Raw genomic sequence first — 72,089 nt, 5'->3', positions numbered from 1 at the left:
CCCACTGAGTTACACAGAGGTTTCTGCAAGCCACACAACATGGTGCATGGTGGATATAGCTTTTCTTTTTCTTTTTCTTTTTTTCTTTTTTTTTTTTTCGAGACAGGGTTTCTCTGTGTAGCTTTGCACCTTTCCTGCAACTCGCTTTGTAGACCAGGCTGGCCTTGAACACACAGAGATCTGCCTGCCTCTGCCTCCCAAGTGCTGGGATTAAAGGCATGTGCCACCACCGCCCATCTGGATATAGCTTTTGATACTTTAAAAAAAATTCTGGGCTATACGCTGCTGGATGGAAGTGTAGACCCACTGCTTCCAGGAGTAGGTGGTGACCATGGTTCCCAAAGCTGGTGTAAATGTACTTCCGCCATGTCTGGAAGCTGAGGTGGGCAGAGCCAGCAGCCAAAACTGCCACTTCAGTCCTAGTCATTCTACAGTTTAAAGCAATAGATTCGCAATAAGACAGATTCAGATGGAACAAGACTTTAAATGGTTTATGGTATGTGTAAGAATGTACATAGGCTTGGCAAGAGAGAAGAAAAGGACTATAGACAGTTATATAAAGAAATAGTTTAAAAAATAAAGTCTTTAAAGAGACAGTAAAGCTAATATAAAAAATAAGCCACATAAAGATGGATATTACACAGAGAATCTGGATAGTATGTCTTTGGGATTTTTAATTGCAGGAAGACATTTGATTATAAAAGCTGCTGAGTTAAATCAATATGTATATTTTTAAGATACCTTGATTTCAATATCTATGTCTAAGAATATGTTACTTTGGAAAAGAGGTTCTGCTTTTGTTTGCACAGAAGATGAGAACCTGTGGATTGCTTCCAGGCTAATATGGTTTGACCAGCCAAGACCCCCTGAAAGGTCTCCATTGACACCATGGGCCTGATGATCAAACAACATCCAGAACTGTTTCAAGGCAACTGGCCCAGACAATGCAGTTCACAGACTATTCCAGTCAGGACTTGACCATAATTTTTAATTTTCTCAGGATCCCCATAAGAATACAGTACCCTTTATCAGCAGGATGTAGCCTAAAGAATTATGTCCACATTCCCAAAAAATAGATTATGGATGTTTGTCTTTGTTTAGGTTGTTGGTTACAAATTGTTATTGATCATAGTCAATATCTTTCTAAAAGAAGAAAGGGGGATATGATATAGAAATATAGGATATAGATAATTTAAAAGGGTGGTTTGTTGAACCTACTTTTAAAGAGCAACAACTTGCTTAAAATATCTTACATTTATATGGATTTTAGTTTATTGATACAAATTTAAAGTTAATTTTTTTTTTGAGCTGAGGATTGAACCCAGGGCCTTGCACTTTAAAGTTAATTTTGTTAGTATATTTCTACCCTCATTTAAGGTATTATGTTTATGTAACTCATTTAAATTGTAATGGATAGTTAAGAAATACAGATTAATAATTAGTCTTCTATGATAGTCAAACATTATAGTCATGTTAAGTTATCTAGGTATATATAGATATAATTCAATTCACTAGGTAATCTTCAAACACTTCAAAGACCTACAGAATATGGCATTTAAAATGTTTTAAAAACTTAGACTTTTCTGAACAATAAGACACATCTGCTCCTGGCAGCACCAATTACTTCAAGGAATATTGTAACTGTAATTCTTGATTGACAACTGTTCTATGTAATTTTACTATGTTAAAGTTAAAACCTTCCTTTTTGATTAAACAGAAAAGGGAAGTACTGTGGAATGCCACTCTGTATTCTGTGAATGTGTGCTGCTCTGATTGGTTGATAAATAAAATATGATTAGCCAGTAGCCAGGCAGGAAGTATAGGCGAGATAAACAGACAAGGAGAATTCTGGGAAGAGGAAGGCTGAGTCAGGAGTTGCCAGCCAGACACAGAGGAAGCAAGATGTGAAGATAGAACTGAGAAAAGGCACCAAGCCGCGTGGCTAAACATAGATAAGAATTATGGGTTAATTTAAGTGTAAGAGCTAGTCAGTAATAAGTCTGAGTTAATAGCCAAGCAGTTATAATTTATATAAGCCTTTGTATGCTTACTTGGGGGATGGAGTGGGAGAGATTTATCCTGACTGCCAGCCAACCAGGACACAGGAAAACTTCCAACTACACCAGTCTCTGGTGTCCAAGGGACAGAACAGAGTTAAGAGCCTCAGGGAGGGTAGGAAGGAAGGCTGGCTCAGCCCCTGGGATCATCTGTCAGGGTTCAGCAGAAGCCAGAATGAGGGGCCGAGGGCACTGAGTTGTCATTGCACAACAAGGGAAGCAGGCATCACTCAGGATTGTGGGCAGCACTGGACAGCACAGGAAACTGTGGCTTGCTGTGGACTGCTGTGGCACTTCCCTTGAATACATGTGTAGCAACTTCTGGGCCTGGCCAAGTGTGACCATGGCTAAGATACACTTATTCACTGGCATGATCTTGTCTCTGATCTGCTCACCAGCAATTTTAGCGACACTTCCTATAGATACACCCCACCCTCATGTCCTTCCCCACTGTCTCTTGTGAGAAGGGATTCTGGGAAAGATCTTGGTCAATAGCACCTTTGATGCTGAAGCCTGGGATTAAAGTCTTGCCTTGGCACAGCTTGTAAATTTGTGATGGCAGTGACAGACTAGCTGACCTGGGATGTAGGATGTCTGAACCCAGTGTGGCAACCCAGTACCACTTGGAGAACTTGGAAGCAAAGATCAATATTTACATTTTGATGATTATTTATTTAGAGCTTGCTTTGATAGCAGGGTCAAGATACATACAGTGGTTTCTGGCTTTCCTGAACCCAACTACAGCTTCTGGAACATAGTAGATAACTAATAAATGCTTACTGGGGGTCTTAGTGGAGACCTGGATAACTCCCATTAGCCTCTCTAGATCTAGCTTCTACCTGCTGTGAGATGTTCTATATGCTGTGAAAATGTGTTGCTATGATTGATTGATAAATAAAGGAATGATTGGTCAGTAGCCAGGCAGGAAGTATAGTATAGGCAGGACAAAGAGAGAGGAGAATTCTGGGAAGTGGAAGGCTGAGGCAGAAGGAGACACTGCCAGCTGCCACCATGAGGAGCAGGATGTAATGATACCAGTAAGCCACAAGCCATGTGGCAAGGTATAGATTTATAGAAATGGGTTAATTTAAGTTAGAAGAACTAGATAACAAGAAGCCTGCCACAGCCATACAGTTTATAAATAATATAAGCATCTGAGTGATTATTTTATAAATGGGCTACAGGTCTGTGAGGGTTTGGCGGGACCCAGAGAGAAACTCTGCAGCTACAGCCCCTTCCTTTTTGCTCTCTATCTTGAGACTGCCTCCCTGAGCAACTTGCTCTTGACCTTCTGGTTGAATTAGCCAATAGGAGGCACCCACAATGAAGGATTAGGAAGAGGTTGAAGTATTTATACTAGACCCTTGAACTCTTCTATCATCTTGGGCTACACTTCTCTCCCAATGGCCACGGACTATCCTTTTCCCCAGCTCTTAGACTCATTATTTCCTCTTTCCCTATGCTTCGGGCCATAAGGAAGAAAGCTTCCCACTGCAACCTGGTCACGCTCTACCTTGTTCACTCAATCCTATCTGCCTCTATAAAGAGCCCTTTGGATAAGTCATTCAGTAGACCATCTCCAGTCCCTTGGCAGGTGCAACTAGTTGCTGGACCCACCACCAAGGATGATCATGAGCCATTCAGAGTCCCATATCCCAGTTTAAGGGGTTATCTAGGTACCTTTGTGGGCACCTTCCTTTCCTGACTCCAGGTTGCATTCCCAAATTACTAGGATATGGCTTTGGGTTCTGTAGTTATTTGAACTGGTTTTGCCACCCAAGTGCATGTGCAATGATTTAGTTAAGGCACTTTCAGGTAACCAGGAGTCTTTATTCTTATTCACCCAGCTCCAGCCACAGATGAGTAAGGCACCAAGGGAGACCCCCCTAGAGAGAACGGTGGTATTTCATCTGGTACTCACCAGTCTGAAGGGAGGGCTAGACACCAGTGAGAGTTATAGTTCCTGAAGTGTGAGAGTTATTTCTTGTTATCTCCAGGTTCCAGGCTGTGTTATGAAGGCCAAGGGTCACAGTCACCCTCACCTCCAGGAATTTGATAAAATAGACTTACAGCTTGTAAGGAAACAGTTTGCAAAGGCTGAACTCACTAGACAACAGTACAGGGTTTTGGTAGTGGAGTCTGAGCTCCCTGTCTCACTTGAGGACACAGTGATGGCCCAGGAATGCCTTCATTTGGCTTGTCTAGTTCTTTGGCTATCTTAAAATCTGGGATTCTAGAAGAAAATTTGAAAATCTTGACTAAGTGAAAGGACATGGTCTTTCTATTCAAGTAAGAACCACCCCAAAGAAGGGCATCATTTTGTTATAAGTCACAGACTGTGCCCCAACAAGCCAGGTTTGGACACTGTCCTCAATGAGAAATTAAAATAGCCAAATTATTAGTTAAAAAGCAGAACGTAATTTATTTAATGTTGCCACACTGTGAAGAGGGGTAAAGAAATGTTCTATCCCACTGACAATACCACCCCAAGCCCCAGGCCCCCATCTTCCACCCACCCCCTGTCAAGTCTATCTTCCAGATCCTGGCATGAGGGTTATATTTGAGCAGAGGCCAGAACCATGCATATCTGAGCAGTCCCACCAAGGTGTGGCTCCTCCTATAGCCGACCCATTCTTATTTTGGCTTCACTCTCTTGCAAGGTTTGCTGACAAATGGCAAATCTCTTCTCAGGAGAAGAAAATTCCCCTCTGACTAGACCTGGGTTAGCCTTTCTCCTTTCCAGTGTGAGATTCCTGAGGACAGTCTCATTTCTGGGGGTTCATTGTTTCGATAGTCTGGTGGCCAAAGGGAAGAGTGCCAGTGTTTCCTTAGACTATTTCCAGTCCTTCCAGACTGGTCATAGTTTCAACCACCATTGTACAGTGGATAAGAAGTTTCCCAAGAGATGATGGCGCTCAAAGTGATGAGAAAGGAGTTAAACATCTGGGGAACACAGTCCAGATGTGTCCACGTGGAAGAGCTGGGTACAGAAAAATATTAGACGGTGGTTATTAGGAGGTGTCTTCAGAGAAAATGGCAGTGATTGAATAAACCCGTGTTCTAAGAGCAGTGTGAAGCTCATGAAGCTGAGACTTGCCAAGTCTCACTTCCCGGCTGAGACAACAGGGCCCCATCTTAAACAATAGCATTCCTCCCTATCCCTGCAAGTCTCCTCTCTATCCCTGCAGCTCTCCTCTCTATCCCTGCAGTTCTCCTCTCTATCCCTGCAGGTCTCCTCTCTATCCGTGCAGGTCTCCTCTCTATCCCTGCAGCTCTCCTCTCTCTATCCCTGAAGGTCTCCTCTCTATTCCTGCAGCTCTCCTCTCTATCCCTACAGGTCTCCTCTTTCTATCCCCGAAGGTCTCCTCTCTATCCCTGCAGCTCTCCTCTCTATCCCTGCAGCTCTCCTCTCTATCCCCTCAGGTCTCCTCTCTCTGTCCCTGCAGCTCTCCTCTCTATCCCTGCAGCTCTCTTCTCTATCCCTGCAGCTCTCCTCTCTCTGTCCCTGCAGCTCTCCTCTCTATCCCTGCAGGTCTCCTCTCTATCCCTGAAGGTCTCCTCTCTATCCCTGAAGGTATCCTCTTTCATCTATTCCCCCAGGTTTTAGTCTGTTGACCTAAAACTGGGTGGGATTTAGGAACACTGTTCTGGCACTAAGCTGACTCCAATGGGGGCTGGGTGTCCTGCACACATAGTGAGGCATGTTGGAGTGGCATCTGAAGGAAAACTCACAAGGTGCCCTTGAGAAGTGCAGAGCTGCACAGCCTCTTCTGCAGGATAGTTCAGCTGCATCCAGGAACACTCATTAGCTTCCACTTGCTTGCTCATGACTGCTCCCTCTCAGTCTCAAACCCTTCTTGAGGCACTCAGAAGACCCGAGGTTCTGCCAGTTGTCTGCTGTGAGTAGGAGGTGAAGGCCAGTGCCTCTGGGAAAACCACTTTGCTAACCACCTGTGGATACAAAGCTGGATGATGGGGGTCTTATGATCCCTGGTGAATTGGCTCTGCAGCTCTCTGTGGCCTGGGCTGGCTTAGGTCGACCTGTCATTACACCTTAGGCCTGTCTGTCTTATAACACCCCTCCATCCCCTTTGCCCTTGAACTTGTTAGCTTACATCACCTCTCTAATATATTGCATATTCCTGTCCAGGTCAGCCCTAGCACTTCCTACACCCCTTCCAGCTCTGGTCCTTTATGTGGTGCCTTGTATCTCCAGATGCCTAAGTCCTACATTTGCTTGCTCACTCATATTCATTTCCATGGGACTACAATGTGCTTGATTCTCTTCCATTGCTGTAGTATGGATCTTGAATGTCTTGCCAAAGAGCCCAGTCTTTGGGGCTCTTGGGGATGTGTCAGAGTCTTTAGGAGGTAGGACCTAATGCAAGGACGTGAGGCCATTGAGGGTGTGCCCATGAAGGGGGCGTTGGGACGCTGACCTCTTCCTGTTCCTCTCTGTTACCTACTGCCATGAGGCTAACAGGCTGCCTCCGTGGCATGTTCCTTCTGTCATACACTTTGTCACCACAGACTCAAAGCTACAGGGCCAAGTAAGCATGGACTGTAGACCCCAGGAGCTGATAGACCTAAGAAAGTCCATCTCAGTGGACTAGGGAGTTTATTGGTTTTCTGTCAGGACCCCAAGTCAATCATTTATCTCTTCTATAGTGGTAACTAGGATCTCTGGAGAGGAGGGACCCTGTGAGTCTTATCTCCCCTATCCATCCACAAGAGAATGTTAATAGGCTGACTCTTGTGGGGGTCTCATGCAGATAATAATCACAGCTGCTCTGTTTCAAGGGTGATGATCATGTCCAATGCGAAGAAAAATAGCCATGCCACACTCATGAGCTGTTTGCTTCAGGTATTTTTCACATACACAGGAGATTGCACAACAGTGAACTTTTTAAGCACCCAGCTTCCTAGTTCTTATGGGACCAAGAGTCCCACAGGACACATGATCTTCCACAAATAAATATACAATAACCAATAATTAAGAGTGCTAATAAGAAAAAGCTCACTAGCAGGGCTCACAGCTGGGTTATACTACATGTAATTTGGACTTTTTATACTAAGAATTACTGTAGAAAATGATCAGAATTTAGAGTCCAACCTCTTAAACTAGGCATATGATGCATTGTCTTGGCTTGTTTGTGTAGCTGTAAAGAATGCCCGATACTAGGTAATTTACATGGAATGTCATTTCCTTGTGTTTCTATGGTTGTGGAAACAGGGGAGCTCAAAATAAAGCATCTGGTGTCTGGTAAAGTCTGTTCTTTGCTTCCAAGCTTAGTCCTGCCACCCTGGGTGTCTTCCTGCCCAAGTTTTAGAGACAGAGGAACTAGTTGCAGAGTGCACCTGCTTTTCCTAGAGAACAGACTTCACTAGAAGCCAGACACTTCATTTTGAGCTTCCATGTGACGACAACTATGAAATTATTTTTAGAAATTACTCTGTACCAGGCATTTAATTATAGCTACATGAATGTTTGCACCCACAGTTCCCCCTGCCAGGGTCATTGCCACACCCACATCTATCATGCCTGCTCTTTCGCCCAGGGTCCCAGAGAAAGTCTCTGCTCTCAAAGCCTGTAGTTATCTCTCCCATAGTTTTGATCCTCAGCCAGACTTCCCAAACTTTCTCAGATTCTAGTAGATATGTAGATGTCATTCTTCCTAAAATGTTCTCATGATGATCTGGAATATTGCAATTCATCCAGTATTAGCTCAGGAAACAAGTTTTAATGCAAATTATCACAAAGAAAAAGAACTTTCTTTCTAAAACGGGTTAAATAATCATGAAAACTGAACACTAAGTAGGCAATTTCCCAAATAAATGAGAAATTAATTTTCTTTATAGCATGTCAAGCCCTGGGAATGGAAAGCTCCTGCAACATGGTAGATCTTCACCTGAATGAATGTAGGAATGACCCACAGGTTTTCCAAGGGTCAGATCTTGTGACTGCCTTTTAACTGCTCCCTTTTATGCATGCATCCACGTGACTCTGGTCTGCAGCCCGAATGGAGGACACTCAAAACTTCTTGACAATGTCTTCAATAGTTTTTTGACACTGACGCTTCCAAGGCCAGGACCAGTCTTGTGCACCTTGGGAGGTTGTATATAGGGCGTTGGGCATAAAGCCTGTCTTCACCACCACTGCTGCCTCTCAGACCTGAGGATTATAACAACCCTCCTCACCTATAAGTCTGTAGCCAGACCATGACCAAACCCTGATGTTAACCCACTTAGCTTGTGTCAGCTAAGGGTAGAACGTGACACTTTACCATGCTGTGGATTTCCTTGTTGGAGCCTACAATCACTGCTACTAGGAACTCAGGGCCCACTTATTGCCTCCATTGGATGTATAAGGAAGCTATAAACCAGAGAGGCAACAGCCTTTGCACAGGTCACCTGGCTAGAACACACTCCTGACTCATTATATTGCCTCTGGACAGTCTGAATAGCCATCTGAGCTCTATGTTAATAAATTGCATATTAATCTGTGGGATTAATGGGAATGGGAAGATGATGTAAGTGTGCTTTCATGAGTCATATGGTTTATCACATACACAGGGAATTCTTCTGAGGTTCAAAATGGTTAAGGAGGAGAATAATGCATACCAAGTTCACAGAGAAGATCCTGGATGTACATTAGTCACATAGTGAGCAGCTTCCAGTCATTAAAGTGTGGCTCCACCTGGGTAGAAGCAGGCTCCAGTGGAAAGCCAAGTCTAGTCCAGGTTGAACAGTGTCACATGTGAGTAGTTCATGAGCAAAGGTAATTGGCTTCCACAGTGGAGATCCTGGAGGACACGTGTACTGCAAAGCTGAAAGGCAGCTGGGGAGCAAAGCCTGGAAGAAAACATGGTTTATTCTGCTGCTCCTCAGAGTGCCATCAAGCTTTTACGTTTCTGTGTATGTTCTAGTACAGCTTTGGAGTTCAGTAACTTCCATGTGGAAGCCATACAGATGCAGTGCCACATCCACAAGGGGAGAGGGGAGCTGTACCAAGGTCTCACACAGGGTCATATCTTGAAGGAAGGAAAAATGATGTACTCTCAAAACAAGTATCAAAGAGCAAACTATGTGAGTGTTTGGAATTATTTCAAAGCTTCATGACAGCATAGCATATTTTTATTACTCCAAAGAGTCTATTCATGTGCACTGTGAACCATTCTTGGCTTTCAGTTAAAAACAAACAAACAACAACAACAACAAACCACAAAAAGCCCAAAGAAACCAGCCTCGGGTTCCCCTTAGAGCCTGGAAACTTGATCAGACTTGTCCAGATCAGATCTGCCTGGTGGGTCCTCCATGGAATAATCATTAGAACCAGAGTCTGTTTATCTCTGGGGTCAGCAGGCGAGAGTGCACATCTCAGCAGTATCAGGGAATGAGTACTTGACCCCCCACACCCATCAGTGCAACCTTGGGACCTGCCCTTTGCCTTTCTGTGAGTTTTGTCCAGGTGCATATCTCACATGGGGACACTTTGACCAGGTGCACACTGCCTATGAGGGCACACGTTCTAGGAAAGGAAGTGGGAGGAAGAGGGCTGAGGCTTGGCACTACTCCAGTTTGGGGCCCATTGGCTCTGACTGCTCCCCTCCTGGATTATGTGGCCACTCCTATATCTGCAGGACTATTGTCTGTTAGGACTCAGGTTAGCTGAAGTCCTTGAGGCTCAGGGCTCTTGTGAACGGTGTGGCCAGCAGGCATCTCCCATCTGCTTTCCTCCCACATCACTGTAATCCTCTCCGCTCTATTTTAAAATGAATTGTCCTATGCTACCATGTGTGTAGTGTGATGGACAAAGTGACATATTACCCTTCCACAGGGAGCAGACTGTTATTCATTACTACCTCAGTCATATCAGTGCTATTCAGTCAATCCAGATAGTTCTCATCCTCTATAGTTTGTATATCCATAGTGACTGCTTCCTCCCAGGTAGCCTGCCAGCCTGACATCTCTGGGGATATTGTTCATCAAACCTGGACCCAGAATTACCTCCACTGTGAAGACTTTTAGCAATGTCTTTCCCTTCCCTGGTCATCCTGTCGTGGAGCATACCTTGCTTTGTGTACCAAGAACATAGCAGTACAGCAGTGCCCATTTTGGTTCAACACTGCTACTCACACTCCCAGAATATGTATCCACTGCACCCAGTGCCCTGCACAATTGCATGTACAGAATTGATGTGTGATATGTGTTTGCAGAATTGTAGAATCTATACTACATTGATTGAGTTCTTTTGCTAATATTATGCCACCTTGCCTGGTGTGTGGGGTCAGGTCTGCTGCTGGCTCCATCTGTGGCAGAAGACATGTAGCATTTACTAGCCCTGGCTGCTTGGAGCGCCCATCCCCGAGGAGCCGAGGGTCCCCTACTGCTGCCACTGCCTTTGTTACCTACTGCATAACTACTTACTGGTGTTCTATGCTGTTGCCACCAAACCCAAATCTGACCATTTGACATTTCAAAAGAGGCGAGAGAAAGGTGGACTGGTGCAGGGAAATGATGGCCTCTCCATGTCAGTGCCAGCCAATGAGAGAAAGGTGGACTATCATGGGGAAATGATGGTCTCTCCAAGTCAGTTTCAAGCTCCTCTCCCTTAAGCAAGAGGCAGAGAAGGGGCTTCAGCTAAGAAGAGACAGATGATGGGAGGCCTCTCAATGCCTCTCCAGGGTCCTGGAACCAGAGATGCTGAAATGTGGTAGCTGGCAAATTTTGATGGTGATGCCCCTGTCATCTTGGTGGCACCTTAGATACTCCTGCATCTTCATTCTTGAAGGGGGGGTGGAGAGAGACTGGGAAAGTTTCAGATAAATTCACCTTGAACTCTCAGTTCCAGACAAATTTCCCTAAGAGCCAATTTGTCTATATTAACAGTTCAGCAGAAATAGTCGTCTGCAAAGGATAAGGTTATCAAGGAAATAGATACCAAGCCCCTTTACAGTTTTAGTCATTTGCAGGGCACCCACATAAGCCCAAGGGAAAAGTGAGTGCTTTTGAGAGAAGTGGCAGTGGAGACCCCAAAAAGCGATGGTTATCAGAACACATACACACCAGAGACATCATCTGAGCAAAGCCAGTGGAGAGAGGCATGCTGCATTCCACTCAGCTGTGTGATGACCAGAACCAGGAACAGTTATTTATTTTATAGTGTGACTGCAGTTGTCCATGTACCACATGCATACCTGTTGGCTATGGGGGTGAGAAAAAGGCAATGGAGCCTCTGAGTCTGAAGTTACAGGTGGTTATTGAGCCCTCGTGTGAGAGCTGGGAACTGAACCTGAGTCCTCTTAGAGAACAGCAAGTGCTCTTTGCCACTAAGCTACCTCTCCAATCCTCAATGTTAATAGCTTTTAAAGGCACATGGCTCAAATAAATAAATAAAGAAGCAGACAGAGCAGCAGCAGAGGCAGGCAGAAAGGCAGTGCAGTGGCAGAGATGTGGTTGTAATAAAGACCAAAAATTGAGCTATTACCCGCTGAGGAGTTAGTGAAAACAAGGAGATTAAGATCTTGGAACAGGGACGCCTTTAATCCCAGCACCTGGGGAAGGAGCCTTCGCGGGGATGCAACCAGAATGGTTACAAACACTCTGTCTGAGGCCAACCCAGGGCCCAGCTGCCATCCTGTGAAACCCAACAACTAGAAGGTGTTGGTGAGATCGCCCTACTGAACAACCTACTCAGCTGAGATCCACCCGGGAGAGGATTCAGAATCCTATAGTCTGCAGTCTGAGGAAACAAGATCAGCTGAGGAGTTGATGAAGGAGCAAATCCTGACCTGAGAACACAAAAGAAGGCACTGTCCAGCCACCAAACCAGATCACCAGAACCATAAGCCTACACTACACTGACTGGGAACAGCTAAGCCCCCATCTCCAGACCAGCAGATCAGGTCTCTGGCCCCTAGGCCTTACCCATCAGAGTCCCAGGGACCAGACAGCTACCTTTCCCTGCTCCCCCCCCCCCCAAAAGAAAAAACCCACCCCTTACGAACCTGACAACCACTGAAACCATAAGCACAACCTGTACCAACTGGGAACAACTGCTCCCTGAGACAGAACTCACTCACACTGATTGGACTAAGCTGCATCCAAATAATCAGAGCCCAACAGCATCGATTTAACCAAGAACTCCTAGTGGGCTGAGACTAACAATTAGAACAAGGAAGGCACCTTCAGACACAGACACTGACTAAACCAAGCAGAGGAAGAGATGAGTAGACACCAGTGCAAAGCTACAGGCAACAACATAAAGGCCTATATGACAACATCAGAACCTAGCGATTCTATACCTGCAAGACCTGAACATACCAAGGCAGAAGAAGCAGAAGAAATCAATCCTAAAAATGACTTTAAGAAGATGATAGAGACCCTTAGAGAGGAAATGAAAAATGCCATTAAAGAGGAAATAAAAAATTCCCTTAAAGAAATGGAAGAAAAAACAAAAAATTGGAAGAAATCAAAGAAAGCCAGAAAAAGTAATTAAATAGAGGAAGGAAACAATTCATGATTTGAAAATTGAAATCAAGACAATAAAGAAAACACAAACTGAGGGAAAGCTGGAAATAGAAATCCTGACTAAATGAACAGGAACTACAGAAGCCAGCATAACCAACCGAGTGCAAAAACTGGAACAGAGAATCTCTGACACTGAAGATACAATAGAGAAAATAGATTCCTCAGTCAAAGAAAACATTAAAGACAAAAAAAAAGTCGTAACATAAAACATCCAAGAAATTTGGGACACCATGAAAAGACCAAACCTAAGGATAATAGGGATAGAAGAAGGAGAAGAATACCAACTCAAAGGCACAGAAAATATATTCAACAAAATCATAGAAGAAAACTTTCCTAACCTAAAGAAAGAAATACCTATGAAGATACAAAAAGCTTACAGAACACCGAATAGGCGGGATCTGAAAAAAAAAAAAAAGTCCCCTCGACACATAATAATCAAAACACCAAACATAAAGAACAAATAAAAGTATTAAGAGCTGCAAAAGAAAAAGACCAAGTATCATATAAAGGCAGACCCGTCAGAATAACACCAGACTTCTCAATAGAGACTATGACAGCTAGAAGGTCCTGGACAAATGTTATGCAGATACTAAGAGACCACGGATGCCAACTCAGACTACTATATCCAGCAAAACTCTCGATCACCATAGACAGAGTGAACAAAATATTCCATGATAAAATCAGATTTAAACAATACCTATCCACAAATCCAGCCCTACAGAAAACACTAGAAGGAAAAATCCAACCTAAAGAAGCTAAACACACCCATGAAAACTCAAGCAATAGATAATCCCACACCAACAAATACCAAAGAAGGAAAATGCAACACTACCATAAAAACAAAAACAAAAACAAAAAACCCCAGGAATTAACAATCACTGGTCATTAATATCCATCAATATCAATGGTCTCAACTCACCTATAAAAAGACACAGACTAACAGAATGGATAAGAAAACAGGATCCATCCTTCTGCTGCATACACGAAACACACCTTAACTTCAAAGACAGACCCTGCTTCAGAGTAAAGGGCTGGGAAAAGGCTTTCCAATCAAATGGACCTAAGAAGCAAGCTGGTGTAGCTATCCTAATATCTAATAAAATAGACTTCAAACTAAAATCAATCAAAAGAGATCAGGATGGACATTACAAATTTATCAAAGGAAAAATCCACCAAGATGAAGTCTTGATTCTGAACAATTATGCCCCAAATACAAAGGCACCCACATTCATAAAAGAAACACTACTAAAGCTTAAATTGCACATCAAACCCCATACATTAGTAGTGGGAGATTTCAACACACCACTCTCACCAAAAGACAGATTTAACAGACTGAAACTTAACAAAGAAATAAAGGACCTAACAGATGTTATGATTCAAATGGACTTAATAGATATATTCTTTTGTGTTAGGACGGAATGTTCTGTAGATAACTTCTTCTCAGCACCTTATGGAACCTTCTCAAAAATTGACCACATGCTTGGTCACAAAGCAAATCTCAACAGATACAAAAACATTGAATAACCTCCTGTATCTTATTGGACCACCATGCCTTAAAGTTAGATTTCAACAACAACAAAAATTATAGAAAGCCTAAAATCTCTTGGAAACTGAATAATGCCCACCTAAAACACAAATGGGTCAAAAAAGAAATTAAAGATTTCCTGGAATTCAATGAAAATGAATGTACTACATAGCCAAACTTATGGGACACTGTGAAAGCAGTGCTAAGAGGAAAATTCACAGCACTAAATGTCTACATAAAGAAGTTGGAGAAATCTCACACTAGTGACTTACCAGCACAACTGAAAGCTCTAGAACAAGAAGAAGCAAACTCACCCAGGAGGAATAGACACCAGGAAATAATCAAATTGAGGGCTGAAATCAATGAAATAGATACCAAGAGAACAATACAAAAAAAATCAATGAAACAAAGAGTTGGTTCTTTGAAAAAAATCAACAAAATAGACAAACCCCTAACCAAATTAGCCAAAAGGCAAAGAGAAAGCACCCAAATTAACAAAATCAGAAATAAAAAGGGAGCCATAACAACAGACAATGAGGAAATCCAGAGAATCATCAGGTCATACTTCAAAAACCTGTATTCCACAAAATTGGAAAATCTGGAAGAAATGGACAATTTTCTGGTTAGATACCACATACCAAAGTTAAATAAAGACCAGATAAAGTATTTAAATAGACCAATAACCCCTAAAGAAATAGAAAGTCATCAAAAGTCTCCCAACCAAAAAAAAAAAAAAAAAAAAAAAAAAAAGCTCAGGATCAGACGGTTTAAGAGCAGAATTCTACCAGATTTTCAAAGAAGAACTAATAGCAATACTCTTCAAATTGTCCCACACAATAGAAACAGAAGGAACATTACCAAACTCTTTTTATGAGGCTACAATTACCCTGATACCCAAACCACACAAAGATGCAACAAAGAAAGAGAATTACAGATCAATCTCCCTCATGAACATTGATGCAAAAATACTCAACAAAATATTGGCAAACCGAATCCAAGAACACATAAAAAAAATTATCCACCATCACCAAGTAGGTTTCATCCCAGGGATGCAAGGATGGTTCAACATATGAAAATCTGTCAATGTAATATACCATATAAACAAACTGAAAGAAAAAAATCCACATGATCATCTCATTAGATGCTGAAAAAGCCTTTGACAAAATCCAACACCCCATTCATGATAAAGGTCTTAGAGAAATCAGGAATACAGGGAACATACCTAAACATAATAAAGGAAATTTACAGCAAGCCAATAGCCACCATCAAATTAAATGGAGAGAAACTCAAAGTGATTCCACTAAAATCAGGAACAAGACAAGGCTGTCCACTCTCCCCATATTTATTCACTATAGTACTTGAAGTTCTAACTAGAGCAATAAGACAACAAAAGGAGATCAAAGGGATACAAATTGGAAAGGAAGAAGTCAAACTTTCACTATTTGCAGATGATATGATAATATACATAAGTGACCCCAAAATTCTACCAGGGAACTTCTACAGCTGATAAACTCCTTTAGTAAAGTGGCAGGATACAAGATTAACTAAAAAAAAAAAAAAAAAAAAATCAGTAGCCCTCCTATACACAAATGATAAAAGAGCTGAGAAAGAAGTCAGAGAAACATCACCCTTTACAATAGCCACAAATAATATAAAATATCTTGAGATAACACTAACTAAACAAGTGAAGGACCTGTCTGATAAGAACTTTAAATCTCTAAAGAAATAAATTGAAGAAGATATCAGAAAATGGAAGGATCTCCTATGCTCATGGATAGGTAGGATTAACAGTGAAAATGGCAATCTTACCAAAAGCAATTTACAGATTCAATGTAATCCCCATCAAAATCCCAACACAATTCTTTACAGACTTGGAAAGAAAAATACTCAACTTCATATGGAAAACCAAAAGACCCAGGATAGCTAAAAGAATCCTGTATAATTAAGCAACCTCTGGAGGCATCACCATCCCTGACATCAAGCTCTACTATAGAGCTATAGTAATAAAAACAGCTTGGTACTGGTATAAAAACTGACACACAGACCAATGGAATATAATTGAAGACCCTGACATCAATCCATGCACAAATGAACACCTGATTTTTGACAAAGAAGCCAAAACTATACAATGAAAAAAAGAAAGTATCTTCAACAAATGGTGCTGGAATAACTGAGTGTCAATATGTAAAAGATTACAAATAGACCCATATCTGTCACTGTGCACAAAACTTAAGTCCAAGTGGATTAAAAACCTTAACATAAATTCAGTTACACTAAACTTAATAGAAGAGAAAGTAGGAAGTACTCTTGAATGCATTGGTACCGGAGATCACTTCCTAAATATAACACCAGCAACACAGACACTGAGCACAACAATTAATAAATGGGACCTCCTGAAACTGAGAAGCTTTTGTAGGAGAAAAGATATGGTCAATAAGACAAAGCGACAGCCTACAGAATGGAAAGATCTTCACCAACCCCACATCTGACAGAGGACTGATCTCCACAGTATATAAAGAACTCAAGAATCTGGACATCAAAATACTGAATAATCCAATTAAAAAATGGGCTAAAGAGCTAAAGAAAAATTCTCAAAAGAAGAATCACAAATGCTGAAAGACATTTAAAGAAATGCTCAACATCCTTAATCATCAGAGAAATGAAAATCAAAACAACTCTGAGACACCACCTTACACCTGTCAGAATGGCTATGATCAAAAACACTAATGACAGTCAATGTTGGAGAGGATGCGGAGCAAAGGGAACACTCCTCCACTGTTGGTGGGAATGCAAACTTGTACAACCACTGTGGAAGTCAGTATGGCGGTTTCTCAGAAAATTGGGAATCGATCTACCTCAAGACCCAGCCTACCACTCTTGGGCATATACCCAAGGAATGCTCAATCATACCACAAAGATACGTGCTCAACTATGTTCATAGCAGCACTATTTGTAATAGCCAGAACCTGGAAACAACCTAGATGCCTATCAACTGAAGAATGGATTAAGAAAATGTGGTACATATACACAATGGAGTACTACTCAGCAGAGAAAAACAGTGACAGCATGAAATTTGCAGGCAAATGGATGGAACTAGAAAATATCATCCTGAGTGAGGTAACATGGTATGTACTCACTCATAAGTGGATTCTAGATATAAAGCAAAGAATAATCAGTCTGCAACCCACAGAACCAGGGAGGCTATATAGCAGGGGGGACCCTAGGATGACTGTGGCTTACAATAAGTTTTGGTTTTACTCAATTACTGGGCAAGCCTCAATCAAACATTCCACTATTAGGATAAGAATTTATACTGTATCAAGCTGATAATAGAAAAATAAATAAATAAAAATGGGGGGAAAAAGGGCACATGGCTATCAACAGTGGGACTGGAAGTTTTGCTTAGGCTTCCTCAGTTACACTAGGAAGTCCTCTCCTACAGTAGTCTCTTCAGAGCCCACCACAACACCACTTCTGAGGACTCACATTCAAGTCTGAAGCTCTGAGAAGGCTTGGTTGTGACTCAGCTGGGCAGAAACAGAGACAGGAACTGAGGTATCTGTGGTGGGACATTAGGCCTGGTGACTAAAAGGGTCACACTCTGGGGAGGGTGTGGCTTGCCCAGATGTTCTATGTTTAGGCCTGCTCTGGGCTACCATATATTCTGTAAAATCACAGCCTTAGGCTTGAATTACTCCACTTAAAAAACAGCAGTGTGGACCTGAGTCATTCCATTTGAGTATAGGTGCCAGGAAAGATGAATTCTACATCTTATTTATACAAGTAAACAGCCTCCATCTGTTTTCCTCCACAAGGCACAACTGACTATTCATTTCTTACAATGAATGATGATATTGTGAACATACCAAATCATACCAGGAACTCTTAGATGTACAAGCTTTTGAGTTACTTCAGACCCAGGACGATGCAAGGGGCACTCCAAGACTGAGATGTGGCAGGTAGGCTGGCTCATCATCTAGTTCTTTGGCACAAGCCTCCATTAAGGAAAATGACTACTATAAAGGACTGCTCCTTTTGTCCCCAGCTTGAGCTCTAGTGTAGGCTTCTCCTGCCCATGACACTCAGCACACTTTACAGTGATATTTGGAGCAGCCTGACACCAGGACCTTCATTTGACAAGTCTGCATTTTGAGCAGCTCTGTGCTATAGTTCATACAACTTCTGACCAGGCCCAATTATTGGAAGTAAACTGTAAAGTAAGATCTGATGATTAATACTAGTAATTAAGACCAGAATGAAAGGACTTGTGATTGCCCATGGCCATGGCTGTGACTATCAAGCAAAGCCAGGGGCACTCGGTAAACTTCACCCAAGAAAGCTGACATGACTTGTTTGTGTATTGTTATTCAACAAATTCTGGCTTTGTGGAAAGTCACAGGTACATCTGGCTGTTTCTGATAGAGCACCCTCATGACACTGGGTCACCTTGGAAGTGTCTACATGTACCTGAGTCTGTGTGAGTGCAACTATGTCAGGAATACCCAACTGAGAGCTCCCCAGTAATTCTAGCAGGAAGTAAGTCTGCATCATAATTCTAGCAGGAAGTCTGCATTGTGCATCTCTTAGAATCCATCCTGGATCCTTCAGTATTTGCTGGTAGGCAGGCAGGGAGGGCCCCAAGGCAGCCTGACTTTTAGTCTAGAGGGGCTGGCTGTGTACATGAGCTCTGTGACTCTCTGGGTTTCTCAACAAGAACCACCATAGGGTTCTCCCCAACCAAAACCCCTTTATCACCTATAAAATGCCAGGAAATGGACATCATAAAGTAGTTTCATGACTCCACAGTCAGCAGCTGGGTAGGGAAGGAACACTGACATTGGAGTTGAGCTTGCCCCTCACTCCTGATAGGGGCATGGTGCATGTGTGAGCACAACCTCCCTGCTTTTTGCCTCAGTTTCTCACTAAGATGGCACAGTGAGGACAAAGATTCTGCCGACTCCTGATCATTCAGCCTTTACTTGTGCTGTAAATCTACACCTTCTCTGAGGAAGAGAAAACAGCGAGCGTGGAGGAGACCAAGGAAGTGGGGTAAGGTGGCGCTTTGTTGGATGCCAAATTGAGAGACCCACATACAGAGAAATGCTCATCAGCGTTTTTAATATTCAGTTGCTGAATGTCCCCATGGGTGGCAGCTGACATCGAGATAGATGCTGTGTGGTTATGTGCAGCAGAGGATTTTATTGGTATTGATGAGGTCACATGGTGTCTGGGGTGTCACAAGGCATGAGAGTGAGCAGAACATCTTCTCTCACAATGTCTTTACTACAGAAGTTGTGCCTGTAAGGAAACACAGTGTTTGGCACTGGTGTGCTCTGACATCCTTAGGAAAGCTATCTGAATTTTAGGCAGAGTTTACACTGAGGCAGTTCAGAACCTGGGAGAGGCATGCCAGGGCTATGGCTGCCACCATCCGAGTTTCCAGTAACAAGCCCACCCAGGCCAGGGCAGGGCCTTCCTGAGGAAGCACCATCCCTTTTTTCATTTTAACAGATCCTGGTGGCCACAGTAGACTGATGTAGAGACAGTCACTAACGTTTTTCTCAGTACTCAGCTGGATACCATGGTATCTAAGATAGACTGAATTCTCAGTTGGAAGCAAATACACCAAAGGGTTCACATATGTAAACTATACCACCTGTAGGTGAGGAGGTCCTACGATCAGCCCCGCCTCATAGGACAGGAAACAGGCACAGAAGGCTCTATGTAAGGAAAGGTCCAAGATGCAAGTGCAAGTCTACCTTATGCCATAGTCCATATTTTCTATTGTAGTATCACCCATCCAGATCTCCCTTGACCTGTTGTCCAGGGTGAGGGCCAGAGTCTGGCTTTCTCCTTGGGTCCCCCATATCTCTCCCACCTTCCAGCTATGACACTACTAGTTGCTTGATGGTGTCTTCATTGAAGAGAAGGGTTCCCTCTGGTGTTATTGAGACTCCCATGATAATTATGTGACAGCTTATGATAACAAGTGGAAAAGGTTTCCAGTATGAAGCTAGTGCAGACACAAGTGACTGTCTCTGTGGTTATCGGAGAACCAAGGATTCTCTGAGGTCTTCCACCTGACACCCAGCGAGCTCTAACATCATGTTCCAGCTGTTCTGGTTTGGTTTGGTTTTACCAGTGTAGCCGCTGGCAAAGTGTCCATGCATCTCTGATCACCCTTTATCCATTCTCCTGTAAGCAACCCTGTTACAACTGCTTGTCTTTGTTGGCCTTCCCCAACTTTCTCTCCTGAGTGTGTCTTTCCTGGAAGTTTTAACCTGGAATTCCTGCATTCAAAATCTCAGCAGTCTGGCTTCCTTATGCCGGCCCCTCAGCAGTTCCTTCCTCCCCCCAGTCTCCTCAGCACTCTGTGCCTCCTGGGTCATGTGATCTGCCACGTGCACCGATGTCTTGTTTTTCTTGACACTAAAGTGTAAACTGGCTGGATGCAGGCTCTACCTTTGCTTTCCCTGATGTTTTCCAGGATAGGTCCCCACGGACTCTTTGCCAAAGTCACATTTGCAGTGGGCACTGAATGGAATGGGGGTAGGAAAGGCAGGAAGGGCTCTATTTTTCTTTTGGTCTCATGTCACTGGAAGAAAGTCCAGTCAGCAGGTCCTAGATAGCACTTGGAATCCCACTGAGATGACTACATCAGATTCCATGGAAAGGAAACCAGAAGACATTGAGTCACAATATTGACTGCTCTTTAACTTTATAATTATTATTGGTGTTATTTAGCCACAAGTGTTCCTGGCAATTCTCCTAACAGTAGAATGTCTGAATAATTTACTAGTTGAGTTTTTTTTATTCCCCAAGCTAGTTTGTGGCATTTAGAGTGGGTTTTGACTTTCTTATATTTAACCCCTTGGTGTCAGATTGTTTGAGAGATTCTTAGGTCAGTAAGATGGCTCAACAGGTACAGCCCAACCTGCTGGTCTGAGTTTGTTCCCCAGAATTCACATGGCTCTGGCAAGCTGGCCTCTGAGTTTGTGTGCACCGTGGCATATCCACACATAAATGTATAAAAACCTTAAGAGAGATTTTTCTGCACAGAGAGTGAGTAGGCAGAGTTGGGGCACTCTACCACTGGAGGGCTTATCAACATAGATGGGCTCAGGGCCTCAGGGCCTCAGAAGTTGCTTCAACTGGATCTGTTTGATTTCCAGAAAGTGTACATCTTCCTTCAGAAACTTCCAGGATTTCAGTGACATTCTAATGTGCCATTAGCCACACAATTGCAGGATCCAGGCCTTGTATAATTAACAGACCTTAAGAACTGACTCTAGAGACAACATCTTACAGTGGAGGCTGGAGGGAAGGCTCTCCACTGGTCAGCCTGGGCCTCCTCTGTGCTGTAGTCCCCCTGAGAGTATGCCCAGTCCTGCTGGTCACCTGACCAGTCTGCCAGTCACCTGACCAGTCTGATGGCTCTGCTTTCCCACCTTATGGGAATAGGGGAGACTTCAGAAGTCCACCCGAGTTAGTGATCCATGGATCAGCCACAGGCCACTCTGCCAACCTTTCTTCCCCACCTGAGGAAGTGATATTTCCAAGGGTCTTGAGTTTGCTGGCCTTCTTTAATCCCTAAGAACACCAGTAGCCAACATTCCCCACAAAGCCTACAAAGTTCTGCAAGCTGACTTGGAGTGGAGCTCTGTTCTGCCTCCCCGGGTTATCATCTCTTCTCCATTCCAGCTGCCCTCTTTTCTACTGAAGGCCCCGTGTCTACTCAGGCAGGGAAAGAGGAAACTATGGGTGGGGATGAGATTACACAAGTCCTGTCCCTTCTGTGCTTTCTCTGTCCTCTTTCAAATGATTTCTCTTTTCTTATCTGTCCCAGGGGAGAGGGTTCTCCTATAGACGTTCTCTGCAAACACCCTGAGACAACTCAGCAAAGGAAGATACTTACACGGTCTGTTCCTCTCCTTTTTGCACAGTGATCTTGGCCGCACCCACTTTGGGGAAACTTGGGTTTACTACATGATTATTCCAAAGAAATTTGACTTTCTCAATTGTTCCCACATCAAGCTTGGCATCAAATTCATTGGAATGCGTAGCACCTGGCACCAAAATGCCCCTTGAAATAAAGGAGAAATGTTCAAGTTTATGGAAGCACATTGTGATGACCACAGAGGACCATGACCCTCCACTCTTAGCTAACATAATAATGAGTCTTCATCCAAATGCATCCTCAAATCAAAGATGGAAGAAAGGAATATTGGCAATAAGCTGGCAACCTCAATCTACTATTTCAGATTCCTTTTCAAATTAATTCATCTTTTTTTTGTAGAAAATGATAAAACTCTCTCAAATTATTTTAGTTTTTTTTCAAGAAGAATCATCCATATTGCAAGCTGTCATCTTAGCTTAACATGTGTTATCTGGAACAATAACAGATTTTTAAAGTATAATATATCAAGAGTGAAAGAAATTATTAGGTTTAAATTAAAAACTATTGGAAGTATGAAATTATTTTCTGTACATAAAGTAGTTTCAAACCCATGGATGTCTAAAGATATAAACATTTAATGCTGTGCACAAAACAGGGATTACCTGAAGATATCGTACTGTTGAGTATTGCCCTTGCTTCCAAACAGAGCCACTCTGGCCTGCCCAGTGACTGTTCTTCCAGACAGTGTCAGGGAAACCCGGTATCTCCAACCTAGGCAAAGCAAGGGAGAGGTCACCTCATTGATACAGAAAATAGTTTAGCCCAGATTACCACCTGCACCCTTACACAGAAGCACAGAGTATGAGAAGCCATACTTGCTAATCCACACATTAAAAGAGTATTCAGTGGTGGCCCCTTTGGACCTGTTTGCAGTTAAATTCATGATAAATAAAATTAAATGTTTACTCCCTCAAGTTCACTAGCCTTGTTGTGGGTTTTAAATTGCCACGTGAAAACAATGGCTTCTGGATCCAACAGGGCTGAGTGAGCCCTCTGCTCCAGAGTGCTGGTGCTGTGTGCTATGGCAAGAAGAGACCCAGGGCTCCAGGCCACCCATGAGAGGCCAGCTTAGCAGTGTGGAGCCCCTCCAGCCTGGGTCTGTCCCATCTCTGCATCCCTGGGACCCCTGGTGCTCAGGTAGTTGTCATATAAACATATACCTAGGGTGCTGTCCCAGGGCATGTACAGATACACAAACACACACAGAGGCATGCAAACACACACACACACACACACACACACACACACACACACACACACATACAGTACATTCATATATACACATATGTGCATCCAATGTACACACACATATAAACATACAAATTTACCCAGCCATCTATACATATGTACACCAGCACATGCGTAGCCCTGTCTAAATTCCCCCTCACCTCTCACACTCCCAGAGACTTTGCCCCTTTCCTTTCTCTTCTCAGCTACCCATCCTTTCATCCTAGCAGCAGCCCACCAACCCAAAGCTGACAAGGACTCGTACATTTCAAAGCATTGTCTTGATCATCCTTTCAGCCCTGTATCTAGCAACCCATATCTGTGATCCATAAATAAGTATTTATGGGGGAATAAATGATTCCTTTGTTATAGTTAAAATATAGGCAAGCCTTCCAAGTATTGCTGCATTAGTGGGGGTTAATTAATCAGCCTTCTGGAAAAAATGATAGGTATGTGTATTTACAGTGATAGGAAGGCCCTGAATCTCCATGAAAGCTGGATACCCATCTACTGGTTTGTCAAACCAGAAGTATGTATTTAAAATGATGAGTTTTGCTGTATATAAATTATACTTCAATACACCTGACTTTCGGAAACTATACATAGCATGTTGTTTTTATGTAGTCTCATAAATGCGTAGTTTCTGTTTTCCATCTCATGGAACACACTAAGTAAATTGTCACAAATGGCCCAAACATGCCTAATCTGGACCTGGCATTTGAGTGCATTCAGTGGGATTATAAAAGGAATCATACCTCTCTGTACTAGCCACTCTATATCAGAGAGGCACCAGGGTCACATGGATAAAGAAGGATAAGACTGGAACTGGGCCCCTTATGGAGACCCATCTGGCAAAGAGCCATTACCAAGTATGTTTAATGAATGAATGAATACAGAGGTGTGTGTGTGTGTGTGTGTGTGTGTGTGTGTGTGTGTGTGTGTGTGAGAGAGAGAGACAGACACACACACACACACACACACACACACACACACACACACACACACACACAGAGTCCTAAAAAGGAAGGGTATAATGATGAACTGGAGAGGGGTAAAAATTCTAGCTAGTTGTCCCCAAAGCTATGCAAATTGCCTCAACCCCACAAGTCACCCTTCTCTTCCAGTCATTCCACAAAATGGAAATAAAATGGAAGCAATGTGGGTGCTTTCTTTGCCTCAGGGGAATCATGCATGGGATGCCCAGGGCAAATATGTCTTTCTCTAAGGTAATCAAATGTGTTCAGAGTTCTTTCAGGTTAGAGGCAAGCTTTCCCTCCTAACAGGCATGACACTTTCTGGGCAAGTATTCAACTTACGTGCAAAGTTCTTGGCATCTCCTGTGTTCAAGAAGAACTTCTGTGACTCCCCACTTGTCTTGCCAGCAAACTTGTCAGCATAGTGACCCATCTGTGGACAGCCTTGGTTTGGGCAGGGGAAGCACTTGTCCTAGTGAAGAGAGCAGGGGGCCATGGAGCAGAGAGCTGGAGAAAGCTGATGCTCCATGTCCCTGCAGCCCTGCTTCCTCCTTTGCAATGGGAAGAGAGATGGAGCCCATCGTCTCCAAGTTCCCTTCATCCCAGCAGAATGTCTAGCCATGATGTACAGCATGTTAGAGTGACCAGGGACCTTTAAAGAGCACTGCCGTCTTGGGCCCAGCTTCCATCAGTTGAATTTCCCAGGCTGCTAGTGGTGTCAACTCTCCTTATTGATTGTAGAGCTTACCAATAGTTATCTCTCAAGCTCATGTCAATGTGTATCTGTTCTCTGATCTTCCAGAATTTTCCTCTCCTACATTGCTCATTTGTGCTCGCTCTCTCTCTCTCTCTCTCTCTCTCTCTCTCTCTCTCTCTCTCTCTCATATATAGCTACTTCCTGCTAAGAGTTGTTGGGGCTTTTCCCTGCCTCCACAAGTATGCATTCTGAGGGACCAGGTAGAGCATGCATCAAGAAGGAATGGCAGATCCCCACATAGTAGGTCCTCAGTGTGTGGTGCCCATCACTCATGATTGATTAATAGCTTACAGATTCAAAATCTTTGTAGGAAGTGCAAGGGTATGCAGCGAACCCATCGGGGTTGAGAATGCTCTCCGAGTAGTACTTGTAGCTTCTCAGGTGGTTACAAGCCACAAAGTCCCGGGTTCCTGAGGAAATAGGCAGGAGGTCAGTTCAGGCAATGGGAGGCAGGCTGTGACCACATCTATGCGTCTCTTTCTCCAGTGTAACAGGTCCAGAGTGGGACTGTATCCACAGAACTTAAGTTCATGATTCATTCACAATAATCACAATAAACAAACAAGGCTTTGGGTGTTGGGAATAATGTTCTGGTTACTTCAATGGTGTCCACTAAACCCTCCCCTTTCCTGGGAAGTAGATGTCATAGTATCCCTTTTATAAAAGTATCCACAAATGGATTCACAAGATTATAGCTATCAAGGGGGAGAGTTGTAATGAAACAGTTCATCTGGTGCTCAACACTGTCCCTCTTGCCTCTGTGTCCAGGAATAAGGCTGGAAATCCTCAAAGACACAACTAGCTGTGCCATAATCTTCCACACATGGCACCATAAGCACAGGGTCATTGTCACAATGCTCTTGTGCAATGAAGGTAAAAGTAGATTTCAGTGGCTTCAGCTGAGTGTCCTCCTTCTTATCCCTTCTCACTCCCACAGTGTTCTTTCATGTCCTTTCTCAAACCACTTGACAAGTATCCCAGCAAACCATCTAGACCTGGCCTGAACTTCCTTGTCCATTGCTGATGGAGCTGTCAAAGTCCAAACAAGTATCCTTAATGTTTGCATCAAGGACATCTAAGACATTTTGATTGAATTAAGTAAAAAATGACACTCATAGATTCCTTCATACCACTAAGGGTTTTTAACTCAAAAATTGACTAGTATGGCTGCTGAATTCTTGATCTCATTAGGCAGTATTGGAGCTGTTAACTGAAGGACGCCCTTTATCCACAGGTATGCTCACCAATGACAAGTGGACAGTTCCCATTCTAGCCTTCCTCATGTGATTGCTCCTCATTTCTGCTCAACATAAGTGAGCAATGGCTTGCATCATGAAGATAGCCTTTCCATGCATGCCCATGGGATACCTTTACTCTAGCTACCTAGGACTGAACCATAATATTGATTCACAGGGAACGTCTGCAGGAAAATCCTCTTGGGACACCTGTGATGTCACTCTTGTCACTTCCTCCTCTCTATGCAGTGACAGTTGGGATTAGAGTGTTAAGACAAAGCTCCGTGGTTCCTTGCTGCTTACGCAGTCCAGTACATACACGACAATGTTTTAAGGAAACACAGCATCAGTAGATCTGAGATCTGAGAGCTTTGCAGTTTTTTTTTTTTTCAGAAATAATATGCAGAAAAGAAAATCATGTATTTTTAAAAGGAAATACATTTTTATTACTAAGATTTGTTATGGGGCTAGGGAGATGGCTCAGTCAATAAAGTGCTTGCCTTGAAAGTAGGAGGACTTGAGTTTGATGCCAAGAACCCAAATGAAAAAAAGCTAAATGTGTCAGTGCATGCATTTAATATTGCTGGCATGGTGGTAATGCTTCTCTAGGCCAATAGGGGCAATTGTATCATTTAAAAAGGTGCATAGTATCTCAGGAATGACACACAAAGTTTTCCACTAGTCTCCACACACAATACAACCCCTACATACAAACACACACATGCACACACACACACACACACACACACACACACACACACACACACACACACACATGGTAGTGGGGTATCTGTCACGGCAAGTGCTGAGTACCCCAAAGAAGCACCGTCCTCCCGGACAGGCCCTCATGCCCTTACCTGACCAGATGCCATCTAGGTCCACAATCTGTGACAGGGCATTCTTCTTGCACCCAGGCATGTTCTGTCCTCCGTTGGGGAAGAAGTCAAAATGACCCATCATTTGATTTGTTCCAAAACCTAAAATATTTGTAACAACAAGACAGGGTTTGGGTTGTGTAGCACTCTCAGGGTTAAAATACTGTCATTCTTGTCCACAGCTAGAGACTGGAACACCATGGGGCTCACCCAAAAATGGGATCAAGGGAGCTGCATCTGTGTGAATCACATCCACAAAGTTGGCATCTGAGGGGTCGAGCCGGACCTCTTCAGGAGTGCCTTCAAAATTTGCTTCTACAGGATCCAGTCCTAAAAGAGATGGCCAATAATGTCAAACAGTAGGTCTGTGAAGGACCAAGGCAATGGTTATACAGGCTGGGAAACATGCAATTGAACGGGTACCATACTTGTCCCAGTGCTACTCCTTTAAAGGGGGCTTGGCGGCAGGAGAGGGGAGCACATGAGAAAAGAACTCAGATTTTGTTTGAGCAAGGATTTCTTCCTACATCAGATTCTTCCATGTATCTTTCATATTTCATATTCTCATGTTCTTTCCTTTTATCTTAGTGAAGAAAACAGAGTCCTGGGCCTGTCGTGTAGCTGGTTCTACTAAGCTACTTTTTGGGCAAGTTGTGTATGACTTTGAGAAAGTCATTCAAGAGTTTTGTATCTCAGTTTCCCTATTGTATAAATTGAAGGTAATAACTTCATCAATTTATATAGTTGTTGATTAAGTAATTTAATATACAATGTGAGGCATAGGGGCTGGTATGGAAGCATATAACCTGTGCATTCTTGGGCAACCAATTTGCTTCCCTGAAGGAGCTTCTTCAGTTCTGAGGATTAGATGAGGAACACAAAGTAATTTTTGCAATACTTAGGGTAATTGGGCACTTAGCTGATGCTTCCTTTAATAATGGCATTAATAGCCTTGTGTAGATATGTTCTATTGCTCTTGTTATAATGCAAAGACTTTGCTGTGTTTGAAGGCCGTTTAGATGGTGCCAGTTAAAGGGTGGTTTTGGTAGTTACAGTAGCTGGGATCCTTTTACCAGCAGAAAGAGTGGGACACAATTTCGAGGTTCCACTCCACCCCACCTTCAAAGAGAATAAGGAAGTAATGGGTAGTGCAGTCCCTGTTCAAGCATACTTGCTTCTGTCCAGACTAGCTATACTCTACATTTTCCTGGTGTTCAAAGTTGCTGCATGACCCACATCAAGGGAAAATTGTACCTAGAGAGGAGTAGCTAAAGCCATAGCAGAAGCATCACAGACACATCCACCATCTTCCTTACCAACAGCGATGGCCCATATGTTGCTTAGAAGTGTCCTGAGATCTCCTGTCTGGGCTATACCCAGCCCTGCCCTAGCTGAGGGATTCAGACAGCTCTAAGATGGACTACAGGCTTATGACCATTCTGGGGTTGTGAGAATATGACCTGGGGCCTTACCAGTAATCCTGCCTAGGCCTGGAGTCCGACTTCCTGCTTCCCCTGCCACATGAGCTCCTAGGCTGTGGCCAATGAGGTGGACTTTGGAAGGCGAGTAGCTGTAGTTTGTCTAGAGAGGAAAGATCACATTTGTGGGTCATGCTTGTGCTCTGGTTAACATGACTCCCCTCTTGGGAACTTTCCCTGCTTTCTGGGGCCTTAGGATTGAGCCCCAGTTCCTGATAGGGACCTCAGGACATTCCTGACTTCTGGTGGTCCTTCCTAGACTCTTCTCTAGCTAAAACTCACTGTGACCTCAAATAGTGTCCTGCTTCTTCACCCCTGGGCCTGTTTTGTGGTCACAGCAAGTCTTCCCTATATGTAGGGAAGGCCTAGGACTTCACTGATCGCCTTTGTCTCTGTGCATGCTATTGACCATCTTCTCTAGAAACACAGGATCACCAAGACATTCACACGCAGTGTTCTCTAAAATCCCCCAACAGGTTTTTTTTTTATGTTGTTTGTTTGTTTTTTTGGTGCAACCCCATGGGTTCTGATTTCTGTAGGGGTGCAGAAGCAGTTGATTATCTATAGGACATGAAATAGAAGGACTTTGATCTGGTATAGAAAGTAGCCATAAAGAATTCCTGAATTAACACAAAGAATGAGAGACAAGTATTTGCTGAGATGAAAGACCAGGACAGGAAGAAACAACAGGAATGATTACAAAGGGAAAATTTCCCAGCACCAACAGGACCCATGGTCATAGGGACCCTCGCCATCAACTGCACATCCTGCCCGCTGGCTCTGTTTGGCTTCCCTGGACAATGCCAGATTTTGCTTTGCACAAATCCCACTTACGTAGTGGGCAACTCCTGGAGCCAGATGAGCTGAGCCCCAAAGACAACTCGTCTGCTCACCTGCTCTATGTTTTGACAAGCTAGTTAGTCTCCCTGTGCCTCAGTTTTCTCAACTGTAAATCAAAGAGGATAATAACATGCCATCACTAAGGGCTAGCCAGTAAGTTTCTCTTTTACTCATGTGCTACCAAGGTGGTCTTCACTTCTTTGTAACTCCTAAATTCACCTTTGTACCCCACCTCCCTCTGGCCTACTCACCGCAAGGATGTCAAGCATGTGAGCCAGCTGGGCACCCACTACTCGAACGTTGTTGGCAGCCTGCGAATAGGTGGTCTGAGAGCCTCCCTTCCAGTCCACACAGATGCAGTTCACCTCCTCCACTCTGAACATGTTCTAGGGTTGGGGAGACACAGTGTTGCCATAGGGCATGGGGAAACCCATCTAGGCAGGGATCAGAAGTGTTGATATTGACTGGATCCTGTCCAAGGGATCTTGCAGTTCATAAGGGTAAATACTAGCAGCAGAGAAGACCCATATCCTAAAGATGAAGGAAAAGCCAGCCCCTTTGATTTCTTCAACCACATCTGACAAAGTGGATCAGTTACACCATTAAAGGAATCTGGTCTGACAGGAAAAGACCTCAGCACAGTGTCCAGTGACTACTGTCTATGTGAATTTTTGGTTCTGCTTGTGAGAGGTCCTTTAGGTGACATGCCAGACCTCTAGGAATTTCTTGAGCTATAAAAAGGGAGAGAGGTGTCATTTTCCAGTCAAGATGGCACAGAATTTCCTGGAGGGGACATACATGGCAGGTATATGAAAAACAGAAGAGCACTGATGTGAGAGAGATTGAGGAGGTAGGAAGGAGAAATGTCCCCAGTGCTCAGCCAAGCCGTGCATGTGGTCAGCCTGTCACCCGCAGCTGAGGTCTTCTTCTGACCCTTTCATGACAGTGCTAACTAACACTCATGGCATCTCCAGTTTCTGGCAGTAGTGGTTCATTGGGACTTTTATTGTCAAAGCAACCTGTAGAAATCCCTGTAGATCCTAGAAATTTTGGTGCTAAAAACTTAATTAACAAGATGCTTATTAAGAGGTGGGCGGTGGTGGTGCACACTTTTAATCCCAGGACTCGAGAGGCAGAGGCAGGTGGATCTCTGTGAGTTCAAGGCCAACCTGGTCTACAGAGCTAATTCCAGAATAACCAGGGTTACGTAGAGAAACCCTGATTTGGAAAAAAAAAAAAAAGTGCTTATTAAGGAAGGCACAGGAAGGTGCAGAGTGACAAACTGTAATTTTTCTTGGCAATATTATCACTGTACGTGTGGAAGGCAGGTGGTTGCATAATTTCTTAGACAGATAGATGGAATCTGTATACATAATAAGAAAGGAGTATGGTATCTTTTACATGTGTGTATACATGTATACATGTGTGGCTGTGCATGTACAGCCGTGTGTGTGTGTGTGTGTGTGTGTGTGTGTGTGTGTGTGTGTGTGTCTGTCTGTCTGTCTGTCTGTCTGCCTGCCTGCCTGTCTGTCTGTCTGTGACTGTATCCCATGTGTATATGTGTGTAGGTCTGTGTCCTTCTGTGGTGGTCTTCACTACCAGATGTACTCTTCTCTTACACCATTCTCTGTGGGGCCCCTTAAGAAGTCGTCCTGTTGCTGAACTGCTAGACTTCAGTGGAAGATAGGGAGGAGGGATCACAGGAGCAAGTGCGGTCAAGATCATGATGGGGAAAACCACAGAGACAGCTGACCCAAGCTGGTGGGAGCTCATGGATTCTGGCCTGTCAGCTGGAGAGCCTGCATGGGACCAAACTAGGCCCTCTGAATGTGAGTGACAGTTATGTGGCTAGATCTGTGTGGGGAGCCCATGGCAGTGGGACCAGGCGCATAAAATGGCTTTTTGGAACACATTCCCTAGGGTGGGATACCTTGCTCAGCCTCAGCACAGTGGGGAAGGGCTTGGTCCTGCTTCAACTTAGTTTGCCAGACTTTGTTAACTCCCCAAGGGAGACTTTACCCTCTCTGGGGAGTGGATAGGGATGGGGTGGGGGAGGTGGGTGGGTGGGTGGAGGGGAAGGAGGAGGAACTGGGATTGGTTTGTAAAATGAAAAACAAAACTTTAAAAATAAATAAATAAATAAAAGAAAAAAAGAAGTCATCCTGTTGATCTTAGTTCCTTGTGTCTTGAACGGTCACAGCCACATACCTCTGACTCTTAGGAATGTGGGGAAGATTTGGACAAATAAAACTGACAATCCCTCATTTGTAGAAATATAAATACTGCTGCTAAAAGTCGAGAGCAGGCGCTCCTGGACCATGGCTGAACAGGAAGCATGACAGTGAAGGAGAGGTGAGTTCCTATAACAAATCCCTGCTTTTGGCTGCAGAGGTGAGCTAGAGACAGGGAGAGGAATTGAGGCTTCGTAAAGAGAAGCGTTTGAGCTACTGTGAAGATTTCTTGCTTTCAAGTATGTAGTGTGGCCGTGTAAAGTGAGACAGCTCAGTGGTCGTGGCTGTATGGATCAGAGATGTTCCCTACCTTGCACATGTCTACCACCCAGTTCTCTTCTCCTTTGTCTATGAAGCCATGGATGATGAACCGAGTCTTCCTGGCCACTTGAAAATTGGAGGCCTCAATGGTTGATGGGTCAGAGGGCTGGAGAAGCTATGACAAACAGAAAGGGTTTCAGCTTTTTGCTGACCTGTCCCTTAAGCCTGTCTGTCCTCTTCTCCACCCTTGCCTGGCCAGTGTACTGGCCTCTGTAGGCTGAGCACAGAAGTCAGCGCTTTAGTACACCCATCTGGACCTCCACTCCTGATTCCTTGCTTCTTCTGGTCTGGGATGGGATTTACAGGGTTATCATTTCTATGGGCTTGTTGCATAGTAAGCCCTGCGCCCAAACCAGAGTCAGAGCTAGCAAGAGGATCCTGCAGTTGTGAACCATTCACTCACCCAGAAGGTGAGACAGGACATGGGGAGTAGGTACAAAGATAAGGAAATGCCCCCCACCCCCAACACACACACCAGAGTTCATGAAAAGTATCACCTGGAAAACATTTGGGTTCTCATTGGTGAAGAGCAGAAAGCGGGTGTTGATCTTCTCAGGGCTCCAAGGGAGAAGTTTTAGGGGCCTGATGGCTGTGCCTGCCCAGGGCTCAGTGTCAGAAAAGCATCCAAGGTCATTATAGCAAACCTCTTTTCCTGGGGAGAGAGAACGGATAGGCTCAAGGAGAAGCTGTTGTGGCGGAGCTCCCGAGCACTCACCTCCTCTTCGGCAGAATTCCCTGAGCCCTGAGGCAAGGAGTTTGATTGAGACATTCCTTGTAGGGCTGAGTGTTTCAAGGTCTCTAACTCTGCAGAATGTCTGGCTGTGAGTCTCTGTATTTGTTCCAGGCTAATGCAGGAGGAAGCTTCTCTGATGACAGTTGTGTAAGGCACCCTAACCCAGAAGCTATTTCAAATTGATAGCCACTTGCAAATGAAAATCTGGTTTCCTCCAAAGGAGTCTCACTGGGGAAACAAACCACTTTTCAGGGCAGGCCCTGTGCCCAGCAGTAGATAGTCAACACAAAATGAACTCAGCAGCATGTTTGGAGGTTCTTTGTCTCATGATGAATTTGTTTTAAGCATACAAGCCCTTTGCAGATCTATTGTGTTATCCAGTTTGGGGTTCTTACATGTGTGAACATGTGTGTCCCTGTGCCTATATGTAGGTTTTACACTTTTCATTTGGCTCTTTTTCTTGTTTGATACTTTTGTTGTATTCTTATTTGTTCGTTTTTTAATTTATTTTATTACTATTATTATTCCTTACATGTCTGTTTTTTTTCTAACAAGAAAATATAAAGGATGTGGATCCACATGGAGGGGAGATGGGGGTGTACGGGGAGGAGTAGGGGGAGGGGAAAGTGTAATCAGAATATATTGTATGAAAAGAAATCACTTTTCAATAAAAGAAAAAACATCTGAAACATCCAAAAAATCCCCTTCTAAAGTCTTCTAACATATTTGCAGAGCACCCCCTGCGAAGTCCACATTAACTAACCAAAGGGCCACTTGTTACTTCTAGATGCTTTAGAATTAATTGTTCCTCAAAAATTCAGGCTATAAGCTCCTCCGGGTATAGGGAGCTATTCCCCCCTCAATTACCCAGCTCATGCTCCCAGGCTGTGAGTTCCCCACTTTTCCCAGAAGGCTAGGAAAGTACAGGCTCCTGCAAGCTGTCTGGGATAAAGCTTTCTCCAGACCCTGCTGAGATTGTGGGAACACGCCATTACTTCATACAGGCTTGTGGTGTCACTTACCTAGGGCTGCTCCCAGGAGGAAAAGTGGGATTATCCAGAGCACCAGCATCTACAACAAGGTCAAGGACATCAAACATACTCAGCCTGGATCCACGAGCAAAGTCTCTCGGGAACTCAGGACTGTCTGTCTTACCTCTGCTTTTTAGCTGGTGGAGGAGTAGATTCAAGGGTGGCTTATGTGGTCAAAGGAGGAGGTGCTGTCTCCCCTGGGACCCACCAGGACCTTTTTATATTCCAGTCTTATCATTTGGACTCCAGTTCAAGCAAACAGTGAGGGATGAGAACAGGAGCTATGTGAACTTTGTCCTTCAATCTGTACCTTAAGTCTGTCCTTCAATCTGTTGTGTGTATTTACACACAAGGTTGGGATGGCAGGCGGATATTCCCACAAGCCTGGGAAGATGAAAGCATGCTTGATAGATGCAGAAAAGCCTGCAGCCTTGCAGTATGTGTCTGTGAGAATCTGTAGGAGCCAAGCAGCCTCTTCTTTCCTGTTTCAGGTTCACCACCAAGCAGTGTACAGGTGCACACAGATGCACTGAGATGGGAAGGGCTTGAGTTCAAAGACTGCCTGGGCTGAGGACTGAGTTCAAGTCCAGCCTGAGTGACTCAGTGAGGTTCTGTCTCAAATTAAAAACAATGAAGGTCCAGTTGTGCTCAAAGATAGAATGCTTTCTTAGCATGTGCAAGACCTTGGTTTTTATTTCTAGCATGACCACTTCCCCCAACCCACACCACCCCCAAAAGATAGCAGCAAATCTTACTAGCAGGGGCGGGGGGGGGGTAAATTCTCTTATGTACAACAGATGGGAATGCCCTGGAAGAGTAGAAAGTAAAGGGAAACATCTGTTAAGAGAATTTCTTCCTTTAAAGTACCCCCCACTTGCAGACTAGAAACACCCAGGCACAAGAGCCTTGAAGACAAACTCACTGCCTGCCTCAGTACCTCACCACAGTCTCCAGCCCCATTAACATGTTGTGCAGTGAACCAATCTGAAATGCAGTACTTAAAGCAGATGTAAAGACTGTACTGTCTCATTGTAGCTTGAAAAGTTGGGGTTCAGGATCCCCCAAATTCCATACCAGCGGTCTACGTCATGTCAGTTTTGTTCTCCTGCACAGCTGCAAGACAGACCTGACCCTCATTCACCTTCAGGTTTATGCACCCATGAGCAGCTGGCCAGTTCCCACAAGGCAGATAAGCCTTCACAGAGCAAGCATGTAGAGGTCCCAGACGTGCTCCTAAGTTAAATATGTTTCCATGTCAAGTTCACACACCAAAATAGCCTAAGAACTGGGGTAAAGGCCATAGGCCCTCATGTTAAGAAAGCAGAAAGGGAACCCACCCACCCCCAGAATAATGAAGAGTAGCAGCCAGGTTAGGGATATAAAGTAATTGTCTGCCATGTGTGAAGCCCTGGCTTCTACCCTTAGCATGGTACATACAGGTAGTACATACCCAACCCCAGCACTGGAGAGGTGAAGGCTCAAAAGTTCCAAGTCCTCCTTGACTACCCAGCAAACTGAGGCCAACCTGGGCTGCCTGAGACCTTGTCAAAAACAAAACAGAAACAGCAGCCCCCAGTCCCTGTGGCTCAAGCACAGCTAGTTCTCTAAACGGTCTCATTTCAGCCTGACAGCAGCCACACCAAGCAGGACTTATTGTTAGCTTCCCTTTACAGATGTGGAAACTGAGGCACAAAGAAATAAATCACCCAGCTAAGGAGTAAAGACACAAACCCATTTATCATGTTGCTTTTTCTCTTGTAATTTTGGGGTCAAATATAAGAAATCTTTGTCTAGGCAAATGTTGTAAAGTACTTCCCTTAAGAGTCATGAAGCACTTCCCAGATATTTTCAACTAGAATTTTTATGGTTTTAGCTTTTAAATTGGAGTCAGTATTATTTTGTGTTCATTGTTATGTATGCTGGAATGTAATTTTTGAATTACTTTCTTTTCTGTTTGGACATATTTTTCCCTGAAACATCCAGGACATTTTGTTAAAGAGAATTTACATTTTCCAGTATATGCTTTTGGTTCCCTTCTCGAAAACTAGCAGGTTGTAGATCCAAAATTCTTACAAATTTTCTATTCTTCTATACTGGGTTAGGTGTCTGATTCATTCCAACAGTATGGTGGTTCTACAGTACTTAAGGCTGATTCAACCTAACCCTTCCCCTTCTCCTTAAATCTAGAATCTACCACCACCCAAGTGTTGGTGTAGATTTGAGGCAAGAAAATCAAATGATGACAGATAAAACACAGTATCCCTAGATGAGCCATAGTCCTGTAAACAGAGGGAAAAGCAAGTATTTACCTGAAGGTTAGGAGGAGCTTTGGTGGGATGGGTAAGCCTGTCCAGAGGTGTCAGGTCGTGAACCTGTGTGGTGGGGCCCTGCCATGGCTTGTTTCTATTTGAGGGAAGCCTCACATTGTCATTTGCACTGAATGAACACAGTGCTTGCAGGAACATTACTTTGGAGTAATTGTTTGGTTATGAACTATGCCAGCCTAGAACAGGAGGCTATTGCAGAACTGTAGCCTCCTACAAAATTTATTTAGCAGTAGTTATAAACATCCACTGTCGGAACCAGACAGAATGGAGTTATGCGCGCTACATCTCACATAATCAAATTGAACAGTGGGCCAGTTTTCTTTTCAACAAAGCAGGAGTTGTTAGTCAACCCAAATAACCACAATAAGGAAGTCCCCCTGTTTTAGCTACACAAGGGAAATAACCTTGAAATGACCAACCCACACTGTGTTATCTGGCTTTGTTTTGTCAGCACTTTCTGTCTGTAAATCCAACTCATCAAGATGGAATCTATTCTTTTTTTTATTATTTTATTTTATTTTTTGGTTTTTCGAGACAGGGTTTCTCTGTGTAGCTTTGCGCCTTTCCTGGGACTCACTTGGTAGCCCAGGCTGGCCTCGAACTCACAGAGATCCGCCTGCCTCTGCCTCCCGAGTGCTGGGATTAAAGGTGTACGCCACCACCGCCTGGCCGGAATCTATTCTTGAATTGAAATTTTCTTTGAAATATTACATCTGCATTTTGTTTTATTGGTGTCAACTCATGATATATATTCATGCACATATCATAGCTACCTCTTCCTCCATAATAGTTCTTACTTTCCTCTCATGGTCTCCCCAAATTAAGAGTCTTTATATGAGAGAAAATATGCAGGGTTTGTCTTTCTGATCCTGGCTTATCACAGTCATCTTGGGTTGCAGGAAATTTTTCTTCATGTCTGATTATATATAGGTACTATGATTTCATTATTCATTGGTTGATGAAGGACAGCTTGTTCCATCTCTTAGCTCTTATAAATAGCTCTTGTAAGTAGTGTTGTAATAAATAGGAATATGCAAGTTATCTCTGTGGTGTATAGACTAAGAGTCCACTGTGTGCTTAGCAGAATCATATGCATTTCTATCTTTAGATTTTTGAGCAATCTACTTTCATTTACATAGTGACTGCACTAGTTTACACTTCTGCCGGTAGTGTGCAAGTGTTTCTTTTTCCTGACATCCTTCCTAGAATTTGTTGTCTTTTGTTTTCTTGATGATAAGCATTCTGACTGAGGCCAAATAGAATCTTTTTTTTAATTAAAATATATTAGAAATGTTTTTCATGTATGGGTGTTTGCCTCTATGTGCGTATGTTCACACAGTCTGTATCTGTGAGGGTATTCCTGTATTCTACATCGTTGGGTTGATGCTTTTGTTTGTGACAGTGCCATGCTGTTTGTGTTACTGTGGTTCTGAAGTATAGGTTGAGACCATCAACTGTGACACTTTCAGCATTGCTTCTGTTCAGGATCGCTTTGGAAATGATTTTATGTTTCTATGTGAATGTTAGGATTATTTTTCTACTTTGTGAAGAATGTTATTGGAATTTTGAGGGAATTATGTTGACAGGAGATTGCTTTAGACAAGATAGCCATTTTTTTTTTTTTTTAAATACTGATTCTACAAATCCATGAGCAGGAGTGTTCTTTCTGTCTTCTAATGTCCCTTTCAACTTCTTCCTTCAGGGTAGTTTTTTAAAAATCTGTGTGTGTGTGTGTGTGTGTGTGTGTGTGTGTGTGTGTGTGTGTGTACACGCCTGCCACAGCACACCTATAGAGGTCATAGGATTACGTGCATGCATTAATGCTCTCCTACCATGTAGGTTCCTATGATCAAACTCAGATAGTCAGGTTTGGTAGCCAGCACCTGTCCCTACTGAGCCATCATGCCTGCCCTTTTCAAGGTCTTAAAGTTCATTGTAAAGGTCTTTCACCTCCTCACTAAGGTTCACTCCCAAGTATTTCAGCTTTCTTGAAGCTGTTGTGAGTGGGATTTTTCCTCCCTAGTTTCTTCCTTGGCAAGTTCACTATTGGTATGTTGAAAAGCTACTGATTTTCCATATGTTGAATTTTCACCCTGTTACTTTGATGAAATATATATCAGGTTTAAGAACTTTTTGGTGGAATTACCAAGGTCTTTTGATCACCGGATCATGTTGTTCACAAATAGTGCTTTTTGACGTCTTCTTTCTTGTTCACATTTGTTTGTCTCTTGTGCTGCTCTAGCCAAGAGTGTGGACACTATACTGGATAACAGGATGTGAGAAGCAGAGAGGGTGAAACTGTAATACTCTCAGGTTTTGCCCACTAGCACAAAGTTGACTACCGTGTTGTTTGCAGCCTTTATGAGGCAAGCTATGATCTTTCTGGTTCTAGTTTGTTGTGGGCTTTCATCAGATACTGAACTTTGTCAAATTCCTATGTATATTGAGATGATCATTTAATTCATGTCCTTAAGTTTTTATGTTGTATTATATTTATTTATTTGCATATATTGAATCAACATTGTATTACCTAAAGATGAACTTGGTTATGAAGTACATCTTCTTTTAGTGTGTTATTCATTTATTTATTTATTTATTTATTTATTCATTTATTTATATTTCTGAGACAGGATTTCACTAGTGTTTAGACTGGCTTTGAACTCATGGTAATCCTCCCACCTCAGCCTGCTAGAATTATAGGCCTGTGCACAATGTCAGGCATTAATGAACTCTTGAATATGATTTTCAAGAAGTTTATTGAGGATCTTTGCCTATGTATTCATCAGGGATATTAACCTATAGTTTTCTATTTCTGCTGCGTCCTTGTCTGGTTTTGGTGTCAGGGTCATAGTGGCTTCATGAACAGGCTTCATCATTTCCCATCTCCTGTTTTGTTGAACAGTTTGAGGAGTGTTGGTGTTTGCTGGTGGTCATGAAGTTTCACTTCTCACTGAGGAGCTATTGGTAACTGATAGCCACGGGAAGAGGGAGAGTTAGTTTTCTTTAAGGGTGTGGTTCTTGATAGGCCAGACACACTTCGGTGGATGGCCACACCCACTTGGGTTGTGTTAGATGAGTACCAAAAGCTAGGTGGGTATGGAAGTGGGGGTGGATTTGGGAGGAGTTGGGGGAGAAGTGTGAGCATGATCAAATTACAATGTGTGGAATTTTTAATAGTGCTTTCTAGTGTGTGTGTGTGTGTGTGTGTGTGTTATATAATTCAGCAGTGAATCTGTCTTGATTTTCTTTGTGGAGAGACTGTTACTGTTTCTACGTTGTTGCTCATTCCTGGTCTGCTTAAATTTAAGCTGTTTAAATCTCTTTGATTTAATTTTAGTAGGTCATACGTATCTAGGAATTTCTGTTTCTTCTAAAGTTTTCAGGTTTGGGGAAATATAATTTTGTATATAATTCCCTAATGATACTCCAGATTTCATTTGAATCTGTAGCAACTTGCCATTTTTCATCTATAACCTTATTAATTTGGGTCTTCTTTTTCTTTTTATTGGTTTGGCCAGGAGTTTGTCAATCTTATTCTCTTTTCTAAAAATCAATTTTATTCTGAGGCAGAAGCTATCTCTCTGCAGGTGGTAGGGGAAAGGGGCCCATAGAGAAAACTGTGATATTCACACATGCTGTGGTGAGAACAGATGTTAGAGTTAAAAGGAATGTTAGGAGAAAAGCAGGCTAGGATCACTAAGGATGAGAAATCAAGAGTTTTCAGTTGGTGTAAGATAGCCAAGCAGACCTGATAAGAGACAAACAGAAACTCTAAGAAGCAAGGCCAGGGTCATCAGGACAGCTAAAGTTAAGGAGCTTTGGCAGGTGGTGGTCTTCACTTGCAACTTTCAGGCCCATCTCTTTGCACAGGAGGTCAGGAAGATGAAAAGCATACTCAACAGGCAGGGAGGAAGGAGTCTTTGACCTGTAACAATGGCTCAAAGGCAAGGATCCTGTAAAGTTGACAAAAGAGATAACGGCTAGCATGACCCCTATCTGCAATCTGCACTGAAATCATAGCAGAGTATAAGTTAATGAGTGTCTGTAAGCAATTTCAGTAGACGCACACCTTCAGCTGGAGCAAAAATGAAGCCTGAAAAGCTATCAACATGAAGAAGCATGAACATTCATCGGTAAGAAGAAATAAACTTCCTGGCAGGAAAGAGAGCACAGAGGAAGAAGAGCTTGAGAACCCTGAAGATGTTCTAGGGTAGAAGCAGACATTCTTTCCTCTTGGACAGAGACTGTAGATACGGATTGGACAGAGATGTTTCAGTACAATGAGAAGCACTTTTAAGTTTGGGTTTATGAAACAACCAAAGGAAAGTTAAAAATTTTAAGCCTGTGATGATGGTAATGTTATTTATTTTTAAAAAGCTTTAGCCAGGCATTGGTGGCGCAAGCCTTTAATCCCAGCACACTCGGGAGGCAGAGGCAGGTGGATCTCTGTGAGTTTGAGGCCAGCCTGGCCTACAGAGCTAGTCCAGGACAGGTTCCAAAGCTACACGGAGAAACCCTGTCTCGGAAAAAAAAAAAAAAAAAAAAAAAAAAGGTTAGTAATCACTGTTTCTGTTACTAAGACCAATTTGAACAATAACTCAGTGGGACTCCATTGAAAGAGCTTTGAAGTTTTATCATTTCTAAGTCTTATTTTCACATGCCTTAAATCATTTTCTTAGACCTTCACAGATGACATCAACTCTAGACTTTTACCTTTCCTTTCTGAAAACACTCAATCATTTACCGTGAGACAGAGGTGCTTGGCTATTGAGCAACTACTGAAAGAAATAAAGAAATAGCAAAAAGCAAATTTTTAGTCAGTAACAGCAACGTGGTGGCTGGAGTTTGTTTCCCCATTGATACCTGACTAGTGTTTTGTTCTCAGTGAGAGGCCTGGCAGCTCTGGGAAGAAAGAGGGAGGCCTGGTTTTCACTTTACCTGCTGCTTTGGGGGATTGGTTCCTTCTTACTTTTCACCATCAGTTTGTGAAGATATTTTATTTCCTACTTTCAGGGCTTGAGATGTTTTCTTCCATGCTTTCCTTTCCTCTTCTTGCTTTAGGGTTGTTGACGAGAGATCTGATATGATTCTGAAGTATTTGCCTTTGATCAGTAGGATCTATGTTCCTGTTCAGCATCAAAGAAATTGCACAAGACAGTTAAGTTGTTCAGTCTTCTGGAAAGTCCTAAAGGAAGACATTGGAGCAGCATAGAAAGACTGAGAAATTGTGGGACATGGAGCCACTCACCCTGGAGTACAGCACAGAGGCAGGAATTCCAGCATAGTTAACTTTTACTGTAAAGGCTGCCAACCCAGAGTTCACATTCCTCTCATATTTAGATATTTTATTTTAAAATAACAATGTATTTGCCTTCAGGCCTGGGAGCATCTGACCTTGGGGGGACTCCATTCCTTTCCCAGACCTCATCTGAGAGTCTCACACAGAATGTTTATTCTTAATTATTTTAAAGAGTTTAATTGAAATATTAATACAGAGATTTAACCTTGGGTTGGAGGGAAGAGTCAGCAGTTAAAAGCACTTGCTGCTCTCCCAGAGAACTGGGGTTCTCAGTTTTCAGCATCCACATTGGGTGTCTTACAACTAACTACTTGTAACTCCAGTTCCAAGGAATCCTATGCCCTCTTCTGGCTTCTATGGTCACTGCATGCATGTGGAACACATCCCTGCACTTAAGTACATGCATACATTAATGAGGACTATTGGGGTCCAGCCCCTGGACAGTCCTCTCCTAGGGTCCAAGGAGAATCTACAACCAGCTGATAATCTAATCTTTGATGATATTAAAATGAATCTCCATGCACGATACTCTTTAGTCCATACACCTTATTCTTCCGAGTCAGTTCTCTCTCTACACAGCTTCTTTTCTGCTCTCATAAATTGCTCCTCTCTTGCCTGATCTCTCTACCTCTTTTTGCTGTTCCCTCTAAGTGCTATCTTAATTTCTTCATCTTAGTTCTTCCCCATCTGGCTCTCCTCATCTTCTACCTCATCCTTCTAGCACTCTCTTCTGGTCCTCCAATCTAGTTCTTCCCCATCTCAGTTCAGTTCTTCCCCATCCAGTTCTTCCATTCTCTTTTTTCTTCTCTGTTCTTGCTTTGAAAATACAACTACCTTTTATCCCTTTGGCCCTTATCTCCCCAAGCTATCTCTGCTCCCTCCATTTCTGGCAGGGTAGGGGAAGTGTGCTCGGTCACTAGGCAACTTGTCTAGGCAACTTCCGTCACAGCTAGATGTACCTGTAAGTAGGAATCCTTTAGTTCTGAGTTAATTGTTAAGGGTGGTTCTAAAACTAGAGTTAAGACTTTGGAAAGGAGAAAGTTGAGCTTTATTAGCACATCCATTAGGCCTTCCCAAACAGAGTCTGGATGCTTAAGTCTGTTCTTAGAGAATCTGTGAGGTATTTCAGATAAGATACGTTTGTCCATCCAGAGATGGTCCTGGCCAGATGCTGCTAATGATGATAATTACAGAAAGGCCTGAAATTAGGAATCTGGCTGTGTTACTGCATAGAAGGTTATCTAAATATTCCATTATCGGGGGGAAATTATGCCCAATGAATGATAGAAGAGCCATAATGGCACAGGAGAATTTCATGCAGGAAATGGCTAATAATCAAAAGCCAGTATCACTAAGACTCCTTGAGCCTCAGCTTGACTTCTAGAAGGCCCTTGGCTTCTTCTAAATATTAGCTTGTCATAATCAGCTGAAATCCTACTTCATATTATTATGGCTTGCAGCAATATAAACACTTAAAAATAATAAATATTTAAAAAACATATAACACTGTTCACAGTAAAGATACTCTATGTTCTAGCATCCTTATAATTCAAACTTACCTTGTCAGCTGTGATCTTGAGAGACATGCCCCCAGGAGCTGCTTTACCCATGATCTCACTTAAATTCCTTAGCAACTCTTTGAAATGCTTCTATGTATGACTACCCTAAAAACCAATGGTCTGTGGTTCTTGGTTAAGAAGGTTGTACCATACTTGGATATATTCATGGGTGTGTCTTGTCTTTTCCTCTGACATATGTTTAAATCTATAGTAAAATCTCTTTATTAAACCCCAACTCTGTTACACGAGAACAAATAGGCTTCCAAAACAACTTTGGGAAAAATAGATCCACCACTAAATGGCCAGGGAGTTAAACAGCTTGGCTCGGCTTCATTTGCTTCATCTGAATTAGCTTACAGAATCTTATTTGAATTACATGAGTAACTGGTGGGCAGAGTACTTAACAAGAGCCTGAAGTATAAGGCATTTGTTGGGGGAAAATGATAACCCAGAGTGGGCAGTCAGCTGGAGTCTGTGAATTACTATGGGAGGAACAGGATGAATCTCATGCTCTGTTGCCATTGGATACCTACATAACCATGTTGAAAATCCCACACCAAAGAATCAGGTGAATACAGACCGGCCTTTCACACTGATGGATGGTGGAGCAGGTGGCCCATGTTTCTCTTCAAGTGGCACAAATCTTTACCTTTCAGGAAGATCACATGGCCTGCAGAGAGGCAGGGGACTGGGGAAACCCCACTGGGCATGGGTGTGTGTCTGGTGACCAGTTAGGAAGCATCCTATCCTTCATCCTCACTCCTATCCTGCCATCACACATGGGGTGTCTGATCAGGGAAAAGCACCGAACATAAGGATGATGGGAACAGAGACTAGATGTAGTACTTCCCTATGGGCCTGCCAAGAGGGAATCCTTTGATCCTGGCAGCCTGCCTTCAGTGATCAGAATGACATCGGCAGTAGTAAATGGACTCCATGATAATTGCCATGTATGCAGTATTCCCAAGTGTGACTACTGTTAGAATTCCTAGCCACTCCCTTACATGACTGTGTGTGCATTGTCCAGTAGCCAGGTAAGCAGGTAAGACAGCTAGTCATCCCAGGGCCTTACATCCTATGTAATGCATGTGCTGTGTGATCATGTAATCTATGCACATGTGTGGTATAGCTATGTAAGCCCATGTGTTCATGTGCTGGGGGAAACCTATAAAAGTGGGTTCCACCTATTCCTTCCCTCTCTTCCTGCACAGTCGTTCCATAGGCCTATGCACACCCCCTCTCTATTCCCTTAATAAACTCTTATAGTGGGTTTCATTGTGCCTTGTGGCTTCTTTCATATGGTAAACAGTGCTACTTAGTAAATAACATTGCATTGCTTAGTAAATAACATTGGTGCCATGTGTGATGATTTTTTATTTGTATGTTAATAAATAGAGTTTGCCTGGAGATCAGAGGTCATAGCCAGTCATAAACAGAAGTCAGGTGGTGATAGCACACGCCCTTAATCCGATCACATGGCAGGCAGAGTCTCTGTGTGATCAAGTACACAGCCAAGCGTGGTGACACATGCCTTTAATTCTAGTACCAATCATAGAGACCTGGAGGTCTATATAGATAGGCAGTGATGAGGAAGTGAGGTGGCTGAGCTAAGAGCCAATGAGAAGGCAGAACAGCAAGGCAATAAACGTGCACGTTAGACAGGAAGAAGCTGGTTCTCTCTGGGGAAGCTTGGCCACATGGTAAGGTTAGCTGGTGACCGTCACTGTTTCTCTCATCTCTGTGGCTCTCACCCCTGTGTTTGGCTCTGTGTTTCTTATTTAATAAAACTGTTTAGAAATTCATCTACAGCTGTGAGCTCCAGAGCCAGCCTGCATCCACCTGGACAGGTCAGATCCACTTCAGGTAAGTATAATTCAAACTTTCCTGGTCCCAGGACCCCCTCCCTCATCCTGGGACCCCTTGAGGACCCCCCAAGGTAAATTTTTTTCTGAACTTCCTCTTCTGCTTTGCCAGCACCTTGTCAGATCCAGTCACAGAGCCCGAAGCAGTGGAAGACAATCCACTGCCTTTGGATGTCTGGCTACCTCAAAAGCCCCCTCTCCCTTAAAGTTAACCAACACCCACTGAGTCAACTGGAAGCAGTTTTGGGAGACATGGTGCCCCCATTCCTGTTCACCTGCCATTTTTTATAAGAACAAAGAATGTGGAATGTTAGAATCCCTAGCCACTCCCTCCCTCCAGCTACATGACCATGTATGTGCTGTTCAGTAGCCAGGCAAGATGCTTAGTCTTCCCAGGGCCTTATGTCCTACATAATCAGTGTGCTTTGTGATCACATAACTTGCGTGCAGCATGATCATGTAAAAGGCACATGCGTGACATAGCTACATAAGGCCATATGCACACTGGTAAAAGTGGGTCCCACCTATTCCTTCCCTCTTCTTCCTACATGGTCATTCCATAGGCCTATGCACACCCCTTATGTTCCCTTCCATTAATAAACTCTTATAGTGGGTTTCATTGTGCCTTGTGGCTTTTCTCACATAGTAAACAGTGCCACTTAATAAATAACAACTACCACATGATATGTAAAACAATGTAACCATAACCTGTAGTCACATCAGCTGAAGATTTGGGATATTAACTACCACATTAAAAAGTTTCCTCCTACATAAGGGAACTGAGAACAAAAGACATAATGGATTGCTTCACTGCTAGATTTTATTAGCAGCTAGACATAGTGGTCCCTTGTCAACAGGCTCTTAACATGATGTCAGGGTGAGCAGGACATCCTCCCTCACAGTGCTGGAACTGCAGAAGTTGAACCTGGGGAGAGAAAACACAGAAAGGTCACTTCTTCCTGGCACATAGCTGGGACCATAGTGTCAGGCACAGGGACCGCCACAGCTCTCCTTGACTCTGAGTGAAGTGTACACTCTCAGTTGAGGCTGGCTACTGACTTTTGAAGTACTGAATTCTCCCATCCAAGTTTGTTTTACAGTTGTACAGATAGAAAAAAAAGAGACTCTACCCTTGGGTGCCCTAAAGATCAGGAAGAGATTTTTTGTCTGGTCTGTTAAATAGTTACTGCCAACCAAAGCAACTGAGCAAGAGCAGAGAACAGCACACAACAGCAGCCCTGCACAGAGCCCACAAGGTTCTATGGCAGCTCGCCACTCTTATTTTAATTCAACATTTAAATATAGTAACTGGATTTTCTTGTAAGCAATACTTGTGACACTTTGGATTTAGTTGACTTAATAAAATATATTTGTACATGTAAAGTGCATGACCTTTAAAAAGTGTTCAGAAAACCACTTTTTTTTCCCTCTTCATTTTGATTCCCATGGTCTGACAGCTTTGCAAATGTCAGGGTAAAGGTTAAGAGCTAATATTAATGAAGGCTACGTGAATAAATATAGATATACTGAAGTGTTGTAGTTCAGTCATATTTAATGAGCTTGCAGTTAAACTTCATTTGAATTCTGGCATTGAACTTGTATGTAGTTATTTGTAAAATGGGGATAACTGTGGGAATTGCCTCAAAGGCAGGCATATTTATTACAATAGCTTGATTGAGCATTGGTTGACCAGAACAAATTCTGAACATTTAAATGAAGATGTTTCTCCAGTGGAATCTGTGTTACAAAAGCAGAAATGGGGACTATTAAGGGGGAGAAAAGAGACCATGTACAGGGGGCAGGAAGGATGGTTTAAAAATAAAAACAATATATTTTTTTAAAGGGCTGCCAAGATGGCTCAGCAGTTAAGGGCACTTAACTTACACGGGACCAGGGTTTGATTTGCAGCACCCATATGGCAGCTCACAGCCATCTGCGATTCCTATTCAAGCGATCCAACACGGGTCCAGGAATGCACATGGCGCACATACATACATGCAACACTCAGAGACATAAAGTTAAAGTAAAATTTAAAAATAATAAAAAAGTAATTTAGAGGTTAGAAGATGGCTTTGTGGGTAAAGGCACTTGATGCTAAGCCTGAGTACCTGAGTTTGAGCTCTGGGACCTACATGGTAGAAGGAAAGAACTAGATGCTATATGTTATCCTCTGGATTCCATGTGCACATGACACACATTTCCCCCCATATCAATATATATATATATATATATTTACAGTAGGTAATAGAGTGATATATGGTGCTGTAATGGAAGTATAACAGCCCTGTTCTCGAGCTTTAGACATTAAGAGGAAGAATAAAAACTGGAGCCCAGGCCTGTATCACAGCAGACAATCTGATGAGCATGAGGGCTTAGTGTCCAGCATGAGTGGGTAGTGGATGTATGTCATGGGTGTACCAGGGAAGCTGACAATTTGTATGCTGGGATAAAGTGGGGCAATGTGAGCTTTCCTTACACTATTCAGACAAGCATGCAATTTAAAATTATAGATTTTTTTAATCTCTGGAATTTCCATTTAATACTTTCAACTGAGGAAAGTCTGTTGGACCTGAGATAGTGTGGCTGCATGGCAGGTTGATGTGCGCTTGGCTTTTTAGGAAGTCGGCAACCTGACCTCCAAAGCAGTTGTAGCATTTTCATTCAGTGTTTGCTATTACTCTATAACCTTCGCCTTTCTTTCCCCATTTCCATGTCATACTTGGAAAATTCTTTTATTCCCTTTCTCCCCAGTTTGTTGTATTACTGATTACTTTAGAATTAAAAGCACACCAGGTGGTGGTGGCACACACCTTTAATCCCAGCACTTGAGAAGCAGAGACAGGCAGATCTTTGTGAGTTTGAGGCCAGCCTGGTCTACAAAGCGAGATCCAGGAAAGGTGCAAAACAACACAGAGAAACCCTGTCTCAAAAAACCAAAAAAAAAAAGAATTGAAAGCACACATGTTTTTTAACTTATCATAGTAAATCTCCAAATGATATTATATCAGTTCACCTACAGGATGATGACCCTCCAAGACTGTATTTCCATCTCTTTTCCTCCTCTACATGGCATTGTTAGAATACACTTCACTTACGTTATTATTTCTCAATAGCCAATTGCTTTAAAGGAGTTTAAAGAATGCCTAAAATATCATGCATTTTCAAAATAATTTCTTTTTTAATTTTGTTTTCATAGTTCCTTTCTATAGATTCATTTCCTACTAGAATAATGTGGTTGAAGATTCTCTATCATTTCCTGTAGTAGTGACTTGCTAGTGAAGAACTAAGTGTTGGTAGTTTAGGAAGCATTTCCTTCTCATTGTGGAAATGTATTTGTGTGGGTAAAAAACCTAAGTTAATGGGTATGTGTCCTACTTAGATTAACTATCCATTTAGCACAGCCTAAAATTACCTGAGGATAAAAAGGAGTCTCAATTGAGAAATTCTTTATCACGTTGGTCTGTGAACATGTCTATGGAAAAGATTGTCTTGACTATCTTAATAGAAATTTGAAGGCCCAGCTCTGGTGGGCAACACCATTCCTTGGGAGGTCATCCTGGGCTGTACAAGAAATGTAGTTCCATGTTCCTGTTTGAATTCCTTCCCAGACTGCAAAGGGAAAGAAATCAGAATGGAGGTTGCTTCTCTTCAGAATGATGAAGGTGCTTCTTCTGGGAGCAGCTGAGGCCTTTGTCTCAGCTTTTCTGTGTGCTGTCTTTCCCTCTGGCTGCTTTTGTGAGCTTCCCCATTATAACTGGTTGTGAATGATTTGGTTTAGATGAGTGTTAGCTGTGTTCTCCGGATCTGTTGGTTTATAGTTTTTTAATACTTTGCACAATTTTGGAGACATTACATTTACAGATAGATTTTTCTGTCCCTCTTGTCTATCTGGTCTTCAAAAAGAGCTACGTCATCTGTTTTGGATTTTCTAGTAGGTCACAATACTGTTTGCAGTTTAGAAATGATTTTCTTTATATCTCATTCTGTGTAGTTCCCATTTTGTCTTTATGAATTTCTTATTCAGTTTCTAAGCTGTTCATTGTATTTTAATGTGAGACATTGTATTTTTAATCTGTAGAATTTCAACTTGGATCTTTTTGTACATCTGCTTTCTTCTAATTTTGTTGAATAAGTGAAATGGAAGTGTGATAACTCCTGAATGTTCTTATATGTTATCTAACATCAGCATCAGCTCTGTCTAGACATCAATTTATTGGTCTCTTCACCTTAAATTATATCACCTGGTCTCTTTGTAGAGTCGCCAATCCTTGAGTTACATTTCCACATGTGACTGTTAAGATGTTCCCTGATGGATAATTTTATGTCTCTACAAATCTAAGTTTGTTCTGGGATGAAATCCGGCTGCTTGGAAAGAATTTGGTCATGTCAAATTCTAGTCTAGGTAACTCATTCCACACCCCGAAACAGGACCTTTGCAAGTGTTCTCTCCAATGTCAGCAGAATGACAGGTGTCCCACTGCTGGAGAGAACAGGGTGCTGCCTCCACAGACCCTTTTCTAAACTTTCTAGACCATCCTTCCTCTACACCTCTCTATCAGGCTGTACTTTGAAATCTAGTTGCCTTGTACCTTCTGACTCTTAGCAAGTCTGAGGCATATTTCTGTTCCTTGATAAATTAATAAGTTCCCAACAACCCATGTGGTAATTTGGTAAACCCATGAAGTTTAGGGGACAACACACACACATATTAGTCACACACATAGTCTAAGCCTGTATGATAAAGAAAACATTCTTCTTCCTCTAAGAATCTGTCAAAGTTACATTTCTAATATTTGACACCATCTCCTAAAAACACACGAGGTCTTAGGAGGTATACCTGGCTGGGGCATGTGACTCTGTAGGAGATGTAGCATCAAAGAAAATGCTAGGGAGAAGAGAATGATGAATGTTCCTTAACCCATCTCCTCCCCTGTTTCTTACACTCTGCCATCATTTCTTTCCACAGTGATCCTTGATGCTCCTGCTTTGGGTAGGGTTGGGTTGATCACGTTGTTATACCAAATAAATTTAACCTTCTGTACATCCCCGACGTCCACATTAGAGTCAATCTCACTGGTAAGAGTCTTTCCAGGTTGGAGATAGCCCCTAGGGAGTGAAGATGATAACAACAATAATATGCAGCACACAGAAACACATGCATAAATAAACACATGTGTGACACGTTTGTGCATAAATAAACACACTGTGACATGTGCATGTATGAGTTTCTAAAAGCTTACAATGCTTCTTGGGTTAAGTGGGTTGATAGGCATTTGTCTTTCCACTGTATTAAATACATTCCCACATGTATGTTAAGTGGTGGCTTTTGCTGTCTAGGATTTTTAATTACTTCAAGGACAACTCTAATTTTAGTAAAACTGGAATTGAGATTTTGCACAATATCTCTCAGGATATAATTCCTTCATAACATCATCGTGCCATCTTTCCCCCAGCTTTTTGCAAGGGAAAGTATTATTTACTGCTTACAACTCACGTGTCAGGCATCAGAGTACGCACAAGAGGTTGTCAAAATAGAGCAGAGAAAAAAAACAGGAGTAGAATTCTAAAATGTGTTGAGATGTAAATATGAAAAATATTACCTCCATGCAATATGTGATAATACCGCCATGCGGTTAGGAAGAGCCAAACTCTTATGCAGTATATTACAACAGTGAAGAAGATCAGAATAATATTCTACTCACTTGAAAATTTCATACTGCTTAGAGTTCCCTCCATTTCCAAACAGGGAGACCAGAACATGTCCTGTGACTTTCTCTCCAGACAGGGTGGCAGTTACCTGGTACCTCCAGCCTTCAACAGCAAAATTGTCACAGTATATCAGTTGGACAGTGAAACCAGATTAATTCAGATCCCACTGCATTAGAATTTTGGAAAGCTTATACACAGTGTTACAAGTCTACTGAGAGTCTCAAGCCTCTTCTATTTAGGTGTTAACCCTGGTGAGTGAGAGTTGTGTAGAGACTTCCAAAGTTCGTACACTTTGATTTTCAAGTCAAAGAACTAAGACACATTTTTGCTTTCAATTTAGTTATGTGGCAATTGATTGTTCAGTGTTCTAAGAACTCTACCTTAAAAAGTCATCAAAAAATTGTAGAATGGATCATTTTGCTTTATTTTTATTGATTACCAAGTTTTAGAGTCCTGCCATGTTTTTGTGTAAGCAAGCTGTACTTTTTTAAAATTCTATAATTCCATTTTGCATTAGCCTTGGAAATAAACCAAGTTAGATAATCAAAAGAAGGTTGCCTTGGTACTAGTCAGTTGTGAACTGTTAGTCTGTGCCTTTAACATTAGCCTAGGCCAAACTGGAGGGAGAACAAAGTTTGTCTTCAGTTTTTATAGGACTATTAACCCCATTCACACCCATCCAAGTAATTTTCTTCCTCCATCATCCAGAGAAGAAACCAGCCTGTCTTTATACCTCACCATTCCATACCCCTTCCCCTGCCCACTTCCCATGGGTCTACTGTCCTAAATATGTCTCTTCTCTGTCAATTCCAACTGTCCCAGCCATCTTAGAGATTACTTTCTTTTGTTACAAAATCTCAAAATTCTGTTCAAAAAACTTATGACTGAACACAAGAGGATGGAGCAGAGGAAGTCTGCTGAATCCAGCTCCATGATAAAATGTAGATAAGTTTTTGTTTCATGAGTATCCCAGGTGGCGTACTCTGCTCTGCTACTCAGACCACATCATTATTGTGTGTGGCACTGGGCATTTTACGCAGTGTGGAGCTGTGTTTAAAGCTTCCACACAGAAATCAATTTCACACATCATCAATGAACATGAGAAAATATTTTGTACTTGGAATATAAGGTAAGTAAAATATAAACTTACGAGCAAAATTACTGGCATCTCCAGTGTTTAGGTAAAATATCTGGCCCACTCTACTTGTTTTCCCAGAATATCTGTCAGCGTAATGACCCATCTGTGGGCACCCTCCACTCGGGCATGGGAAGCACTTGTCCTAGGAAAGCAAACAATGAGTGAAGATGTTCTTTCCTTAATAGTGAACCATCTTGTCACAATGGAAGCATTCTGACTTGCATGTATTCATCTTCCCTTTTGCTTCTCTAGCTTAGCCTCTTCACCCTAAGACACCCATTTGTCTAAAGAATTGTTAGGATTCATTCATTAGTTCATTCATGTTTGTACAAAAGATACAACCCACAGCCTTGGTTGTGGAACTCAAGATTCGGAGCATGATAATCAGGATCTATATCCTCAAAGAGTAGAATTTATTTTGAAAAAGCTGCATAAGCAGGAGAGAAGGTGACAATCAGCAACTGATAGGAACAGTGGACTCCACCCAGAGCGCGGGAGGCTCAGCTTAGGCCTTTCTCAGTTCTCATGGCTTTCACTTAGTATGTGACTGCAAATTCACAACTTAGGATTCTCCCTGACATGTAGAGGAAAATCATAGAGTTAACGTTAAAGCTTAACCAGGTGTGTGGTAACTGAAGAAGACAGAAGACAATGTCCTCCCCTCCCGGGACAAGAGTTTATGGTAAAAGAGATGGAGATGGGAGAATAGTCTGTGAAGACACAAGCAACCCCATGCCCCCCACCCAGCCACAGAAGGCATCTCCACAGGAAAGGCTCATGGGGAATTGAATCAAGACAAGATGATGGGGCTGACAGAGGCTAAGGGGAGACTGTACCACTGTGAAGTGGCTAAATGCACTTGGAAGAAAGGTAACAGGAGTGTCCCATTTGTGGCCCGGTCTTCACTGTGTGTTCTGTGAGCCATGCTTTGAACTTGCTGACACACTGAAAGAAAGTTATTTACTGAGAAGCGCATCCTGATTAGACCTAGGGTTTGGCCTAAATAGGTCCATGTAAGACCTGTGAGATATAGAAGCCCATTTATCTTCTCATCATAACAACCTTGTGACTCATTCAAGTTCAATGAGGACCCTGAAATCATTCTCCAGTGGACCCACTCTGATGTCTCCTGGAGCAGATGTTCTTCAAATCATTATTTGAATATGTAGCAAATAACCCCTCTTCTCTCCCTCCACCCCTCCCTTTATATCATCCAAGCCTCTATGATGGCCCCTGAAGGAATTTATGAAGAGTAGGCAGGTGCTAGACTTCATCTCAAACTGCTGAAAGTGTAACATCAGTAAGACAGACAGGGATATGGCTCAGAGCTCAAAGTCACCAAGAGACCATGTACCAAGGGACTATTGTGTACTACGAGTCACTGTCTATATAGAACACACACTTACAAGTCACCACTAGGATGATATGACCCTGTGGTGATATTGTCTTTGTGCACCCCAATAAAGCTTATGTGAGGATCAGAGGAAAAAGTTAGCCACTATATTAAACATAGAAGTCAGGCAATGCTAGCACATGCCTTTAATCCTAGCATTTGAGAGGCAGAGATCCTGGATCTCTGTGAGTTCAAGGCCACACTGGGAACAGAGCCAGGCATAGTAACACGTGCCTTTAATTCTAGCACTAAACATAAAGGTCTGGAGGTCTGTGCAGACAGACAGGAAGTGATGTAGCTGGGAAGAGAGAGAAAATAAGAGGTCAGGCATAGAAAGGCATATAGGTGTGGGTATACAGGAAGTAGGTCTCTTTGGAAGCTGAAGAGTTGGTGAGGTGAGGTTGGCTGTGGCTTATACTATTCCTCTGATCTCTCAGTTTTCACCCCAATATCTATATGGCCCCGACCAACCCCTTAGATGCTAAAGAAGTAGAGTCAAGGCAGACATTCATGAGACCAAGACACTATTTTATAAAAGTGCTAAGTAGCCTCTAAAAAGACCTTTATGCCATTGAATCTGCCCCTGCACCAACCATGTGACACCTGTAGCTTTCTTTCTTTCTTTCTTTCTTTCTTTCTTTCTTTCTTTCTTTCTTTCTTTCTTTCTTTTTTCTGTTCTCTCTTCTCCATCCTTGGGTATCAGAAGCATGTTTCTAGTCACTGTATAGTCTTACTGTACTTGTACTGTGAATTAGAATAGGTTCCATTTTTTTTATAATAACCAACATTTACTAAATAATAATTATCGCCACGTTTGCTTTAGGGGAATTAAAATAAATCATCTCATTAGTATTTCCTCTCAAATATGTTTAGATTGCCATTATTATTTGCATATACAGATGAAGGAATGTTTTAAAAGGAGTGACTAATTTTTTCTAGAGCTCTTCAGATAAACAGTGAGAGCTGAATTTTAATCTCTTCTTCAACCTCTAGAGCATACTTCTTGGTAATTTTGATTGCCTTGATGTAGTCACTTGAAACTTTCTTTATTAAATTACACAGGTTAGGGATATTTATTTGAAAAAAATAGTGTGGGAAGAAAAGTCAGTCTTACAAGAAACATCCAGGCAAACCAGGCACAGCACATTCTAGAACATATATGAATCTAACCTCAGTGTCAAGATAAGAAGCAAAAAAAGACTCAAAGTCATATCAGCTATTGTGAAAATTCCCAGAATCTCCACATGGCCACAACTTCACAATTTGAAAGGTCAGGAGTCAAAGATAATTTTCCATGCTCATCATGTCCTATCAAAACAGCTCAGATGTCTGAAGGCTCTTTCCTTCATCTAGGATTACTTCTAAGACAAATGCTTACACCTGCCACGTACACAAGACATTGCATCTTCGAACTGAATTCTCTGAAGCCCTTGAATACTTCGTATTAAGGTGTACCACCTTATCATAATATGAAAGCACAAACCTTCACTGAATGATGTCACATGTAGTGAACCACACAGGTCTCATTGAAATGCAGCTACTTACTGAAGTGAAGTCACTGTATGAGGTACAAGGGAACCCAGCGAAGCCTGTTGGGTTGACAATGCTGTCTGTATAATACTTGTAGCTTCTTAAATGATTACAGGCCACAAAGTCACGACTCCCTGTAAAGTCAGATATGACATCAATGACAGATTTTATTTTTCTAAAACTACCACTGTGATGAGGATATAAGGTATGGGATAGACTTCTCTAATGGGTGTGAACTCCTGACAGTCACAGCATAAAACCATTTATGAAATGTATTCATGAAATGAGATGTGATCTGAGGTTCAGCACTGCTTAAGATTAAAATAATGAATGTTGTTAAGTGAAATGGAAGAGAAAGATTGGTCTGTATAGACATAAATGCAATTTAGTAATATGTTCCCTGAATTAGATTCTTTAAAAGATGTCTACATTTTTTATTTATTACTTTTTAAAGTGTGTGTGTGTGTGTGTCTGTGTGTGTGTGTGTGTGTGTGTGTGTGTGTGTGTGTGTCTGTGTGTCTCTATGTGTGTAGATGCATGGAGGTCAAAAGTTATGGATACCCCTGGACCTGGAGTTACAGGTGGTTGTGAGTGTCAATGGTATGGGTGCTGGGAACTGAACTCAGGTCCTCTGCAAGAGCAATATGTGACCTTAAATGTTATGCCACTCTAGTCCCCTGAGTTGGACTCTTGAAATGTCCACTATATTTTTCAAGGTCCCTGATGCCCATTTGTACCTGTGGAAGTCTATATCTAAGGGATTTAGTTAGAGACCTCTGTTGTATAAAATTAGAGGTTGTGTGGCATCAGCAATTTGGACATAACAACATGGAGTAGAGCTGTCTGTTCCCCTGTAAAAATCTTGGTCTCCATGATAATTTTACCTTCCCAGATTCCATCCATGTCAACAATCTGAGAGAGAGCATTCTTCTGGCATCCAGGCATTTCTTTTCCTCCATTTGGAAAGAAATCTAAGTGACCCACAGTTTGGCTCATTCCTAATCCTGAAGAAAATTTTAAAATCAAGGAAAGGTTTGTTACTTATTGATGCCTTAACTAATGTAAAGTGTGTGCCCAACATCTGGGTTGGCAGGTATTAGGACTCACCCATGTTGGGGATCATAGGAGCAGAATCTGTGTGAATTACATCCACAAATTGGGCATCACTGGGGTCCAATCGGACAACTTCAGGTGTATTCTGAAAGTAAGGTTCAGCTGGATCCAGCCCTAGAGCAAATAAGCTGTGTTGTAAATTATGTTGGTATTCAGGAGCATCCAGCTTTCTTCAGTAGTTCCAGACCTGAGTACAAACACTGGCTGTAATCCCCAATTACCCATGGGAGAAAGAAACCTCATCTTCCTCACCTACCACATTCTAAAGAGGAAGCTGCTTCTAGGTTGTTTTCTATTTGTTTGGAAGTGAATTTGCTTCTGCTTAAGGATGTTTAGTCCCTGAGAGAATGCTGGTCACTGGCAGCAGAGAAGAGGTTGACCACAAGAGACAGTAGATTATAAAGCTGTTCAGGCTCAGTGTTCCCAACAGACTGTAAACTCACAGAAGAGTAAGACCCCAGAATGTCATAGCTCCTCACTGAGCAACAGGAAAGAATATTCTAGAAGAATATCTTTTTTCATCAAATTAATTGATAGAATTTGAAATAATCCCTATCAATCTAATGTAACTAACTTTTTCAAGTGCATAAAAAAAGGAGAGGGGCCAAGGAGATTGTTCAATGGGTAAAATTCTTGCCATATAAGCCTGAGTTAGGTTCCCCAATATCCACATAAAAACTAGGAGCAGCACCCCACCTCTGTAACCCCAGCACAGGGGCTATGAAAGCAAGAGGATCCTCAGAGCTCACTGGCCATTCAGTATAGCCAACTGGTGATTACCTGCCTCCAAAAATATGGTAGCATATGCCTTTAATCCCAGCACTCTGGCGACAGAGGTGTTCACCTCCAATCTGGTCTATTTAGCAATTTCCAGGCCAACCAGGGATGCATAATGAAACTTTGACTTATGAAGTGGGGGAGAGAAGACACCAAATGTACCTTGTCTTTGAACACACATGGATGATTCACACACACACACACACACACACACACACACACACACGTACTCACACACACTACACATACATACAAGCTTTTAAAAGAGAAAGAATTAATTATCAGGTCAACACATAATGTTGGAAGGCAGAGGAGGAAACTGCTTGTTCCCTGTAGTGTCCATGCCTCAGATCTAGGACAATGTCTTCTTCATGCGGTTACCTGAATAGACAGCATGTACATAAGGCCCTTTGAGTACAGTTAGCAGCATCCAGAGGAGACAGGGTGGTTCCCTTCCCTGCAGCCCTGACTTTGCAGCTGACAAGGCTCAGGGTCAACATGCATCCATATTGAAACGAATTCAGTAACTACATGTATTTTAGCGATGGGTTAGACTCCATTGCTAGTGACATTTATTCTGTGTGTGAACCTCACCTTTTGTGATGATCTGAGCATGGAGGAAATAAAGGAACAATGCCTCTCATTGTCCTTGAATCTCACTCTAGATACAGTAACTATATATTTTAAAGAGAATACTGTAACTCAAGAGTCAACGTCAATTACAAAGTCATCAGGTCTGACTTCTCATCTGGCCACCCAAGTGTGACAAGCTAAGAAGGACTCTACTCCAGATTTCCCTCCTGACCTTCCTTTTGGATCTCACAGAGACCACATATGGTCTAATTTTGTAGCTTTTATTGTTGTGACCAACCTGTGATTCGTCCAATGGCCCCATTCAACCTCTTTCCAGCCTCGCCTGCAACATGGGAACCCAGACTGTGGCCAATGAGGTGAACACTGGAGGGTGAGTATCCAAAGTCAGACTGTGGGGGAAGGAAGCAATCAGACTGTCATCAAAATGCCTCTCTGTGTCTCTCTCCCCTCTGTGTGTGTGTGTCTCCTCTATGTGTGTCTCTCTCCCCTGTGTGTGTGTCTCTCTCCCCTCTGTGTGTCTCTCTCCCTTTCTTTGTGTGTCTCTCTCCCCTCTGTGTGTCTCTCCCTTTCTGTGTGTGTCTCTCTCTCCTCTCTGTGTGTCTCTCTCCCTTTCTCTGTGTCTCTCTCCCCTCTGTGTGTCTCTCTCCCTTTCTTTGTGTGTCTCTCTCCCCTCTGTGTGTCTCTCCCCTGTGGCAAAAGTTAGCCACTGGACAACAAAGTATCCTCAAATCAACTGCTGACAAACAGGACAGACAGGACATGAAACCAAGGACTACCGATTCTTGCCAAAACAAGTGTGGTTGTGGCTTTAACAAAAGGCATCTTCTGAAGCCAGGACAATATGGCACAATCCCTGAAGTGAGTGGCCTTTGCAATCTGTAAAAGGTACCGTGCCCTTTTCTTCAAAGGCAGCTGAACAGGGAGTGGGCCGATGGCTTCTGATGTGCAGTGGAACAGCAGATGAAACAGTTATTCTTGAAGAATAACTAATCTCACCCTTCTCAATAGTAGACTGGCATTTAATAGAGGGATGCAGAGAAGAACGGGATGCTGGGATAAAGCCACATACACAGCCAAGAAAAATGGACAGCTGAATTGAAAAAAACATCAATAATTTCCAGAATTTAAAATCCTGAATCATGACATGACACTAATGGAATTCAGGTGTTTCTGGTACATGGACTGCTCTCACCAAATGTGAGGTCAAAATGTTGACCTTATATACATCCTAGTTCACAAAAGAGTCTGTCAGATACGCTAAGCCTATAGGCTGAAGATGATGCCCCAACACTGCGGAGAAACTTCACGTGACTGTCCAGGCAGCTGGCTGTTTCTGTCAACTCACATTTTTTTTTTTTTTTTTGGAAGCTGCTTGTATGCATTTCCTGTTTTTATTTTTACTTTTAGGTAGTATTATTTCCTTCTTGGGTCTCTGAGGGAGTTGAAGATCGGTTAGTTATAGTTATAATTATCTTTGTTAAGGATTTCAGAAAAACTCACTAAGAGCTATAAGTATATAAATTTGAAAGACGTTATAAGACAGTTCCGTTAGCAATATAAGTTAGGATGGAAAGTGAATCAGGTACATTTTGGACTTACCAAAATAGGATAGATAATGGAATTATTTTCTCTGAATTTGTCAAATGCAAATGGACTAGACATTGTCTAGGTATTTATTGTTTGTATATATGGTATATATAGTTATTGTACTTTTGTATATAGTTTTTCTTATATTAGTTATACCTTTTTCCTTTTTTTTCTTTTTATTAAAATAAAAAAGGGGAAATATAGTGATATTTTATTTGTATTGAAATGTGATTTTATTTGTATGTTAATAAAGTTGCCTTGAAGTCAGAGCAAGCCAGAGCAGAAGCTGGGTGGTAGTGGTGCACGCCTTTAATCCCAGCACTTGGGAGGCAGAGCTAGGTAGATCTCTGTGTGTTTAAGGACACAGCCAGCATGGCAGACACACGCCTTTAATCTCAATACCAACCATAGAAGACCTGGAGGTCTGTACAAACAGGCAATGACGAGGAGGTCATGTGGCTGGGTTTACAACCAATGAGAAAACAGAACAGAAAATCTATAAAAAAAGAGGACACACAGAGGTAGCTCTGGCGGAGAGGAAAGACAGCAGAAGCAGTGAAGGGTAAAGTTTTCCACTCTTGCTCTGACCTCGTGGTTTTTAACTCTGCAATCGATTCTGTGTTTCTTATTTAACAAGCCGGTTACATCTATACTCCCCTCTGTGTGTGTCTCTCCCCTCTGTGTGTCTCTCCCTTTCTCTGTGTCTCTCTCCCCTCTGTGTGTCTCTCTCCCCTCTGTGTGTCTCTCCCTTTCTCTCTCTCTCTCTCTCTCTCTGTGTGTCTCTCTCCTCTCTGTGTGTCTCTCTCCCTTTCTCTGTGTGTCTCTCTCCCTTTCTCTGTGTGTCTCTCTCCCTTTCTCTGTGTGTCTCTCCCTTTCTCTGTGTCTCTCTCCCCTCTGTGTGTCTCTCCCTTCTCTCTCTCTCTCTCTCTCTCTCTCTCTCTCTCTCTCTCTCTCTCTGTGTCTCTCTCCCCTCTGTGTGTCTCTCCCCTCTGTGTGTGTCTCTCCCTTTCTCTGTCTCTCTCTCTTTCTCTGTGTGTCTCTCTCCCCTCTGTGTGTCTCTCCCCTCTGTGTGTGTCTCTCTCCATTTCTCTGTCTCTCTCTCTTTCTCTGTGTGTCTCTCTCCCCTCTGTGTGTCTCTACCCTCTGTGTGTGTCTCTCTCCCTTTCTCTGTCTCTCTCTCTTTCTCTGTGTGTCTCTCTCCCCTCTGTGTGTCTCTCCCCTCTGTGTGTCTCTCTCTCTTTCTCTGTCTCTCTCTCTCTTTCTCTGTGTGTCTCTCTCCCCTCTGTGTGTCTCTCTCCCCTTTGTGTGTGCCTCTCCCCACCTCTGTGTGTGTCTCTCTCCCTCTCTCTCTGTGTCTCTGCCCTTAGTATATGTCTCTCTCTCCTGCCTCTGCCTCTGAATTAAAAGGCACACACCCACACTTGGAAAGACATGTCTCTTTGGCAGTCATACTTTTGAACTGAATACATTGTTCTACAGACATTTGCTGTGTGATACCAATTCTTCTCTGAAGACTTTGGAAATTTATGGGAAAAAAAACTTGACAAGTTCTTTTAAAAATAGGCTTATGGAGAACCCTTAATATCATATTGTATTTGTAAGAATTTCCAAAATTCCAAGGAGGATATGGATGGACTCTAGGAACTTATACTTCCACACTAAGCAAGAAACTGAACAGCTTATATGGGCTAAGACTGATGAACTATGGCTTTCTTTTGGAAACATTATTGATGCTTTTTATGTTTTTATTTTTCTAATTGAAAAAATTTAATGTTATTTATATCCTATAGCAATTTTGGTAAAATATACTATGTAAACAACAATTAAAACATTTTCTTTTTGCTAACTGATCCCTCCATGGTTCAGAAACTATTTTGTGTAAATTCTTATTTCTATAGTAATATAGTTATTTGTGTAAGTTCATTAAGAATCCGTTATCTTTGTTACATTTTGTAACAACAGTTATATGACAAAAGCCTTAACCAGAATACTTATTTCCTGACGTGGTCAGACAGCTTGAAAGGACTGAGGTTGGCTTTATGGATTCTACAAGAATACCCACTACTTCCTGTAAAAGTTGCCTAGGCATCTGCAATAAAGATTTCCATTATAGTATTTCTAGCCTCACAGTGAGTCAAAGGCCACGTCCTGGGTGTCCCAGACTTTAAGGTTGTGGTGTAGACTTGAGAAGAGAAGACCTCATTAGCATGCCTTAGTACTGAATGCTTCACTTGGCTTCCTAGTCTTAAAAGGCTTTTAGTGTCTAACATAAGTTTTCTTATAAAAAAAATTCCTACAAGGGCCTGAAGTGGTGGCTCAGTGGTTAATAACACTGGCTGCCCTTCCAGATACCCAGGACAAACATGACCCAGGACAACCCATAACCATCTGTACCTCCTGTCCCATGGGGTCCAACACCCACTTCTGGCCTGTGATGAGACCACATATGCAAGTGGTGCATGGACATAATACAGGCAAAATATACAACCACACATAAAAAATTCCAGTAAACAGAGTTTAAAAAGAGTCATTTATTGTTCTCTGTGCATTTGTCAAATAATCAAGCCAAGCATAATGAGACTAATTTTGTTTTGACAATAAATGAGTCTCACTATGATTCTTTGGTAGATAGGGAAGGATGCTGAGAAAAAAATATATATATATCCAAGATGAAAGGCCTGTAACGAATAGATATTACATTCTAGCCCAGTTTGGGGTGATGTTTTTGGTTTGTTTTTAGATTTTATTATTTAGCCCTAAACTAGATTAAATCCTGAATTCTCCAACTTTCTCCTTATTATCTGATTTCAAGCTACAAACTAACAGTTCCAATTTTCTCCTCCTTTTCTGACTTGGGATCATGGAAATCAATAAAGAGTGTTTTTCTCGAAGCCTGGAAATGGAGCTGGATGGTATTTAAGCTAGAAACCGAATCTATCAGGTTTCTACTACACACCCTTGCTTCAGCTGGAGATATTTTGAACTAATACCTAAAAAAAAAATTTATCATCTGGCTACCCTTCACATTCAGAAACTAATTTAAATGCTTCTCATATTATTAGCTTTTATTTTTATTTTGTTTCTATGGAAATGCTACAAAACCACACAGAAACCCAATAATAATGGGAGTCTGCCTGTAGCGTCACCTCCCAAGAGAAGCTAGGTTGTATTGCTGAATGGACCTGACTGGCCTTAGGGCCAAGAGATCAGTTACATGTGAGAGGGGACATTCGAATTCCTTCTTTTCTCCTTTTGCCAATCTATCCCCCCACCCCACTTTTTTGCCAATCTCATTTCATAACCTTGAACTCAACTCTCCAAAGAGCTGCCAAGTTGGCCTTTAGTAGCAAAATATTCTGGAAATAAAGCTTCAAATTGAGGACTCAAAACTGAGCTATGCTGCCACAGAACCTCTTTGACATAAACATCTGACTGAGGTCCTTGTTCATGGGGATGGTCTATGCTTCCATGTTTTACCTACAGCAAGGTGTAGATGTTCCTGTGAGAAAGATGTCTTCTTTGTACTGATGTGAGTTCATGCTGCAGTGGAGAAGTGTAGATCGGCTAAGATCACCCCACTCCTATCAGCGCTACTGCTCCCCACACAGCTCTTACTATTACTGGTCCTCCTGGAATTTACCACCCCTGCCCAAGAGCCTTCTGCCCTGACTTTTTTTGTGTGTGTGTGTTTCTTTTCTTTCTTTTTTTAATTAAGAAAAATTTTTCCATTCATTTTACACACCAAAGATCCCACTCTTCACAAAAATTTTCATTTGCATGCCTTTAATCCCAGCACTCAGGAGGCAGAGGCAGGCAGATCTCTGTGAGTTCAAGACCAGCCTGGGCTACCATGTGAGTTCCAGGAAAGGCACAAAGCTACACAGAGAAACCCCCCAAAATTTATGAAAGTTTTTTTTTTATTATTTTGCCATCTATTTCAATCTTTTCTCTTGTGACTCCAAGTACATGCAAAAACTAATAAAAATACAGATGTTTCTCCCATTAATCTATCTTACTTTAATTTCATTCCTAGACTCAGGCTAAGAAGCCAAATAAGAACTGAGAAGGGTAGATTCAGTCTAGGAAAACTGCCCTACAGAACAGTCTCTCCAGCAGATTTTCAGCTCTTGCAGAATTCAAGACAGGTCCATATGGAGAACCTTTCTAAACTGAAATTTAGACACTCTGCCCTGTCAAAGAATTTTATTTTCAGTTTTCAGACAATCACAAAAATTGAAATAGATTTAGACTACTATGAGTAAAAATTGGGCTGTCTTTTGCTCTATCATGGTAAAAAGAGAACCAGTGAATGAGAGATGTTACTCAGAGATGATGAAGGAAAAATTGAACTAGAAATGCAACTATCAAATCAAATTCAAGTTTAACATTTTCTGTTTCAGGTTACCCAGTCAGGTTAGCTTCAAATCTTTGTGCTTCTTTAGAAAATATAGCTAGCTTAATCTTGAGAACAACGTTATTATTTCTAATAACCAACAAAACTAGAACAAATAGAATATGTTAAAATTCACATTCACACTGTTTCTGCAAACCCTCTTAAATAAAAAATGATCAAACAAACAAAAACAACTTTCTGAGAAGTAGGTTTGTAGGTGAACCCAAGTCTAGATTGCTTTGCATCATTGTCTCAACTAGGTGGAAGGCCAAAGCTCAGTCCAGGGGTGTCTTCATCAGTTGCCATACTTGCTTCAGGGTAGTGGTCTGAGCAAGAACTATTTTTAACATGGCCCCACATCACAGAAAACAAAAGCAAAAATGACAAGTGGGTTATATAAATTTTAAAAGTCTCTCCATGACACATTGTGAAGAGACTCACAGAATGAGAGAAAATATTTGCAAACTGTAAAATCAACAATAAGATAATATCCAATACAGAAAAGGTGCTCAAATAATTCAATAGCAAAAAGGGAATGATCTGATTTCATGAATGGGCAATATGCCAAAATAGACATTTCTCAAAAGATATACAGACATCCAACAGGCAATTGAAAAAATGTTCAACATCATCAGCAGCAAAAGGCAAATCAAAACCGTGGTGAGCTACCTCCTAATTCTAGTAAGAATATCTTGTGGGAGAAAGACCAAAGATACTACATGCTGTCAAGAACGTGGAGAAAAAGAACCCTAGTGTACTGAGGGAGACTGACTGCATGGTCACTGTGGAAAGTACCGCAGAGAGTTCTCAAAAAGTTAATCAGAATTATCATGTGACCCAACAACCCTACTGTTGAGTATGGTAAAAGACACCTGCACTCCTAATGTTCATGCAGCATTATTTATAACAGCCAGGAAATGGAAATGTTCTAAGGGTCCATCAATTGAAATAAAAAATAACAAAACATGGCATGTATACACAAAGGAACAGGACTTGATCATGACAAGGGTGACACTGCATTTGCAAGAACATGGATAGACTCGTGTCAAGTCAGGCAAAGAAAGAAATGTACCACATGATCTCACCAACATGTGGACCAAAAAGAAGTAGATTTTGTAGAAACCAAAGGGTGGAATTGTGATTACTAGAAGGTAGGAAGCATAAAAGTAGAAAGAAATGGGAAATGGCTGATCAATGAGCACTAAGTAATAATCAGGTAAGAACCTCTGGGGTAGTATTGCACAGTGAAGTGAGCATAGAACACAAAATGTAAATAAATCACAAAAACTAGGAATGATAACAGATGACTTCACCTTAGACATGTGTATTTGTCCTGATTTGAACACAACAAAGTAGAAATTGTTTGAAAACACTGCATGGTACACATTAAATATGTTCAATTTTTATGTATCAGCTAAAATATGTTGAAATGTAAATTGCTCATATCTATAATTTTCTTTTGGTAAGAGAGTTCAGAAAGCAATGGGTGTGGGTTTTTAAGTAATCAGAAAGCACTCACCTGGAAGGCCTTAACCAAATATGCAATTTCTGCACCTACAATTTGCACATTCTGTGTAGCCTGAGTGTATCCAGTTCGAGAGCCACCTTTCCAGTCCACACAGATGCAGTTTGCATTTTCCACCTGGAAGATGTTCTGATAGGAAAGGCAACAAACAAGAATGTAAATAATCCAGGACCTGCATTTATTACTAACACATTTAAAGACTTGATAAATTCTCTCCCTGACCTGAATAATAACATTCACATTCTTTTTAAATCCAAAAGCTATGACCAGAACACATAATTGGTAATGGACATAGAATTCTTCCTCAAGTCTAACACTGACTCCAGACTGAAGCATGGCTCCATGGGAACTGCATTCTTGGTATTTCACCTGCAGCAGATACAAAGATGTTTTTTATTTTAAAAATGTGAAGTGGCACAGCAAGCTCTCTGATTAGTGCATCTCCAAGTCCTAGAACTCCACTATGTCTTAGTGGAAAGCTCTCGAGGACACTGCCTGTTTTCTCTCATTGCCGTGTCCTCAGTGTCTACAACAAGTCATAGAGCACAGTGGGTGCCCAATAAAAATCAAAAGGATCTCTTATATATGAAGACACAGTAAAGCAATTGGAGCAAGCTTTCCCATACTGGGAGTCTAATCTGGTTTTGGATCAGCATATTGTGTTGTACATCATTGGAGTTAATTCACAGAAAAGAACCATCTGCCATGTGTCTACTGGAATCTATGAATAACTGAATCAACAATATTCCTTCATTACTAAGGAAACTTATTCTACTTGTTTTTCTCTTTTCAGTGTCCATTATTACTGGGAACAGAGCCAAAGACCAATGAAAGAAAACAGAATCATTTCCACAAAATCATCAAAAGCAGACATGAAAGCCCTCAGAGTATTCCTAAACATGGCTAGCAGAGGATCTCAGGGCACCTAGTGAAAAATCACAAGAAAAAGTTTGTATGAATGGAGTCCCTTAGCTCTTCATACAGAAATTTAAGGACAGAGAACAAACAGCTTTGCAATCAACTGGGAACCATGTATGTGGCAGCTTCTCCTGTTAAAGCCAAAGATGTCCCTGTATGCATTATCAAATGGTCACTGCCTGGGCCAACCACCAACCCCACTGTCCTGATTGTCCACCCTTGGCACCACCTCCTCCCTATCCAGTGACGGTTCAGGCTCAGCAGGCCTCAGAGGTGTCCCTGTGTTGTGGTAATCAGCACTCTTCTTAGATGCAGGTCCATTTTGCTTCTGTGACTGCCTCCTTTGGGAGAGTACCCGCCCTCACCTTGCAGATATTGGACAGCCAGCTGTCTTCTCCCTTGTCTGTGAATCCATGAATGACGAAGTGGGTTTTTCTGCTTGTTTTGAAATGAGAGTTCCTGATACTTGAAGCATCTGCAGTGATTACCTGTTTGCCAAAGTATTTCAGGTCAAGTTCTCCTAGTAGGTTACAGACAGGAAGGGACTATTGGGATTTGAGATCCTTAGAAATAAGAATTCTCATGTTATAGCTAAACTACTAAACCACCTAAAGGTTGACAGTAAAACTGTGCAGCTTTGAGATTATGTAGCCACTATAATATTGGTGGTGAGGCTCTTTGCTGCACATAATGAAAGTGTGTGTGTGGGGTGTATGGTATATATACTCACGCACATATATATCATAAATAGATATACTCAGGATATATGTACTATATATGTATTATATATAATAATGGGAAATATGAAACAATATGAAAAGATACTAGAGGTAGTAGAACATTTACAAATGTTTATAACTTTTAAGTTAAATAGATAGACTTTTCCTTGGAAGTCTGTGAAGAAGCAGATTTCACTATCTGACTAATCATCCCCAGAAGCCCTGAATATGTATTTTCTACTATGGTGTAAATATTCCTTTCAAAACATGTGATGTTCACTGGTTATTGTGATGGTAGCATGAGGCTGGGCCTTTAGGAGGTAACTGCATAGCTCTTACCAGTGAATTGGTGGGATCATTGTAGGTTTTTTTTAGTTATTGTGGGAACGAGCTCCTGATAAAAGGATACATCAGCTCCCCCGACCTTTCTCTATCTCTTCCTATCCCTTCCTCCTCACTCCCTCCCCTTCACTCCCCTTCCTCACTCCCTTCCTTCTTCTCCCTTCTATTTTGTGATGCAATAGGAAGACTTTCACCAGATCACACCTTGAATTTTGGACTCCAGGCTTTCATCCAAATGAATGTATATGTTTTATAATTTACCAAATTAATGATACTATTATACCACTCTGCTTCCCCCTCCAAAAATGACTAAGACAGAAAATTGGTCCCAGGAGTGGGATGATCATAATAAACACCTAAAAAATGGGTGCTGCTCTAGTACAGGGTACAGAGTAATTAGTACTGAGAAACAAACTCAAAATCACCCCATTTTATCATGAATGGAACATGGAGCAGTATGACTGAGCACTCTCCAGGATAGTATTGGTAAGCACTCTGAAAGAGGGTAATGACTGTGGTGGAGATATGACATTTTTCGAGATTGCTAAAGTGGTTATGATCAAGTGTGCTGATAGAAGTGTGGACCAAAAGTCATTTCCATGAGATATCAAATAGAGATGGAGAGAGAGCAGTGCACTGTAAATGGGAGAAAAGGCCATCTTCATTTTATAGTTACAAAGAACTTAGCTGAATTGTGTTCATGTTTTAGGACTTTATAAAACACAGAACTTAAAAGCAATAGACTATTTGGCAGATGAAATATCAAGGAAGCAAAGTATTAAGGCTTCTACATGAATACTTTTCATGTCATAAGCATATGGAAGAAGAATAATTTCAAGGTGTAAGTTATAACAAAAAGAGAAGCAAACAGAAACTAAGAAAATATGCAGCCTGGGCATTTAAAAGAGTGAATGGGAGGCTTTAGGAGAGCAGAACAGGCATGTGTCCAGTGACAGCTTTTCAAAATGATAATCACAACTTGGGGAAGCCAGGTGACATTCATTAAGATGATAGGAGAAATAGTAGGACATCCCCCAGATCTTGGAGGACAAGAGCTCTGCAAAAGGTAGACCTGGACCGTTACCCACGTTCTTGCGGATATAAGCTGTGTTAAGTCTCAGAGGTCCCAATAGTAGCTCACTTGTGGTTCAAGTGTGACTCAGGCCACCCCTCTAGAGGAAACTCAGTAAATCTTGTCTATATACATGTAATATTCTCCTCAGGCTTGCAGAATGCAAGGGCCGAGAGGCACTAACTTTCATCTAGATGTGAGAGACATTTGTGGATAGCCTGGGGACAAAGTCAGACTATGATATGAGATAGAACTCCACAGAGAACCCCCACTAGGGCAATGCCTGATGGAGTCCCTGAACCCTCAGAACTGTCAGCATGTTAACACCAGCCCAGAAGATCTGTAGGTATGAGACTCAAGCCTATGAGAGGTGCTATGTGGACTGAGCCCTTAAAGCAGTGAGTATGGTTTGGAGGCCCAACCCTTACCCTAGAATGTTCTGGAGGTTGTTTGTAAAGCAAAAAGTTATTTTTGAGTTTAATGCTATCCCTATTCAGTTTAGAGGTGGATAATCTCTCTTTTCTGGGATGTTTCTTCCATTTGGGACAGAAATGTCTGTCCTGTGCCTGTGCCATAAATGTATTTTAAAAGTAGACATCTTGTTTTACTCTCACAGGCTCAGGACTGAAGGACTTGTCAGAGGATGAATCATGCCTTGGGTCTTATCTACATCTAGTATTGATGAGGCTTTGAGCTTTGGGGCCAGAGAGAATGTGGGGATGTGTTAAGGGCTACTGCAGAGAAAGGGATATGTCATGTGTGGAAGGATGTGGATGTGGGGGAGTTTGGATGGAATTATTGACATGGTTTTAATGCCACCTCTAAAAAAGTGAAAACTTTAGTTATCACTGACATGATATTAAGAATGAGGGCTGTTAATGGGTGGTCAGGTCACAAGGACTCTGCCTCCATGAGTAGGTTATGGCTAGCATCAGAGAGTGGGGTGGTAACTGAAGGAATGGGCTCCTCAGGAAACAATGCTCTGTTGACCCTCCTCATCTCCTACACACTCTCTCAGCTTGTGATGCTCTTCACTATATTGTGATGCAATGTGAAAGCCCTCAGCTAGGGGCTTTGAGGATCTACACCTTTGATCCCAGAGTCCTCTTCTACATCTGTGAGCCAGGCAAACATTAAATTCTAAATCATTCACTGTAGGATTCTCTTATGGAAGCATAAAACACATCTAAACAAAATCTGTTCTCTTACTTGGTAACTGTTGGGGTTCTCATTGGTATACAGAAGGAAGCGGGTGTTGACAAGAGTTGGAGACCAGGGCAATACTTTGAGAGGTCTTTCCAAAGTTCCTCCATATGGAGAGTCATCACTAAAGCAGCCGAGTCTATTGTAGCAGACTTCTCGTCCTAAAATCACCCAGTGTGTCAAGGCATTAGTTTAATCAGAACATTAATGGTCTTTCAGGCAAAATATGAGTTAACTTTCATCCTGTGGCAGATCCAAACACCCTCCTGCTCACACTCAAAAAACAGCCTAACAGGACAGTGCCTCTGTTGCAGACAGCCTGCTGGTCCTCACTTCTGCCTCAGGGACCATGGTGTTCCCCTTATGTCTCTGCCTAGCCTCAGTGAGGGACTCATTTCAGCTTCTCCACTCAATTGTCTGACCACTGATGCTCAGAAACAGGGGTGCCTTGTGTCCCAGTTCCTGATGCACGCTGTGTGTATGTTGGCTCTCAACTACCAGTGGCCACCATTTGGCTTTGTGGAGACATGAAGTTCCATGCAAAAGCCAAAGTTTGTGTCTCCATCTTGGCTGAATATGTTTGTGGACTAACCTGGATCCTGTGATGAGGAAAGCACAGAACACCTGGGATTTAACACAGCTGTAGGCTGGTTTGCTAGTCTAAGAAGGGGGTCTGGAGCCGTGTCAGGACCAGATTAGTGATGGAGTAAGCATGACAGCAGCTGTGAGGTACACATTCCTCTAGATCTTACTCTGTACCTGACACTAGACAAGATGCTTCTTTTGTCTTAAGCATCTCTGCCATCTTGAGAGAGATTTCATTATCTGTATTTCACAGACCAAGGTACCAAAGTTTAGAAGGGGTAAGGATTATGGATTATTCTCAGAGTCATAGAGTTAGTTAATGAAAAGAGTGTTTGAAACCTTTGCCTTGAATCCAAGTTAGGAATGTTGGTCTTTGAATATAAACATTAATGTTAAAATTCAAATGTTTATCTGAATATTTTTGAGAAAAAATTAAAAATGAATATGTTATGTATTAATGCTCATCTGATTTATTTGTGTGTTTACAATTCACTTCAACAGGCCATGGAGGTTTTATCTGGTAACATAACCTAAGTGTTTATGTTCTTACTTCATCAAACTCACTTGACTCCTCATTCTTATCAAGGCTTGAACCCAGCTGTCATGGTCTTCTGGGAAGAAGCACATAGCAAGCCTCTCCTATCTCCACACACATCTTTTCTTTTTTTTAATTAAGAAATTTTTTATTCATTTTACATACCAATCACAGATCCCCCTCTTCCTTCTTCCTGCCCGCCCCCATCCTTTCTTACCAGCTACTGCTCCCAGGAGCACTGCAAATGTCCACAGCAGCAGCATCTGCACAAAAGGGAAAGCATGGCTGAGTCTGGAGAACTCAGGTTTTGAAAGACTGACATAATCCCATTCACTCAGACTTGGGGTGGGAATGGGTGCAATCTAACTAATTAGTCTCAAAATCGTGTTTCTGACTCACCGTGGCAGGTCCGTCAGGTTCCACGGACAATGAGGGAACACTGAGATGTCCTTTTATAGGAGAGCCGTATCTTTCCAAGCAGTGTCATGGAAACGTGGCACGAGAAGAGACAGCTTCCAAGCACATATTTCTAATTTTAATCACAGATAAGCCTAGGTTGGTAGAATAAGTTGTGTTCCAAGGTGTTCGTGGGAGGATGAGAAAGTGCTAGATATGGAATGTTCTCGACAGTGTACTCATGTACTGCCCAGAACCACCGTCTTTTTAAAAAGCATTAATTATATTTACAAATTAGCTACTGCTTTATCTACATTTGTGCTTTGTTTTGATAGCCCCCACTTTCCCACGCCTCCCATTTCTCCGCCCCATCTCACTCCCATTTCCAGTTTCTACTTTAGTGTGTGTTACTCTGTCTCTCCACCTCTCACCCTCAGAACGTCTTCTTTAACCTTTACCAAAGCTCCATTCTAGATTTGTTGCCTCCATTTGCCTCACTGCCTTCTGGGCACACAGATCTAACCACGGGAATTTAGGTTCTGCCTGTGATAAAGACCTTATAATATTTGTGTTTTTACTGTGGGGAAGGCTCTCCTCCCCTTCTTAGTTAACGGTTTAATGTACGGGACTGAGTGTGTGGCCAGTTTCCACATATTTGATCAGCAACTTGAACCAGCACACATGGCTTTTCTGTTACCTTTTCCTCCTCTCAAACACAGAAGAAGAGAGGCCATCTTCGGAGGGCACGTTCTCTCTAGAAAAGAAAGCGATGACTTCTGTGAACAGTCTAAAGTAGTCAGCTATTTCTCGAGAACAACATGCACAAGGAACAAATAAGAAATGAAAGGAGTTATATGTACTGCTGAGAGCATGGAGGTGTGGTCAGTGAGCCAGTCACTGAAGGAAATTATAAATAAGAGTGGTTGACGCCCACAGCTCCGATATTTGAATGCTTAATCATCAGGAGTAGCTCTACTTGCAAAGGATTGTGAGGTTGGGCCTAGTTTGAGGAAGTAGATCACTGGGGGTGGGCTTTGAGGTTTCAAAAGCCCTTGCCAGGCCCAGTCTCTTTTCTCTCTGTCTCTGTCTCTCTCCCCTCTCTCCTCTCTCTCCTTCCCTCCCTCTCTCTCTGTCTTCTTGAATCAGGATGTAGCTCTCAGCTCCTTCTCTAGCTCCATGTCTTCCTGCATGCTGCCATGCTCCTTGCCAAGATGATAATAGACTATACTTCTGAAACTGTAAGCCACCTTAATTAAATGCTTTCTTTTATAAAAAGTTGTCATGGTCATGGTGTCTCTTCATAGCAATAGAAGAGTGACTAAGACAAAGAGAAAAAATAGAAAGCTTTGGGGAAAGTGTTCTGGGAACTTATGCTAAGAAGAAATCTGATAGAACACATTTGGGATGTTTTCAGTTTGTGACAGGTTGGTTAAAATCAAACTAAATTTCTTTTAATCTTTGCTTATTTTTATTTTATGTGTATGAATGTTTTGTCTACATGTATGTCTGTGCACCACATGCATGCAGTGTTGGTGGAGGCCAGAAGAAGGCATCAGATACCCTGGAACTTGAAAATTGTTGTTAGCCATCATATAGGTATTGGAACTGCATCAATAGAGTACCCTAGAAGAGCAGTCAATACTCTTGATCTGAACCATCTCTCCAGGCTTTAAAATAAAATTTTAAAGATTTATTTTAGTGTGTGTGTGTGTTTTCGTTCTGTGTCTGTGTATGTGTATCTA

At 42.1% G+C, this 72,089-nt stretch overlaps 2 protein-coding genes across 2 annotated transcripts; both read right to left on the bottom strand.

The window, feature by feature from the left end:
• Positions 1-19,289: 19,289 nt before the first annotated feature.
• On the bottom strand, positions 19,290-34,056 carry Pnliprp1 (pancreatic lipase related protein 1). The gene is made up of 13 exons (XM_036206724.1): positions 33,896-34,056; positions 33,763-33,811; positions 32,505-32,659; positions 31,997-32,122; positions 29,707-29,841; positions 28,610-28,718; positions 27,348-27,467; positions 27,120-27,239; positions 25,319-25,437; positions 24,613-24,742; positions 22,672-22,780; positions 22,028-22,195; positions 19,290-19,410 (listed from the first exon to the last, which is right to left on the bottom strand). Exons 2-13 carry the CDS (start codon positions 33,809-33,811, stop codon positions 19,329-19,331), a joined length of 1,422 nt encoding a protein of 473 aa, XP_036062617.1. The 5' UTR covers positions 33,896-34,056; the 3' UTR covers positions 19,290-19,328.
• An 11,623-nt stretch (positions 34,057-45,679) lies between these two features.
• Positions 45,680-70,214, bottom strand: LOC118597568 (pancreatic triacylglycerol lipase-like). The gene is made up of 12 exons (XM_036209141.1): positions 70,169-70,214; positions 68,838-68,992; positions 65,861-65,983; positions 64,572-64,706; positions 57,350-57,461; positions 55,696-55,815; positions 55,473-55,592; positions 54,604-54,722; positions 51,678-51,807; positions 50,521-50,629; positions 49,760-49,924; positions 45,680-45,743 (listed from the first exon to the last, which is right to left on the bottom strand). Exons 1-12 carry the CDS (start codon positions 70,212-70,214, stop codon positions 45,680-45,682), a joined length of 1,398 nt encoding a protein of 465 aa, XP_036065034.1.
• Between the last annotated feature and the right edge of the window lie 1,875 nt (positions 70,215-72,089).

Source organism: Onychomys torridus, chromosome 1, assembly GCF_903995425.1.
Source record: "Onychomys torridus chromosome 1, mOncTor1.1, whole genome shotgun sequence".
In the NCBI taxonomy this organism is placed as follows: Eukaryota; Metazoa; Chordata; class Mammalia; order Rodentia; family Cricetidae; genus Onychomys; species Onychomys torridus.
The sequence above is the reverse complement of the archived record's forward strand: the minus strand, read 5'-3'. Positions and strand labels throughout refer to the sequence as shown.

Bases quoted from the DNA above. Each gene is read 5' to 3' on its own strand.
- Pnliprp1 (XM_036206724.1), bottom strand. From the start codon at position 33,811: ATGCTGGTGCTCTGGATAATCCCACTTTTCCTCCTGGGAGCAGCCCTA. The intron at 27,468-28,609 runs GTAAGGCCCCAG...CATCTCTTTTAG, and splicing joins AGGCCTAGGCAGGATTACTG to GACTGGATCCTGTAGAAGCA. The intron at 25,438-27,119 runs GTAAGGGCATGA...CTATTTCCTCAG, and splicing joins CCTAGATGGCATCTGGTCAG to GAACCCGGGACTTTGTGGCT.
- LOC118597568 (XM_036209141.1), bottom strand. From the start codon at position 70,214: ATGCTGCTGCTGTGGACATTTGCAGTGCTCCTGGGAGCAGTAGCTG. The intron at 51,808-54,603 runs GTAAGTAGCTGC...TTGCTTTCCTAG, and splicing joins CATACAGTGACTTCACTTCA to GACAAGTGCTTCCCATGCCC. The intron at 49,925-50,520 runs GTGAGTAGAATA...TTCACTCCCTAG, and splicing joins AAGCAGTATGAAATTTTCAA to GGGCTATCTCCAACCTGGAA.